This window comes from Pleurodeles waltl, chromosome 4_2 (genome assembly GCF_031143425.1).
Source record: "Pleurodeles waltl isolate 20211129_DDA chromosome 4_2, aPleWal1.hap1.20221129, whole genome shotgun sequence".
Taxonomy (NCBI): Eukaryota; Metazoa; Chordata; class Amphibia; order Caudata; family Salamandridae; genus Pleurodeles; species Pleurodeles waltl.
In genome coordinates this window covers 271,772,479-271,844,567 of record NC_090443.1, presented here as the reverse complement: position 1 = coordinate 271,844,567, position 72,089 = coordinate 271,772,479, and positions in this window count along the sequence as shown.

The following is a 72,089-nucleotide window of genomic DNA, read 5'->3' as shown; positions in this document are numbered from 1 at the left end:
AGTTCAGGCACTTCAGTCCACAGGTGTAAAGCGCTCTTGGCACGACAATTCAGGGGCTTCAGTCCACAGATGTAAAGCGCTCTTGGCACGGCAGTCCAGGCACTTCGGTCCGCAGGTGTAAAGTGCTCTTGGCCCGGCAATTCAATCACTTCAGTCCGCAGATGTAAATCGCTCTTGACACGGCAGTTCAGGCGCTTCAGTCCACAGATGTAAAGCGTTCTTGGCACGGCAATTCAAGCGCTTCAGTCCACAGATGTAAGGCGCTTTTGGCACGGCAATTCAAGCGCTTCAGTCCATAGGTGTAAAGCACTCTTGGCATGGCAATTCAAGCGCTTCAGTTCACAGATGAAAAGCGCTCTTGGCACGGCAATCAAAGCGCTTCAATCCACAGGAGTAAAAGGTTCTTGGTACAACAATCAAAGTGATTCAGGCCACATAAGTAAAGTGCTTCAAGTTCAATGAGTAAAAACTTTTCGACCTTTATAGTTGTGAATGTGAAAGTATTTATGGAGATAAGCAAATCATAGTTTTCATTGTTTTTTGGAAAGCATAATATGTGAAAAGCATATTTAATTCTTTGAGGTTTTCTAGGTCATCATCAAAGGTTTATGTTATGAATGCATAGATGTTACAGGATTTATATCTATGAATGCATAGATGTTACAGGATTGATATTCTGAGTATAATCATAGTCCAAAGCTCTTGCCATCTCTTGGTTCTGAGGTCGTAGTTTATTATTGTTCCATGATTCAAAGAAGGGGCTTTGCCCTCATTTCAAAATGGGTCTCCACCAGATATCGGAGACGCATTTGAGTCAAGAGTCTGTTGATGAGTTATATTTCTATGAATGAGTAAATGCATATTTGTTCTAACCTTTTCTTTTCAGATCTCTCTCCCTGCTGTTCCCTACCCTAATTCCCTTCCCCCGACTGGCTTCATCATAACTCTGTGCTACAATAGCTTTCTGAGTTGGTGATGTCGGAAGGTGGGCCTTTTGTTCAGCAACGTGCAGATCCCGAGGAAAGGACACTGTGACAGAACAGTGAGCCCACAAGTTTTATGCTTTCCTCTTGGTCTGTACGTGAGCTGCGCAAAATGGCCACCCTGGATACCCATATGCAAGTAGTCACTCAGATGCAAGGGGATTTGACGGACTCAAAAAATGTTGCAGCTGATTTAGTTAATAAAGTAACTCAGTTACAGAGTAAGGTGGATGGTTCTGAATCTGGGTATTTTCCTATGCCTTCAGCACCTACTAACATAGCTGTGAATGTGCCGACACAGATTCCTTTAGCTGCACCAGAGAGATTGTCTGGGGACCCCAATAAGGTTAAAAATGTTCTCACACAGGTGGAACTACATTTTACGTGTCGGCCTATGCCTTTCCGGACGCACATTCTAGAATTGCATTCCTTATATCATATCTGAATGGTGATGCAGCCACTTGGGCAGTGCCATTAGTCCGATTAGACAGTCCTCTTTTATATAACTGGCGTTGTTTTGTAGAGGAATTTGTAAAGGTTTTTGATAGACCCGCAATAACTATGTCTGCAGACAAAGAGCTACTAGAATTACGTCAAGGAAACAAAGACCTGATAACGTATTTGTCACACTTCAACCGATTAGTAGTGGAAACAGCTTGGCCTGAGGAAAAAAGGTCAGCAGTATTTTATCAAGGGCTAAAAGATGAATTAAAAGATGTATTGGCCCAAGTTGAACCGCAACCAGAAACAGATTTAATTAATCTAACCCTATGGATAGATCACAGACTTTCTGAAGGAAAAGGAGTAAGGAAAAAATGGGAAAAACCCAGTTGGCGAATGGAAAGATCCAGACACCTTCAATTGGCTTCAGATCCTATGATAGAACCGATGGATATCGGAACTGTCCACCCACCACTGACCGAAGAGGAGAAAGACATGCACCGAAAAAATGGTCAGTGTCTGTATTGTGGAAAAAAGGGTCATTTCGTAAAAGAATGTCAAAAGAAACCGAAAGGTAAAATTGATCCAACATTTGTGACAAAGAAAAAGATAGCGGTTGCTTTGGAAAATTCACAGGAAAACTAAAGTGCCTAAGAAAAAATGAAGGGGACCTCTTGGGCAAATTGATAATCCCTTCAGTGTGCTCTTGCACAAATCGTTATGTCAAACATTTTCGAATTTTAGTACAAATAACTGTGCGGGGAAAACGAGATAATGTACAAGTTATAATTGATTCAGGGGCAACAGGAAATTTTGTTGACCAACAAACTGCACTAGACTTGCACATACCCAGTGTCAAGAAAAAGATCCCAGAAGTTGTGTATGCAGTTGATGGTAGTGAGTTGGCAGGAGGTTCCGTTACTATACAAACCTCACGAATACAAATGATTTGCAAAGATGATGAGAATCAAAACAACTATGAGATAATTCGCTTTGATATAATCCAAGCACCTCAATATGGTTTTATTTTAGGAATGCCATGGTTAATGTTACATAATCCATGCATAGACTGGCGCAACCACGTTTTGCATTTTTCTTCCTGTGCAAAGAAATGTTTTCAATCAAGAAGAAAAAAAGAAGGAAATCTTCAACACTCTACTGCTACTGCAGTTGAGAAGGAAATTGATCTGCCATCACAGTATTCAGAATATACTGATGTTTTCAGTGAAACGAAAGCAAGCTCATTACTACTTCACAGGCTGTATGATTGTCAGATCAACCTTGTACCTGGCGCCAATATACCAAATTGTAGAATCTATGCACTATCAGAGAAAGAAAATCAAGTCCCAGGAGAATACCTTGATCAATGTTTAGCGAACAAGCTAATTCGGCTATCACGATCTCCAGCGGCTTCTCCACTGTTTTTCGTACCAAAAGCTAATGGCAATTTGAGGCCTTGTATTGACTTTAGAGCGATAATTAAGATCACAGTTATAAATAAATATCCACTACCTCTCATACCAGTCTTGTTAGACCAGGTAAAATCTAACGTTATTTGTACCAAACTTGACTTACGAGGTGCTTATCACCTAGTTCGAATTTGAGAGGGGGATGAATGTAAAACGGCTTTTAAAACTTGTTACGGCCTCTTTGAGTATCTAGTGGTGCCGTTTGGTCTATGTAATGCCCCAGCAGCCTTTCAATATTTCCTAAACGATGTTCTGAGAGAATATCTAGACATCTTTGTCATTGTTTATATTGATGATATATTAATTTATTCAAATTCTGAAGATATACATGAATAACATGTTAAAAAGGTATTAAAAACTCTACAAAAACATAATTTGTTTTGTAAGCTAAGTAAATGCGAATTCCATACCAAAGAAGTTGAATTTCTAGGAGTCATTTTAACACCTGACGGCATGCAAATGACTGAAAGAAAAATTCAAGCTGTATCCGAATGGCCCACACCGAAATCAGTACGTGATATTCAATGTTTTTTGGGTTTTGCACATTTTTATCGACGCTTCATTCATCACTTCTCCCAAAAGGTGGCACCAATCCCCAAATTGTTAAGGAAAAAGGCTGTATTCAACTGGTCCCAAGAGACAGAGGAAGCATTTCTAGATTTAAAAAAGGCCTTTACTGCCGCTCCCATTCTAGCTCACCCTAATCTGGAGGAACCATTCATCGTGTAAGCCGATGCATCTGATGTTGCTGTTGGGGCCATCCTGTCTCAACGTCATCGAGAAACTGGACAATTACACCCGATAGCATATGCATCAAGGAAACTGAATGAAGCAGCACAGAATTACACCATAGCAGAAAAAGAATTACAAGCATTTCGTAATGCTATTAAAGCATGGAGACATTGGCCCTCATTCCAACCCTGGCGGTCTATGACCGCCAGGGTGGAGGGCAACGGAAGCACCGCCAACAGGCTGGCGGTGCTTCCGGGGGCATTCTGACCGCGGCGGTAAAGCCACGGTCAGAAAAGGGAAGCCGGCGGTTTCCCGCCGGCTTCCCGCTGCCCCAGGGAATCCTCCACGGCGGCGCTGCAAGCAGCGCCGCCATGGGGATTCCGACCCCCTTCCCGCCAGCCTGGTTCTGGCGGTTTTCACCGCCAGAACCTGGCTGGCGGGAACGGGTGTCGTGGGTCCCCCTAACAGGGCCCCACATTGATTTTCAGTGTCTGCGTGGCAGACACTGAAAATCGCGACGGGTGCAACTGCACCCGTCGCACACCAGCAACTCCGCCGGCTCCATTCGGAGCCGGCATCCTCGTTGCTGGTGCTTTCCCGCTGGGCGGGCGGGCGGCCTTTTGGCAGTCGCCCGCCCGCCCAGCGGGAAAGCCAGTATTACTGCGGCGGTCATTTGACCGCGCAGCGGTATTCTGGCGGGGGAACTTTGGCGGGCGGCCTCCGCCGCCCGCCGAAGTTAGAATGACCCCCATTATCTATCAGGAGCGAAACACACCATAACTGTATATTCTGATCATAGAAATTTACACTTATGAGTTCTGCCAGACTACTAACTCCTAGACAACTAAGATGGATGCTATTCTTTGCAGAATTTGATTTCATAGGGACTTTTGACCAGGAGTAGATAATCGTAAGGCCGATGCATTATCTAGAGAAGATTCTTCAATCACACCTACTGAACAAAAACCCATGCCTATTATAACGCCTTCAAAAGTGTTGTGTTTAGTAGCTGCCGAGAAATTCTTTGATCTAATTTTTTATCATTTTCACATTACTAAGTGGCAAGAGTGGCTACAACAAGACACCAAGAGGTCTATTCAACAAGGCTTTCCTCTACATGAATCTCGAGTATTCCTGCCTACTGAGGAGTTAAGAGAGACAGCATTCCATTGGTTACACAGTCATCCTGTGGCAGGTCACCCAGGTTCTCAAAAAACAATAGAACTCATGAAAAGGTATTTTAGGTGGCCTACATTCGTACCTGACCTTAAGCACATGCTACAATCATGTGAAGTGTGTGTAAGATGCAAAAGGGAACATAGCAAGCCCAAAGGTCTCCTGATACCTCTACCCGTTCCCAATCATCCATGGGAACATATCTCTATGGATTTTATTACTGGTCTTCCTCAAATAAGACAATTTACAACCATTCTAGTGGTAGTAGACAGCCTTACCAAGTATGCTCACTTCATTGCCTGTAAAGGACTCCCAACTTCTGACACCTTAGCGACTATCATCTTAGAAAATATAGCTCGTCTTCACGGACTCCCAAGAGTTATCCTCTCTGATAGAGGGACACAATTTTCTGCATGTTTTTGGCAACAATGGTGCAAAGCTTTACGATTTGATTGGACTTTGTCTACTAGTTATCATCCATAAACAGATGGTCAAACAGAGAGACTAAACCAAACTCTGAAACAATATTTACGATGTTACGCAACAAAGTCTCCTAAAATCTGGCTGGATCTTTTGTGGCTTGCAGAACTGGCTTATAATAACTCTCACCACTCTTCAATAAACTCAACTCCTTTTTATGGTGTATATGGGCGTCAACTGCACATTTTGCCAGTACGTTACCTGCCTCTACTCAAACCACTCCAGCAGTCATGGACATGCTAACACACATGAAAAAGGTACATTCACAATTGCAAACAAATCTTCATCAAGCAAAGCAAAAATATAAAATGCAATATGACAAAAAACACCAGCCTGGTCCTCAATATACAAACAAAGATAGAGTTAGGTTATCCACGAAAAAATTTGTATTCAAAAATAAAAATATGTTTCATCCAAAATTCATAGGGCCCTAAGAAGTACTACGACAAGTAAACCCAGTAACATATAAGCTAAAATTACCATTGTCTTTATAAATTCATCCGGTGTTTCACACTTCGCTTCTAAAACCTGCTTCGCCCTCAAGCGTCACAAAACCTGCTCCTATATTAGTCCAAGGTTATTAGGAGTATGAGGTGAAATCTATTTTAGACTCTAAGTATAGGGGTCTTCCCTTTGGTACTTGGTGTCCTGGAAAGGATACGGACCGGAAAATGACTCTTGGGAACCTGCAAGACATGTTCATGCACCACGTTTGGTGCAACGATTTCAACTCCTCCATCCTGGTAATCCGGGCCCTGGACCGCGCTTGGGAGAGGGATGTAATGTCAGGAATAAGACCATGTGCGGTCCAGGTCCCGCACGAAACTCCGCTGTGCGGCTCTGCTGCGCTTTCTGCGCACCACTTGTCATCCCCTCTTGCTCCAAAGGTAGCCATCAGTGTTGTCTGCCATGTGGCAAAGCTCATAGAGCTGCAGGTTCAGGACATTGGTGGACAAGATGCACTTATCAGTACTATTCCATGAAGAGACTACAATTCCCATGTTTTTAGAGGCAGCAGTCATCTTGGGGTGTGGCAGGCCTAGAAAGCCCAGCCACACCCAAGCATGTTGGTCACTATTTTGAAGACTTCGATGCAGTCAGAACTCGTGGGGGATTCTCTGAAGAAGAGCAGAGTTCCTGCATGGCAGAGTGGCATCCGATCGAAGTATCCTTGTTTCCATGGTGAATTCAAAAACGAGTAGGTCGTACTCGTAGTGGTAAGGCCTTGATGACTTCAGTTATGGAGTAAGTCATTACTTCCAGAAGTAAAGCGCCCCTTAGCACAACGAGCAAAGCGTTTTCAGTTTCCAGGTTACAGCGGCTTAGGCGCGATGATCAAAGGCACTTCAGTCCACAGATGTAAAGCGCTCTTGGCACGGCAGTTCAGGCGCTTCAGTCCACAGGTGTACAGCGCTCTTGGCACGACAATTCAGGCGCTTCAGTCCACAGATGTAAAGCACTCTTGGCACGGCAGTTCAGGCGCTTCAGTCCACAGGTGTAAAGTGCTCTTGGCACGACAATTCAAGCGCTTCAGTCCACAGATATAATGCGCTCTTGGCACGGCAGTTCAGGTGCTCCAGTCCACAGGTGTAGAGAGCTCTTGGCCCGGCAATTCAAGTGCTTCAGTCTACAGATCTAAAGTGCCTTTGACACGGCAATTCAAGCGTTTCAGTCCATAGCTGTAAAGCGCTCTTGGCACAGCAATTCAAGCATTTCAGTTCACAGATGAAAACCGCTCTTGGCACGGCAATCAAAGTGCTTCAATCCACAGGAGTAAAAGGTTCTTGGTACAACAATCAAAGTAATTCAGGCCACATAAGTAAAGCGCTTCAAGTTCAATGAGTAAAAACTTTTCGACCTTTATAGTTGTGAATGTGAAAGTATTTCTGGAGATAAGCAAATCATAGTTTTCATTGTTTTTTGGAAAGCATAATATGTGAAAAGCATATTTAATTCTTTGAGGTTTTCTAGGTCATCATCAAAGGTTTATGTTATGAATGCATAGATGTTACAGGATTAATATTCTGAATATAATCATAGTCCAAAGCTCTTTCCATCTCTTGGTTCTGAGGTCGTAGTTTATTCTTGTTCCATGATGATCATAGTCTAAAGCTCTTGCCATCTCTTGGTTCTGAGGTCGTAGTTTATTATTGTTCCATGAGTCAAAGAAGGGGCTTTGCCCCCATTTCAAAAGGGGTCTCCACCAGGTATAGGAGATGCATTTGAGTCAAGAGTCTATTGATGAGTTATATTTCTATGAATGAGTAAATGCATATTTGTTCTAACCTTTTCTTTTCAGATCTCTCTCCCTGCTGTTCCCTACCCTAATTCCCTTCCCCCGACTGGCTTCATCATAACTCTGTGCTATAATAGCTTTCTGAGTTGGTGACGCCGGAAGGTGGGCCTTTTGTTCAGAAATGTGCAGATCCTGAGGAAAGGACACTGTGACACTCGTTGTGTTAGTATGTGCATACGTATGAGCCTGGGTGTGTCACTATGTGTATGAGAGTGTACCTGAGTGTGTCTGTCTATGGGTCTTTGTGTGCCTGTGTGTATCACTCTATGCATAAGAAAGTCCCTGGGAGTCTTAGTGTTTACATGATAGTGGACCTTGGTGTCTAAGTGAATATATTAGTGTGTGACCTGTGTATGCTTCAATATATCAGTGTATGTGTTAGTTTTTGTCAACATTTCTAAAGTCAAGCATCAGTGTTTTTTCTCAGTGTGTTAGTGTATACATATATAAACAGCTGTATTTACATTAATGTATTGCTGTATTAGTATCATTACCTATCTTTATCAGGAACATTTATGGATAGAGAGAGATGTACTTACTTGCCTACAATAGTGCAATAAAATCATAGTTTTACGTGTATAAAATAGACAAAACATTAATATAAGTTAAAGTTTGATTGTATTAAGTTATCCATTCAAAGTTTTCAATCTGTAATAAAAATAATAAGCAAGTTTTAACACAACTCAAATATTTACTACAAATATTTAACACAATTCAAATATATACTACTATATAGAAATTTAGAAATATTATTTAAACACGTAAAATGTCCTTATCCACTGTACTCAGCTTCTATACTTTTGTACTATACAATAACTGCATAGGGATAATCATCCTTGAACAGTGGGGGACAAAAAACAGTCATATAAACTTTCAACAACGCCCATAAGTTAGTTATTTCAAATTAACTATGTGTGGTACTCACTAGGAATATTAACCAAAGTATTTCAGCTATAGTTGTCAAATTATATAAATAATATTACAGCTTTTAATACATTAATGTGTATGAATCATACTAGTAGTTTTAAAAGTGTCCGAAGATATCATCCTTAGTAGGCCGCATGATGTCATAAAGTCCACTCATCCATTGAAGAGGACTATAGCATGTCATCAGTTTTTCTTTTTAACCTCAGTAAACGTATATTGTAGTTCACAGATTGTTATCCCGATTTTCATTTTAGTACTATGGCCCTCATTACAACCCTGGCGGTCGGTGTTAAAGCGGCGGTAATACCGCAAACAGGCCGGCGGAAAAAAAAATGGGATTACGAACGTGGCGGAAACCACCAACATAGACGCCACTTTAACACTCCGACCGCCACGGCGGTAGAAACAAATACCATGGCGGTAACCGCCAACAGACAGGTGGAAGACAATGTACCGCCCACACTATTATGGCACACCAAACCGCCACCTTTTCCGGGGCGGAACCAACGATATCAAAAGCACGGCGGAAACAGTACACAGAAGGGAAAACACTCACCTCTCGACACCCCACGAGGAACCAGGACGCCATGGAGCCCAAATTGCAGATACTGCAGATGCTGGTCTTCCTTCTCTTCTATCAGGAGCACCAAAGACGGCGGCGACGACCACCGTGAGTACTGCACCTACAACACAGGGGAGGGGGGAGGGAAAAGAGAGTGACACACACACACAACACCCCCACCCCCACCCTCACCCACAACACCATACACACAAATACAAGCTGCAACACTACATATACACTCCCCCCACCCCGTGGAAGAACGCAAGGACAAAAAGAAATGATTTGAACGAATGTAATCATGTGAAATCTCATTATCAAAATTCAAAATCCAGTATATACAATTATGTACACCAACTACACAAGTCCGGATAGTGCACTAATCATTGTCCATGGACCACTGGGCCCAAAATGCACAGGCGAGGCCCACACATGATACCTGACTGGAAACAGAGAGAACACTGTTAAGGCATCAGATTGAAAATATACAGGCACCTCAAGGGGAGGAGGAGGGGGGGCACCTCAGCTTGATGAACGCACGGCACCACTGCTGCACGAGGGGGCTCCATGCCCATTGAGGTATCCTGGGGAGTGCAAAGCCACAGTCTCTACAGTGGGTGGGTTACCCACTGCTTTATCCTGGGGAGTGCAAAGCCACAGTCTCTCAAGTCTCTACAATCCTCAAAGCCACAGTCTCTCAAGTCTCTCCATTGGGTGGGTTGCCCACTGCTTTATCCTGGGGAGTGCAAAGCCACAGTCTCTCAAGTCTCTCCAGTGGGTGGGTTGCCCACTGTTTATCCTGGGGAGTGCAAAGCCGCAGTCTCTCAAGTCTCTCCAGTGGGTGGGTTGCCCATGGCTTTATCCTGCAAAGTGCAAAGCCACAGTCTCTCAAGTCTCTACAGTGGGTGGGTTGCACACTGCTTTATCCTGGGGAGTGCAAAGCCACAGTCTCTCAAGTGGATAACAGTCCCCACTGGTTCTAGAGGGGGCTTTGTGCCCAGAGTGCTTCATCCTGTCAAGGACAGAGGTAGTGGATGTGAATCTCCACTGGTTCTGGAGAGGCCCCAGAGTGCTTCATCCTGCCGAGGACAGAGGTAGTGGATGTGAATCTCCACTGGTTCTGGAGGGGGCTTTGTGCCCAGAGTGCTTCATCCTGCCAAGGACAGAGGAAGTGGATGTATTTCTCCACTGGTCCTGGAGGGGACTTTGTGCCCAGAGTGCTCCACGTGCAGTGTGGCCAGTACAATTCACTCACCTGGGTGTGTGAGGCATGACATTGGTGAGGTACAGGTAGCATGACACGACATGGAGGCAGCGACATACCCCACACTGCTGAGGCTTCACCTTCCACCTGCAGGTGCCAACAGTGATGACAATAATGCTTCATGGAATCTGCCCAGAGTCCTGCAACTCTCCTCCAGCCTCGGACGACTGACCACTGGGGATGGTAGGCATGTCAGCGATAGTGCCACTGTCCAAGGACATCGCGGGCCACTGGCGGTGCTTGCTGCGGTGTCTGTGGTGGCGGTGCTGGCGGCAGGGTCTGTTTCAGCACCTGCTGAGGGAGAAAGCAGGGTGTCTCCTGCAGCCTCGGACGGCTGCCCACCGAGGAAGAGGCTGGGGACTGTTGCAGCGGCTGTAGACGTGCCAGAGGTGGTGCATGTGGCGGTGCAGGTGGCAGTGCAGGTGGCGGTGTTTGCCGCCGTACAGGTTGCCGTGGACTTGGACAAAAGGTGTTATACTGGTCCCTCAGTCGGTGTCACCATGCCCTCTCCTGACCTGCCCTTCTGTTTTTGGCCCTTCCCCACCTTTGATGTTGGCGCAGTTGTCTTGCCACTATCCCTTTTTTTTTCACAGAGCCCTTGGTGGATAGTGGTTTTGGCTTCTCCCTCTGGGATGTGGGCACCTTGTTCACCTTGGCCGGTGGCGGAATGTCCTTGCACTCGCTACATGGCACACTGGCAGCCCTGATGGGTGGCGCACTCCATGACCCCGCAGTTGCTGGCACCACTGTGGCTGGGGATGTGGTGGCTGAGGTGCTGGGCTGGGACCTGGAAAGCCTGGCCTTAGGGGAAGGACGGGGGGAGGTGTAGGGAAAAGGTCAATATTAGCCAGGAAAAGTTTTTTAGACACACTGAGATGGGTAGCTGGAGGGAGTTTGGGAGTGGAGGAAGAGGTAGTGGTTGTAGGAGGTGTACGTCTGCTGAATTTGGGTGAAGGTGCATGGGCTGGAGGATGTTGTGAGGTGGATGGCTGTTGAGTGGGTGTGTGCCTGTGTTTGTGTACTTTGGGAGGAGAGCTCACAGACACACTGGGAGAGGACACTGGGGATGTGTGAATGGTAGTGGGGGTGGTGATTGTACGTGAGCAGTGTGTGGTTATGGGCGTGCTGGTGATGGAGGTAGTGGCTGAGGATGTAGTGCATGCAGGTGTGAGTGGAGACGAGACTGGGAGGGAGGAGGGAGACGTGGAGGAGGGGGACACAGTGGAGGAAGTGGATGTCGGTATGTGCGCAGGGGTATGGTGCTTGTGTGAGTGCCTGTGGGATGTGTGGTGATTATGTTTGCCTGAGCCACCCTTGTGTGTTGATGTGTGTGCATGCTGATCTGATGGTGTGCTTGGGATAGGCTGAGGTACAGGGGATTGGGTCTGGGTGGAGGAGGTTGGACGGGGAGGCTGGACACAGGGACAATGGCTGCCATCAGTGTTGAGGCCGGAGCCTGAAATGCTCTCTGTTGGGCTGCCTGGCCAGAAGGAATGCCCTCCAGGTATGCATTTGTTTGTTGAAAATGCCTCTCAACTGCCTGGATGGCATTCAGAATGGTAGACTGCCCAACAGTGAGGGATCTCAGGAGGTCAATAGCCTCCTCACTGAGGGCAGCAGGGCTGACTGGGGCAGGGCCTGAGGTGCCTGGGGCAAAGGAGATGCCCACCCTCCTGGGTGAGCAGGCACAGGACAGACGCTGAGGGGCTGCTGGGAGGGCGGTGCTGGTAGGGGGGTGGCGCTGTGCATGTTGATGCTGTGGGCACAGAGGGGCCGTCACCACAAGGGAGCTCCCATCAGAGGAGGAGTCGCTGTCGCTGGTCTCTGCTCCTGTCTCCGCCGTGGAGCTCCCCTCGCCCTCTGGTGGCTTCAGACTGCGTTGCTTCACCCTCCAGGGCCAAGTGGGTTGCAGCTCCCTCCTGCTCCGGTGCCAATGCTCCTCCGCCTGATGATGCTATTGCACACAAGAACAGGAAGACCACAAAAAGGGGGGGGAGACAGAAAAAAGACATGTTCAGTGCATGAAACACCACTACCGTTGGCGGACACAACACACATGGAGCAGCCATCTGCACTACGCCATGCACTTATAGTTCCTAGATTTTTCACATGCCCATGGGGTATGAGGCCTAAGACTAATTGCTGTACACCTAGAAGTCACAGGAGCCTGACTAGGTGTAGATGGCTCTTACCACTAGTGGGGTTGGGGTGCCAAATAGCCTGCCTCACAAGGGACTTTGCCTACCAAGATCGTCCTGGCCTAGGGGAACCCACTGCCCACCTCCCCCACCCAGACACCTCGTAATGTGCGCAGAGTCAGCTGAATGAGAGTGTACTCCTTGTGGCTGCTGTGATGCCGTCAAGCGCCCATCCAACTCCGGATAGGCCACCGCCAGGATCTGGAACATCAGGTGGGCCATGGTGCGACGGCCACCCCTCCCACGTTGGGAGGCCATCCCCAGCTGGGCCTCCGTCGTCTTCTTGCTCCAGCAGCGAATGTCCTCCCATCTTTTCCGGCAGTGGGTGCTCTGTCTGTGGTAGGCCCCCAGGGTCCGGACATCCTTGGCGATGGCACGCCAAATATCCTTCTTCTGGTGGGCACTGACCTAGAGGAATGGTACAGGGGGAAAGGACATTATTCACCCGGCCGGACCATCATACTTATTGCCTGTCAGTTCCCACCCATGCCATGACGCACATACACTCACCATCTGCACATGCAGGCCTCAGCCCCCCCCCGTTTCTTCCAGGCACACCACTCAAAGCAGGCATTGCCCATTCAGCATGCTCACAGTGTACTCACCTGTTTGTCTGGAGGACCGTACAGTTGCGTGTATTGGGGGAGGACCCCATCCACTAGTTTCTCCAACTCCTCTGAAGTGAAGGCAGGGGCCCTTTCCCCAGACACTGTAGCCATCGTCACTTCTAGACACAGGTCACAGCAGCACTTGCAGTGTAGGTCCTCTCCTGTTGAAGGTCAGGTATCAAGTGAGGGAACAGACAGAAAATGGCGGTCACGTCCGCGGCGGTGCGTACCGTCACCGCCGGCGTACATTGTCATTGGCTCCTCGGACCCATAGGGCCCAATGTTAACCAATGCTGAATCGCGTCGCGGTCTTCGACCGCCCACCGCGATGGAGTACAACGCCAGCGCAGTTACCTCATATCCTCTTGTCCCACCTTACAGGTCAGGCAGCCGCCATTTCAAGGGGCAAGATGGCATTAATAATGACTGTGTCACACCTATCTAGGCCTGGAATACACACAGCTACAGGCACATTGCGGAAATAAAAAAATTCAGCAATTAACATTTTGTGATACCTCAGTGTTGGCTGACTCTATGCTCGCTGTTCTCCTCCATAGGGCGCGTCTCCTGGGGCGGGTGATTAGGAGGCAGAATCCTCCGGTGTACAGACCCCTGGTGGACCTGTCGACAATGGAAGATAGACACATCCTGGTCACATACAGACTTGATTGTGCAACAATCCAGGAACTGTGTGCCCAGTTGGAGCTGACCTGATGTCAGCTATCCACCATCCCACAGGGATACCCCCTCTAGTGCAGGTCCTGTCAGTACTCCATTTCCTGGCAAGTGGTTCCTTTCAAACAACAGTGGCCATTGCATCAGGGATGTGCCAGCCAATGTTCTCTAACGTGTTGTCCAGAGTGTTGTCTGCCCTGCTGAAACACATGCGCAGCTACATCGTGTTCCCTCAGGTGGAGGATTTGCCCACAGTGAAAGGTGACTTTTGTGCCCTGGGACATATCCCCAACATCATTGGTGCCAATGATGGGACACATGTGGTATTAGGACCCCCACGCAGGAGTGAACAGGTATTCAGGAACCAGAAGACTTACCATTCGATGAATGTGCAGATGGTGTGTTTGGCAGACCAGTACATCTCCCATGTGAATATTAATTTTCTTGGCTCAGTGCATGACGCTTACATTTTGAGGAATAGCAGCATCCCTTATGTGATGGGGCAACTCCAGAGCCACCGTGTGTGGCTAATAGGCGAGGCCAAAGACCCAAATACAGTGTGAATAAGTGTCTGGGTATGGGGTTGTCCCTAAGGGTTTTAGGATGTCTAACAGTTGTCCCTCGATATTTGCAGGTGACTCTGGTTACCCCAACCTGTCATGGCTAGTGACCCCAGTGAGGAATCCCAGGACAAGGGCAGAGGAACGCTACAATGAGGCACATAGGCAAACTAGGAGGATGTTCGAACGCACCTTTGGCCTTCTGAAGGCCAGATTCCGGTGCCTCCATTTGACAGGTGGTTCCCTATACTACTCACCAAAGAAGGTGTGCTAGATCATCATGGCCTGCTATATGCTGCACAACCTGGCTTTGCAACGGCAGGTGCCTTTTCTGCAGGAGGATGGGCCAGATGGTGGTCTTGTGGCAGCTATGGAGCCTGTGGACAGTGAATAAGAGGAGGCAGAAGAAGAGGATATCGACAACCGAAACAACATAATCATGTAATACTTCCAGTGAGACACAGGTAAGAAGATGTCACTGCCTCCCACATCTCATACTATTGTTGGAGCTAGCATAAGTCTGTCATTTTCACTCAGTCTATGGACCCTGACTTGTCACTTTGCCTTTCCATTTCACAGATGTGGGTCCCACTCTGTGCCCTCTGCTATGTTTCCTCCTGGCCTACAGCTGTGTTACATTGGTATGTGCACAAGTAAATTGACATTGCTATATTCCATGGTTATTGCAATTACACATTTGTGAAAGCACAGACTGACTCCAGATTGTTTTGTAATTGAAGTGTGTTTATTTTTGTGCAAATAAGTGGAGGGGGTTGTAAAATGGGCTGGGGGCATGGTGGAGGAATGTCCATGGCAGAGTCCAGTCTATTTGTTTCACAGGTGCATTGTCCAAAGGGGCATAGGAAGTGGAGCAATGGCAGTTTAAGGATGGACAGGGTTGCAGAGTTGGACAGAAGGGTGACATTCAGGGGGGTCTCATTTCCTGGCGGGGGTCTCGGCAATGTTCTCTATCTTGATCCTGGATCTCAGGGACCGTTTGCGGGGTGGTTCTCCATCTGCAGGGGGTGGGGTGCTGATGTCGTGTTCCTGTGGCGGTGCCTCCTGTCCACTAGTGCCGGCGGAGTTGGAGGTCTGTTCATCATCCAGGCTAGTGTCAGGGGCCCCTTGTTGTGCCACTGTGTCCCTCCTGGTGTTGACAAGGTCTTGCAGCACCCCTGCAATGGTGACCAGGGTGTTGTTAATGGACTTCAAGTCCTCCCTGATCCCAAGGTAGTGTTCCTCCTGCAGCCGCTGGGTCTCCAGAAACTTGGCGAGTACTGTTGCCATCGTCTCCTGGGAATGATGGCAAGCTCCCATGATGTTGGAGAGGGCCTCGTGGAGAGTGGGTTCCCTGGGTCTGTCCTCCCCCTGTCGCACAGCGGTCCTCCCAGCTTCCCTGTTGTCCTGTGCCTCTGTCCCCTGAACTGTGTGCCCACTGCCACTGCCCCCAGGTCCCTGATCGTCCTGTGTTAGTGGGGTTGCCTGGGTTCCCTGTAGTGGTGGACACACTGCTGATTGACGTGTCCTGGGGACAGAGGGAGGGGCCCGCTGGGTTGGTGCTGTGCTGGTGTTTCCTGAGGGGGGTGGCTCTGTGGTGGCTTGTGACAGTGTCAGGGGAACCGACTGTCCTGAGGTTCCAGCTGGGCCAGGCTGGTCATCTTGATCCAGAGCTGCTGTCATCACTGAGGGTCTCCTCTGTGGGGGGACTGGATATGTCTGGCACCTTCTGTCCGGTGACGTTAGGTAGGGGTCCTGTAGGGGTGTAAAAGCATAATTATTGTATCTTTGTTTGCCATCTTGTGCAATGGGTAAGTTACCCTCTACTCCTGTTCTTGCATTATTGCCTTGGCCCTTGTGTGATTCGGGATTTTGTGGCCTGGGGGAGTCTCTGTAATGGACATGCTTTGGTGATGGGTGTCCATGCATTGGTGTTACATGCAGGGCTTGTTTTTGGGATGTGTGGGTTGTGTTGGTGGGGTATCTGTGGGTTGTTGGGGTGATGGGTGTGAGGGTAAGGGTGGGGTATGTGATGGCATGCAGGTAGGGTGGAGGATAAAGTAGTAAAGATTAGCCTTACCAGAGTCCAGTCCTCCTGCTACTCCTGCAAGGACCTCAGGATGCAGTATTGCCAAGACTTGCTCCTCCCATGTTGTTAGTTGTGGGGAAAGAGGTGGGGGTCCACCGCCAGTCCTCTGTACAGCAATCTGATGTCTGGAGACCACTGAACGCACCTTCCCCCGTAGGTTGTTCCACCTCTTCCTAATGTCATCCTGTGTCCTTGGATGCTGTCTCACTGCGTTGACCCTGTCGACAATTCTCCTCCATAGCTCCATCTTCCTTGCAATGGAGGTGTGCTGCACCTGTGATCCGAATAGCTGTGGCTCTACCCGGACGATTTCCTCCACCATGACCCTGAGCTCCTCCTCAGAGAACCTGGGGTGTCTTTGAGGTGCCATGATGTGGTGTGGGTGATGTGTGAGGTGGTGTCGATTGTGATGTGTGAGGGGATGTGTTGGTGTGTGTTGTTTGAGGTGCGTGGATGTTGTGTAAGTAGTGGTGTTGTGTGTCTGTGGATACTGCTGTTGTTTAAGGTGGTGTCTCTCTCTGGCCTGCTTTAAATTTCTGGTAGTAAGGGTTTGTGGGTGATGTGGGTGTGTGTTTTATGTTGGATTGGGTGTATCGGTGTTGTGTGTGTATGTGTATCAGGTGTGTGTATTTCAAATTGTCCAATGTGGTGGTGTTTTGTATATGTGTGTGTATTTTGAGCGTGGCGGTGTATACCGCCAATGGATTACCGCGGTTGAAAGACCGCTGCGTCGATTCATGGGTCGTGATAGTGTGGGTGTATTCCTGTTGGCGTGACGGTGTGGGTTTTGGTATCGCCAGTTTAACACTGACCTTTGGTGTGGCGGACTTGTGTGGGTGTCTGTATTGTGGCGGATTCTGAGCTGTGGGTCGTAATACCTGTAGCAGAATTCCGCGGGCGCTGCGGTATGTTGGCGGTCTTCTACAAGCGGGATTTACTGCCAGGGTTGTAATGAGGGCCTATGTCTCCAATTTCCATCCAATACGAAGAATATTTCTAAATTTAGAATCCCTTAGAAAGAAATCACCCTTGTTAGGTTCTATGATGGCTTATGTTCTAGTATTAAAACCCTATACATATACTATTCCATTTGTCCAGTAGTAATCCTTCTTGGAACTTTGGTTGAAGAACTAGAAGGTAAGAACTTGGTAATTTATACAGTAATCTCAGCTTCTATGTAAGCTTATTATCATTACACTCTGTCCATCCTGTTGTATTCTTTATGTAAATTTTATAATGGCCAGAAGTAACACTTACTCCCTTATGGAAACTAATGGCTGTACAGATATATGTTTTACTACAAGTTGAGATTTAAAACTTGTGATTTCAATTTCCAATTTAGTTCCATCTGCTTTGCATTTTGTAGTATTAAGAATATATACTTCCCAGTTTTTTTTTATTCTTTAACTTGAAAGGAGGTCTGAGTTGCAATTCATGCATGTATTTTTGTGAAGCATCTTTGAACAACTTTTCAAAACTGACAGTTTTAGAATCTGGTAGAATTAGGTAGATAAATTGTTCTTAATCTATTTCTGTTATTGAAGAAACCGAACAATGTTCACAGTTGTGCTGCCATGAGTAACTTAGTCCAAACAGGTCATCAATAGGTACCATCTCTTCTTCTAAAAAACCTAGTAGAACCATCAAACTCTCTTGTGCTTCTTCTTGAGTATTTTGTCCGAAGTGTACAGATCCAGAGCACATATCTGCAATGTCTCTAATACAAGATGCAGAGTATGTTATTGTTCTATCACTGCACAACCGTTCTAACAAAGTCAACAGTGCAGAGCATCATTGTTTTTCCCTTCTCTCTTTAAGTTCATGGACCAGCGTAGGTAAACAGAACAGTGCCGTTAGCATACCAGTTGACTCAAGATAAATATGATAACTGGTAACCTGCAATGTTACCATCGGTTTCACTATTCTTTTACTCTGATATGTCTTTCTTTTCTTTTTTCATCCTTTTATCTGGAACATCATTCATATCTTTAAAATGTTTTGTTTTGTTAAGATAGTAGGCTTTTTGTGACCTGGATACTGCCCTAGATGGGAATCATACCGGGTTCTCAAACTGTTGTACTCCAATACCCAACTGAAATCAGCATTTACTTTACTATTATCAAAGTCTATTAGATAAAAACCAGACAAAGTTCGTATGTGTTATAATGCTACACAAGACATACCTTCCTTAAATACAGTGCTATCAATATTATTAAATGCTGCATCTACACTTAAAACTTGAGACTAAGGCATTGTTACAGCATAAACTAGAGATATTAGAAACTGCTTTCTACATACACACATGTCTTTCACAATTAAGAAATGCGCAGCAGATCTTGCCATCTGTTTTGCATCTTTAAGATCATTAAATTTAATTGCTAGCTACTGAACTTAATTTCTGTTTGGATAATGAATAAAATCTATTTTCTTTCCAATACCTCCATTAACTATTACTTCTTCAACGTTTAAAGTACGCCGCAAAATTACTCTACAGTTCTTACAAACACAGTTACACTTTTCTAATCCTGCAGTTTTGGAAATAGATTTTTCCAAAGAATCCAGTTTTGACTGTGGTTTATCATTAAATAGTATTCTTACTCATTGGTGTTCCATTTTATCAATTTATATCGATGCTAATATTTGCTCATTCTGTAGCTGTAGTAATTGTTCATTAAAATTTGTGAACTCTTGAATCATAAGCATTAAGCACAGAATTGACTTTTCTTGTTGAATAAATTCAAACATTAGCTCTGCTGCACATTTTTTCGAAGGAAATATATTCTTTACAAGTCATTTTTTTAGACAATGTTTTACTTCTTTTGACAGTATTCCTACTCTAATATCCTTCAAAATACTTCCATATTGCTTATCAGATGCTTGATGCATGTTTGTAATGAGTTCCTTGTATTGAAAATATAACCAAACCTTTACATTTCCAATGCTTCCTAAACGATTATGTGTTTCTTCATGTGACAGAGCCTTAAATATAGATTGTCCTTTCACGGGGTAACTTGTAGTAGATCGCCAAAAACAATCACATGCTTTCCTCCAAAAAAGCACTTGATAGTCACTCTTTAATATCTGTTACATTCTCAAATGTACAAAGGCAAGCATTAAGTGTGAGACCATGCTCACCTCATCACTGATTATAGATTTAGGCACTCATCCTGACATTGGCGGTAAGTGATAAAGTGGCAGAAATACTGCCAACAGGCCGGTAGTAATTACTGCCAAATTATGACCATGGCGGTGAGAACTCCCATATACAGTCAATGTACCACACCATCCGCCAGGGCGTTAACACCACGCACCACAGCGGTCGTGATCAACAGCCAGGAGAAAGACAAAGTACCGCCCACCACATTAAGACACTGGAAACCGCCAGGATTTCCGGGGCAGTGCCAATGCCATCAAAAGCCTGGTGGAAACAGAATACAGAAAATAAAAGACTCACCAACAAGTACACAGAGGACTCCGCCGCTGCCATGGAACCAGAACTTTAAGGCTTCCCGATGCTCATCTACGCCATGCTCCACCTGGAAGACCAACGTCAGCAAAGATGATGACGGTGAGTACAGCCGCCTATCACACAAGGAAGGGAGGGAGGAAAAGGAGAGTGACACACACACGCACAACACACACCAGACACATACACACCATACACACAACCAGCTGCAGACGTAAATCAATCCCACAGTACACATGGCACAATTACACAAGGACCAGATTTCGGAAGTACTGAAATTGTATTAGGAAGAAAAAGTCACCACATGAACCTGATGTGTACAATTGTCCACAAAGGGCCACTGTCCAGTCCAAGTACAAAGGGCCCACATGGCCACAGGACACAGTCCAAGGCCCAGCTTGTCTCCTGACATTAACTACACAGAACTCTGCAGGGGCATCATTTTGCAGGTGGGCAGGCACCTCAGTGGAATGGGGTGGGGGGCAACTCAGCCGAATTCATGAAATTGCCCACTGGTTATGAAGGGGGCTCCATGCCCATTTCGCTGTGCTTGGGAGTGCAAGGCCAGTCTTTCAGGTGGGTGACTTTCCCACTGCTTCTGGAGGGGGCTGCATGCGCATTTGTCTGTGCTTGGGAGAGCAAGGCCACAGTCTCTCAGGTGGGTGACTTGCCCACTGGCTCTGGAGGAGGCTCCTTGTACATCAGTCTCAGGAGGGTAGCCTACATGCCCTCTGCTGGAGATGAGGGCTGCTCTGTCTCATTTGGAGGTGAGGGATGCACTATGTCAGCAGGTGAAGGTGCCTCCTGGTCAGCCTCTGCTGGAGGCTGCTCTGTTTCAGCGGGTGAAGGTGCAGAGTTTGCAGAAGGAGTGGGCTGCACTGCCTTATATGGAGGTGAGGGCTCTGTGACCACTGGTGGTGGTGGTGTCATCCTGCAAGCCTCTGCATGAGGTGAGGGCTGCACTGTGTCAGCAGGTGAAGATTCCTCCTGGGCAGCCTCTGCTGGAGGTGAGGCCTGCACTGTCTCAGCGGGTGAAGGTGCAGCGTCTGCAGGAGGAGTGGGCTGCACTGCCTCAGCTGAAGGTGAGGGCTCTGTGACCACTGGTGGTGGTGTCATCCTGCCAGCCTCTGCTGGAGGTGAGGGCTGCACTGTTTCAGCAGGTGAAGGTGCATCGTGGGCAGCCTCTGCTGGAGGTGAGGGCTGCACTGTCTCAGCAGGTGAAGGGGCAGCCTCTGCAGGAGGAGTGGCTGCATTGCCTTAGCTGGAGGTGAGGGCTCTGTGACCACTGGTGGTGGTGTCATCCTGCCAGCCTCTGCTGGAGTCGAGGGCTTCTTCCCCTTCATGGCAGATGTCGAGGGCTTCTTCCCCTTCATGGCATGAGTCGAGGTCTTCGTTCCCTTCATGGCAGGAGTTGAGGGCTTCTTCCCCTTCATGGCAGGAGGTGTGGCCTCCTTCCCCTTCATGGCAGGAGGTGTGGCCTCCTTCCCCTTCATTGCAAGGAGTCGACAGCTTCATCCCCTTCATGCCAGTGGGATCCTTACCCTTCCTGGCTGGTGTAGTGGGAACCAACACTGTCTTGCCTCCATGACTAGGAGGTACCTCCACTGTCCCCTAGACTGTTTGGCTGAGGTGCTGATGTGCTGGGTCATTGGGACCCTGCTCTTACGGGCAGGACGGGGGAGGGAAGAAGTCAAGTTGGGCAAGGAAAAGCGCTTTAGTGATCGTGGGGCAGGAAAGAGGGAGGAGGGATGGGAGTGGATGTTGAGGGGGTGGTTGTTGAAGGAGTACATCTGCTGGACTTGGGGGCAGGTGCATGGGGAGTTTGCTGATCTGGGGTGGATGGCTGTTGGGTGTCTGAGTGCTTGTGTTTGTGAGCTTTAGGAGGAGGGGGGGCAGACAGGGTTGGAGAGAAGACAGGGGACGCGTGCATGGATGTTGTGGAGGTGACTGTGCTACTCTTGGATGTTGTCTTGTGTGCATGCTCATCTGTATGTGTGCATGGGATGGGTTGGGGTTGAGGAGACTGGGACTGGGAAGTCGTAGTTGGACGGGGGACGGTAGGGACTGGGACAATGGCTGCCATCAGAGAGGAGACCAGAGCCTGAATCGATCTCTGTTGGGCTGCTAATCCACCATGGATGCCCTCCAGGAATGCATTGCATTGCTGTATCTGGGATGCCAGCCCCTGGATGGCATTCACAATGGTTGACTGTCCTACAGAGATGGATCTCAGGAGGTCAATAGCCTCCTTACTCAGGGCAGCAGGGCTCACTAGGGCAGGGCCTGAGATGCCCGGGGTGAAGGAGATGCCCACCCTCCTGAGTGAGAGGGCACGAGCAACTCGCTGAGGGGCTACTGGGAGGACAGTGCTGATATGGGGGTGGCAGCTGTACATGCAGCTGGGATGGTCACAGAGGTGTCTGCCACCACCAGGGAGCTTCCTTCGGAGGAGGTATCTGAGTCTGTGTTTTCACCTCCTGTCTCTGCCGTGGTGCTCCCCTCGCCCTCTGTCCCACTGGTTCCGTTGGCGTCGGTGGACTCCTGGGTCCTGTGGGATGTAGCTCCCTATTTTGGTGCCCCTGCTCCTCTGCCATATGATGTTCATGCACACATGGACAGGATGACAGAAGATAAAGGGGGGAGACAGAAAGAGAACACTGGGTCAAATATTGCACCACAGTTGGCATACAGAGCACAGTCACACAAAGGGATTAGGATTGAGCAGTATGCATTGCACTGCCACTGATTTGGGTAGAAGCCACAGCAAGATGAGAGCCAAACAACGCCAACTGCACACCTCCTGGGACCCACTAAGCCATATCTGACATGGAATGCAACCTAGTTAGGTTACTTTGTTTTCCCTTTCAACCATTACCCTGGACCAGGATCACGCTGCAATATCTGGCCTGGTATTAAGGTGCACCCACTAACTGACACCCACCACCCAGATCCGATGCCACCTACAAATTATTGTTGTAACGGCCACTGTACTCACCCCCTTTTGGCTGCTGTGATGCCCTCAAGTGCCCATCCAGCTCTGGGTAGGCCACCGCCATTATGAAGGCCATCGGGGGGTCAGGTTCCGACGGGCACACCTTCCTCGTTGGGAGGCCATCCCCAGCTGGGCCTCCGCGGTCTTTCGTGTCCAGCATCTCAGATCCTCCCACCGTTTCGAACAGTGGGTGCGCCACCTGCCATAGCCCCTCAGGGTCCGCACGTCCTTGGCGATGGCACACCATGATCCCTTCTTTTGATCGGTGCTGACCTGCAGAGGCAATACAGATGGGAGGACACCATTACACATACAATCCAGCCTGTCACACAAATGTCCCACCAATTCCATTTCCTTCACCATTGGCACACACATCCGCCGGTGCACACCATTTACACCACCACATGACATCAACCTCCCCATGACACGATGCTTGCACACACATCTCCATGCATCCTTCCCACATGCAGCGTGCCCAAGGTCTACTCACCTGTTGGTCTGGAGGCCCATACAGCAGTCAGTACTGGGGTAGGACCCCATCCACCAATCACTCCAACTCCTCCTAAGTGAAGGCAGGGGCCCTTTCCCCGGTCACACGGGCCATGGAAGGTTCCAGACACACGTCACAGTAGGACGCGCAGTGTAGGTGTTCTCCTGTTGAAGGTCAGGAAACAAGTGAGGAATCAGAAAGAAAATGGCAGTCACGTTCGCGGTGGTATACACCGTCACTACCGGCAGAGATCCGGCATTGGCCACTGTACCCCGTAGAGCCCCATATTATCCAATTAGGAATTGTACGGAGGTGCAAAACCACCATCCACCATGAATCACAACATCAGCAGCTGTGTGCCCAATTGGAGCCTGACCTGATATCAGCTGTCCGTCACCCCACTGGGATTCGCCCTCTTGTGCAAGTGCTATCATTGCTCCATTTAAAGGCAACTGGTTCTTTCCGCGTGACAGTGGGCTTGGCAGCTGGAATATCAGAGCCAGTGTTTTCTATTGTGCTGGCAAGGGTCTTGTCTGTCCTGGTGAAACACATGTGCAGCTACATTGCTTTCCCCCAGGTGGAAGATTTGGCCACTGTAAAGGCAGGATTCTATGAAATGGGCCATATCCCCAATATAATTGGTGCGATTGACGGCACACATATTGCGTTACTCCCCCCCAAAAGAATGAACAGGTGTTCAAGAATCAGAAAAGTTTCCACTCACTGAAAGTGCAAATGGTGTGCCTGGCGGACCAGTACATCTCCCACGTCTCGGCCAAGTATCCTGAGTCGGTGCATGACACCCTCGTCCTGAGGAAAAGCAGCATCCCAAATGTGATGGCCTAACTACAGAGGGATAGGGTGTGGCTAATATGCGAGCCAGATCCCCCACCCACTGTATGTCAGTGTATGCCTTCATGTTTTAAACCCATAGCATTGTATAGGGCTAAATGTTGTTCCTCAATACCTGCAGGTGACTCTGGCTACCCAAACCTATTGTGGCTGCTGACCCCTGCTAGGAACGCCAGGAGAAGTGCTGAAGACCGTTATAATGAGGCACGTGGGTGAACCAGAAAAATAATCGAGCGGTCTTTCGGCTTCCTGAAGGCCAGGTTCAGGTGCCTCAATCTGGCACGTGGATCCCTGTGTTACTCACCTGGAAAGGTCTGCCAGATAGTAATGGCATGCTTCATGTTGCACAACCTGGTCCTCAGACAAAATGTGCCTTCTCTGCAGGAGGAGGGGACTGGAGATGACCCTGTGGCAGCAGTGGACCCTGAGGACAGTGAGGATGAGTAGGCAGAGGATGAGGAGAAGGACAGCATAACATTAGTTATACGACAATACTTCCAATGACCAACAAGTGAGACAATGGAACTGGCCATTACTCTGACTATTGATGTATCTGTGTGCCTGTGGCATGATGGCATTCACTTCCTGTGCATCTCAACTTACTGTCACCTATGGCTTTTCATTTAGCAGATGTTGGTGATATGACAACATTGTTCTGATGTGATCACTACAGACAGTTCCAGGTCATTATTTGTTAGCTATCACAGTGTTCAGATCATTTACACTTGATGTGACTGTTCCCACAAAGGCACATTTAAGACACATAAAACAGTGTTACACAAATTGTGTTTAAGGGCGTATATTGTAGTGCTATAACATTGAGAGTAAAGTGCAATGGAATGGGGTGATGGTGGAGGAAAGTCCAGGTTATTGTTCCAGTCTGTTTGTAGCACAGGTCTAGGGTACAAGGGGACATAGGAAGGGGAGCAAGGGCAGTTCAAAGTGGACAAGGTGCCAGGGTGGGACACAGGGGGGGCCAATCAGGAGATTCTCCTTTCCTGGTAGGGGTCTTGGTCTTGGCAAGTATCTCTTGCTTCTGTCTGGTTCACAGGGAATGTTTGAGGGGTGGTTCACCTTCTGCAGGGGGAGGGGTGCTGGTGGCCTGTGGGTCCTGTGGCGGGGCCTCCTGTCCACTAGCTGCAGCCGATGTTGTGGGCTGGTTAATAGACTGGCTAGTGGTAGGGGCCCACTGCTGTGCAGTCCATTCCCTCATGATGTTGGCCATGTCTGCCAGCACCCCTGCTATGAGATCATGGTGGTGTTGAGGGCCTGCAAGTCCTCCTTGATCTCCTGATGGTGTTACTCCTGCAGCCGCTTGTTCTCCTGCATGTTGTTCAGGATCTGGCCCCTTGCGTCCTGAAATTGTTGGTAGGCCCCCAGGACATTGGTGAGTGCCTCAGGGAGAGTCAGTTCCATTGGCCTGTCCTCCCCCTGGCACACGGCAGCCCTCCCAATGTCACTGTTGCCCTGTTCCCCTGTCCCCTGAAAAGTGTGCCCACTGCCACTGATCCCAGATCCCGGATTGTATTAGGTATGAGGTGTGGACTGGGGTCCCTGTATAGGTGGGCACACTGCTGATTGACATGTCCTGGGGACAGAGGTGTGGGTATGCTGGGTGGGTGCTGTGGTGTTGGTAACTGATGAGAGAGGCTATGTGGTGGCCTGTGAGTGGGCTGGGGTGACCGACTGTCCAGTGGTCCCTGATGGGCCATGTTGTTGATCCAGATCCTGGAGTCCAGAGTTATTGTCATCACTGGGGGCATCTTCTGCTGGGGGACTGGATAGTCGTGGCACCTCCTCTCCACTGAGATTGGCTGGGGCACCTGTGGGGATGTAAATGATGTATTATGCTTCATGCCTGAGACATGTTGTACATCCCTATCTTCCATTATATGATTGCTTTTGTCCTTCCACCTCTGATTTTTTATGGTGTTGTATTGTGGGATTGTTAGTACCTCTTTGCTGTGTATGCTTTGGTGATGGGTGTCCATGCAGGGCTAGGAGGGCTGTTGATGCATTGGTATGGCATGCATGGCTGGGCATTGGAGTTAGTCATATGTGTAGGGGCAGTGTGTGGGATGGAGTGGAGTGATGGGAGTGAGGTTGAGAGGGTGTGATGGCATGCAGGTATGGAGGGTGATAAGTGGTAAATGTTGACTTACCAGTGTCCAGTCCTCCGGCTATTCCAGCAAGTCCCTGAGAATGCAGTAGTGCCAAGACTTGGTAATCCCATGCTGTGAGCTGTAGGGGAAGAGGTGGGGGTCCGCCGCCATACCTCTGTATAGCGAGCTGGTGCCTTGCTACCACGGAATGCACCTTCCCCCTTAGGTCATCCCACCTCTTCCTGATGTCGTCCCTTGTTCTTGGATGCTGTCCCACAGCGTTCACCCTTTCCACGATTCTCTGCCATAGCTCCATCTTCCTTGCAATGGATATCTGCTGTACCTGTGCTCCAAACATTTGTGAAACAGGGGTGGCTTTGTGGGGCCATCGGTGTTGTTTGGTGTGTGTAAGTGTGTGGGTGTTGGGTGGTGTGATTGGGTGTGCATAGTAGAGTGCATGAGGGATGTATGGGTGTGTGTGTATTTGTTGCAGTGGTCTTGATGTCTGTCTAGTGGCAATGATTTTATTCGTAAAGGGTTGTGGATAATGTGAATGTGTGTTTTATAGTGGTGTGAGTAGGTGGGTGTGGTGTGTGCATGAGTGTCAGGTGCGTGTTGTTTGAGGTGCTCAGCGCAGCCCCCCAGTGTAAATTTGCGGTTGGATCTGCGGATCCACTGGGAAGTTCAGAAATTATTTTTTGATCATATTAAGAAACACACATCCATATGAACTCTTTCTTATGACACAAAACCAAGGCCCATATTTGTACTTTTTTAGCGCCACAGTTGCATCATTTTTTTACGCAAAAGCGGCGTAAACTTACAAAATATAATTGTATTTAGTAAATTTGTGCTGCTTTTGTGTCAAAAAGCGGAGCAAATGTGGCGCTAAAAAATATTAAATATGGGCCCAAATCATAACATTGAATAATCAGTGTAAATCATTATTACCACTATATTTGCTATAAACAAAGGCATATTCTAGCCTTCTTTTGTATTTCCTTCCCCTCATGCTCCTGAGCTCTGATACCAATGTTGCACAGTTTACAACATTCTGCTGCAGCAGTTCACAAGTTTATAACAGTTTCTGATTGGAGCATGCTTACTTGCCATCTTTAGCAGGTGTGGTTGAATCTTTCACAGTGAACATATCACAAAACCTTTATTGCTTTCCAACTTTTGTAAAGCCAATCCAACATTTACTTACTTTTCACATAACCTCACTACCTACCTTCACCAGAAAACCTATCTACAACAGCCAATTGAATCTGTTCTTCCAGACTGTACCCACTATCCTACATTTTAACTGAATTTCATTTCAAAACAGCCTCAACCAGCTGCAGCTATCTCCTGTGTGCTTCTCCAGATTACCTCCAAGATGCTCAGAGCGTGGAATGTGGGCCACAGCTTTGTGTTTTGGGCCAGCCAGAGAGAGTGCAAAGAGAGGGTTAAATTGACATCAATATATTCCTTTGGTTGAAACCATTAAGGATTACCAACATCTAGACCTTGTGATTGTTCACTGTGGTGGCAATGATCTGGGTGCAGTCAGAGGACGTGGTTTGGAAATCCTAATGAAGGATACCTTTGGAAAATGAATGACACTTCCCACACACTGCCTTGGTTTTCTCAAACATTTGCCAAAGGCAGAAGTGGAACTGGTCAACTCAATTCTACCCACAAATAGACAAATCCAGGAAACATGATAATAAAACTGTTTCTGCATTCCTCAAGGTCCATAGCATGGTTTCTATATAGAACAACTACTTAGGATTTGATATGGATGGTATATGCAGAAATGATCGAGTGGACTTAACAGAGAAAGGCAACATGGTCTTCCTGAAAATATTGAGAGACTGAATCCTCTATCATGTGCAGCAATCACTTACACATCATAAACACAAAGGCTCTTTTCAGAGAGAATCCATTACCCATATACATATATATATATATATTTTAATATACTTATTTTCTTTCAAATGTCAGGTTGGCGGATGCAACCATGGATCTTGTAAAAGAAACAAAATACATTTTTAACATTCTGTACACATTTCTTTCAATATGCCATATTTATATAAATGTATGTGGCCAGGGAACTCCTACCCTAACTCCTTTATAGAGCACACATATCAGCCCCGGGAACCTTTACCACTGACTTTTTTTCTGCATTGTGAATGTGTGTGAGAGTGTTTATCTGGCTGTCAGACCGTATCTAAGAGTGTGCCTTAGTGTCAAACTGTGCACATGAGTGTCTGCCTCAATGTCAGAGTGGATGACCAAATCCCTACCTTGAGATAACAATGGGTGTCAGAGTCTCTGTCTGGGTATGAGAAGGAGTGTGACAGTGTCTGCCTGGATGTGAGAGTGTGAGAGTGTGAGAGCTAGCATGAGAGTGTCACAGCGTTTCTCTAACTGTGAAAGTAGGTGTGAGAGAGTCTATCTTGCTATGGCAGTGTATGTGAGGGTAGCTGTCTGGGTGGTGTGGTGAGTGCCAGAGTGTGTCTCTGGGTTTGACACTACATGTGAGATTGTCTTTGTTACTGTGAGACTGAGCTTGAGAGTCTCTGTATAGGTATAAGAGGGAGTGTGACAGTGTCTGCCTGGATGTTAGAGTGAGCATAAGGGTGTCTGCATGTGTTGCTATGAGAGTGGATGTCACAGCATCTCTCTAGCTCTGAGAGAGGGCGTGAGAGTGTTTATCTTGCTATGACAGTGTGTGTGAGAGTAGCTATCTCGTTGTGTGACTGAGGGCCTGATTATGACCTTGGCGGATGGGATACTCCATCACAAACATGACGGATATTCATCCGACGTATTACAAGTTCCAATATATCCTATGGAACTTGTAAAACGGCAGGTAGGATATCTGTCATGTTTGTGATGGAGTATCTCATCCTCCATGGTCATAGTCAGACCCTGAGTGTCAGAGTGTGTCTCTGAGTGTGATACTGCATGTGAGAGCGTCTATGTTGCTGTGAAACTGAGCATGAGAGACTCTGTCTGGGTGTGAGAGTGTGACAGTGTCTGCCTGGATGTGAGGCTGGGTGTGAGAGTGTCTCTCTGAGTGTGAGAGTGAGCGTCAAAGTATCTGTGTGGCTTCCTATGAGAGTGGACGTCACAAGGACTCTCTAGCTCTGAGAGTGTGTATGAGAAACATGGGCTGATTGCAGAAGCCCCCTAACTTTTTGCCCCCATTTTTCACTTTTTGCTGGTGTTTTCCTGACTCTGAAGGTGCCTTGGGTACTGCTAACCAGTCCCAGGCCTGTGCTCTGTGTAAATGTGTATGCAAAGTAGGCTAAATATAATTGGCTATGTTAACCTACCTATTTTTCCCTAGCATATGGCATGGCACATACGTTTAGGGGCCCCAGCATAGGTGGTGCACCCATAGGTGCACTGCTGAGGTGTCCAGTGTAATTTTAAAGGCAGACCTTCCTTGCTGGCTGCTTTTAAACTAAAGGTATATGCAAATTCAACTTTGGGATTAAAAGTACTTCCAAGGTCTTAAACTACCTTATTTTTACATATAACTCACCCCTAAAGTGTGACCTAAGTGCCCCTAGGTTTGGATGCCATGTAACCATAAGCAGGGACCTTATAAACATTTTTTTATAAACCCTGGTGAGGTAAAATATCCAAATCCGTTGTTCCTTCACTATAGTGAAGGGCCTCCATAGGCTAATATAGGGAGTCTTTATTTTAATTAATAGAGTCCCCTTAGGAACCAGATATTTTTAATTTGGTATCAAATTGATTGTTCTAATAAATCCCACAACTTGTCATTGTTTGATTTAATATAACTAGTTAAGTGAAAGAGTTTTAAAACTCTACCTGAACGTTGCCAACTTCAGCTCTGTAGTGCTTTTATCTGATTTGCCAGCCTCTGCAGCCTGGCCAGGCTGCCTGGATGCGGTATGAAGTGGCCTGGGCTGAACATTAAGGAAGTGCTTGGGGATGGGATCTGCCTCAGAAGATAGTGAAACAGGATGGGGGGAGAGCAGCCAAACTTGTCTCCAATGGAAGGAAGGACATTTGGAGCAGCTCCTGACCTTCCCCATTTCCTGCAAACCCAGGCAGCCAGGTACCCTCTTGATTAGATTAGGAGAGAACATGAAAGGGTAGTGTTAAGGAGTTTTAGCCACACCAGTGGGTGTGCTCAACCAGACCTAACCTCCGAAATTCAGTTTCTGCCATGTTGGATTGTTAAGGAATGTTGCTCCCTGAGATTGATGTTTTGCCACACTTCCCAGGAAGTGGTCATCCAAGCAGGTAGTGTCCCGTCTGTGATTGGACAGTCAACCCCACCCCTGCTTTTCACCCCAGGAGCAAGGATAAATATGGCAGAGCTGCACCCACACCTCAGATCCCTATAAGGAACAAGAAAAAGAAGAAGAAGGACTGTCCTGCTTGACTGCACCAGCTGCACACTTGGGCTTCACCAGTAGAAGGACTTTGCCTGTCTTCAACTGATTCAAGAAGGGACTCCCTGTAAGCTACAGGTTCAAAGGAGCTGCCCAGAGTCTCCTGCATCAAGTCCTGCAGTAGGAGCCCAGCTGACCAGCATCCAGTGGCCACTTAAGGATTCTGACCAGGTGCATTCTAGAAATTTAAGTCACAACTCCCAAGGGGCAACTCAAAACTTCTGGAACCTTGGATCAAATTGTGGACATTCAAGGACCCAAAAAGGACCACTGGAAGAAGATCCAGAAGTTTGGAGACGCTTGAAGCAACTGCTGTAAACAGCTTCATAAGTTGAAGAGGTGCATTGTGGGAGTTGTATTCCCAGACCCCAAGAGGCAAGCCAGAGCCTCTGAAACATTGGCTGGTGCTGTGGACCACTTTCTTTTACCAAGAAACACTTCTGAAAGTAAGTGTAACAGTGTTACATTGTGGGTGGCTTGAACTCTGGACTTTGTCCATGTCCAGTGGGACCTTTTTTTTAACCCTTTTGGCACTATTTGCTTCTAAGAGCTAGAATTACTTTCCATTTTTAAAAATTCATATCTCCAGTTCCCTTACCCAATTTTAATCGTTTTGGTGTCGAAAACCATGGCGGTAGAGCTACCGGTGACAGGGAATTCTGTCCCTGTCACCAGTATATGGCTCCCCCCAGCAGGCACTTGACACCCCCACCCCCTACTCACATAGAGCCCTCCACCCCCCACTCACATAGGGCCCAAACCCTCTTCCCTCATACATGCACACAGACACCCACACGCACCACACATACACCCACTCACCTACACTTCCAGACACACATCCACCGACACTCATCCATATACGCATTCACTCACACGCATCCATCAATGCATTCACTTACACATACTCACATGCATTCAGCCATACATACACACAAACATCCAAACACACATCCTCACATGCATACACACTGACATGCAGACCCGCACTTACTTCAAAATTCTTACATTCACTCACACGCATAAAACCACGCACACAACACAACACTCACAGTCGCATTCACACAAACACACACACACACACAGACACCACACACTCAGACACTCACACACAACATCTCTAACCCTTCCACCCCCCTCCCCTGTCAGACACCCAACTTAGCTTGTCCGGCGAGGAGGTCATCCGGCAGGGAAGGGGCATTGCCACCGCCGGCAGCGCCCTACCAGCAGGACACCAGCAGGCCATAATAATGGTCTTAATACGGCTGGTGACGTCCTTCTGGCGGGGCGTTGCAGGTAGTAGCAGCGCCAGTGCGCCACTGCCCACCAGCATGGCTACTGACGGATATCCACCCAAAGCGTGGCGGAAATCCAGCAGTACCCATTATATGGCAGGGGAAGACCGCCAGCACTGGTGGTCTTCTGGCACCTGTGGCTTTGGTGGTCTCGCTCAGATACCGCCAAAGTCATAATGAGGGCCTATGTCTCTAAGTGTGAGAGTGACTCTCAGAGTGTCTCTTTGGATGTCAGAGAGAGTGTGACAGTCACTATCTGGGTGTGACAGTGAGTCTGACAGTGTCTACCTGGATATGAGAATGAGTGTGATTGGGTCTGTGAAAGTGGATGTAATAGCTTCTCTGTAGGTGTGAAAGTGTGTGTGACAGTGTCTGCCTGGATATCAGACTGCGTGTGAGAGTGTCTCTCTGTGTGTAACACTGAATGTGAAAATGCCTCTGTTAGAATGAAAGTGGATTTCAGAGTGTTTCTCTGGGTGTTTCATCTTCTGTTTGAATATAAAATATAGATTGTGGGTTTTTTTGTTAACATTTTGCAAGATCTGTGGATCCACCTGCAGATTTACACCAGTGAGGCACGCTGAGCAAATATTTTCCATCACCACAACTATAGCACCCTCATGGGGTCAGAGAACCTATACCCTGACACCATCAGCTCCACTACCCCACATTTCAGTCCCAGAGACTGTTTACCAACAAAAGAAAATGGTGGCCAAAACATTTCTATCAGGTTGCAGGCAGCCAATCAGATTCTTCTTGTGGCGCGAGGATTCACTTGGATCCACAGAAGATCTGTGAACCTATATATCTGTATTATTTGGCCTTAAGTTATTCCAAAACCACTGAAAGGATTCACACCGAACCACATATAACGTAATCTGTGGAACATAATTGAGCTTCATGCCAAATGCGGTGTAACTCCATTCAGTAGTTCGGGCTGTAGGCATGTCTAAAGGTCCTATGGAAAAATGGATGGGGAAAATGTGTCAGGGAACCCCCTTTTTCTCAGTCCCCGCTTGACGAATCATCCCAAAACTTTCAGGACAGAAGCTGAACTGAGTAAAATATATGTTTTGAAACTTTCGTGAAGATTCGTCAAGTGGTGCCAAAGCTATAGGCAAGACAAAAAAAGCTCTTCCTATGGAAACTAGGTCCTAACTATAACTATATAGTGGTAATATATATCTATCAAAATAAAACCCTTTAGGATTAGAGTGATGCATAAATTATGCAAAACAGAAGAAAGAACTCTGGGTAGGTCCCAAGTTTAGGTGGAGAGCCTTTTTTAGCTCCAGTAAGGAGCACCTGCACCACCAGTGACACTCTAGATTTGCTCATATCAAATGTCTGTATTTTTAGCAAAAATCTTTAGCATAGGATTGACACAATGCAATCCATGCTGAGCAAGAAAGTTACAAAGTATTTTGCCATTTGTACGGCAAAGTCTTTAAGAATAGGATTGGCGCAGTGCCATCCTTGCTGAGCTGTGGAATGACAAAAGCTTTTACCACTCCAGGCACAGTATTACAGGTTTGGACTTGAAAAATACCATCCAAGCCAACCTGGAATGAGCAAAAGCAATCCCTGACATGTGTTTTGATGTCATTACATCTCTTCAGAGAGATTTAGCTTTATCCAGACACAATGGAGCACCCAGTATAAGTAAAAAAACAAACCATTTTAGGGTTAGAGTGATGCATAAATTATGCAAAACAGAAGAGAGAACTATAGGTAGTTCCCAAGTTTAGGTGGACCTAAACTTGGGCAATAACCAGAGTTCTCTCTTCTGTTTTATACATATAAATATATATATATATATCAAAACAAATCCCTTTCAGGGTTAGAGTGACGCATAAATTATGCAAAAAAGAGAATAGAGAACTCTGGGTAGTTCCCAAGTTTAGGTGGAGATAGCACTGTGCTGATCCAATGCTTAAATACTTTGCTAGATAAACAGACATTTGAGGTGAGCAAATCTAGAGTGTCGCTGGTGTTGCAGGGTGCTCCTTACTAGAGCTGCTCTCCACCTAAACTTGGGAACTACCCAGAGTTCTCTATTCTCTTTTTTGCATAATTTATGCGTCACTCTAACCCTGAAAGGGATTTGTTTTGATTTATACTGGGTGCTCCCTTGTGTCTGGACAAAGCCAAACCTCTCTGATGAGCTCTAATGAGAGCGAAACACGTGTCAGGGGTTGCTTTTACTCATTTCAGGTTGGCTTGGATGGTATTTTATCAGTCCAAAGCTGTAATACTGTGCCTGGAGTGGTAAATGGCTTTTGTCATTTTACAGCTCGGCAAGGTTGATACTGTGTCAAACCTACGCTTAAAGACTTTGCTGTATAAATGGCAAAAGACTTTGTCACTATCTAGCTCGGTGTGGATAGCACTGTGCTGATCCAATGCTTAAATACTTTGCTAGATAAACAGACATTTGAGGTGAGCAAATCTAGAGTGTCGCTGGTGTTGCAGGGTGCTCCTTACTAGAGCTGCTCTCCACCTAAACTTGGGAACTACCCAGAGTTCTCTATTCTCTTTTTTGCATAATTTATGCGTCACTCTAACCCTGAAAGGGATTTGTTTTGATTTATACTGGGTGCTCCCTTGTGTCTGGACAAAGCCAAACCTCTCTGATGAGCTCTAATGAGAGCGAAACACGTGTCAGGGGTTACTTTTACTCATTTCAGGTTGGCTTGGATGGTATTTTATCAGTCCAAAGCTGTAATACTGTGCCTGGAGTGGTAAATGGCTTTTGTCATTTTACAGCTCGGCAAGGTTGATACTGTGTCAAACCTACGCTTAAAGACTTTGCTGTATAAATGGCAAAAGACTTTGTCACTATCTAGCTCGGCGTGGATAGCACTGTGCTGATCCAATGCTTAAATACTTTGCTAGATAAACAGACATTTGAGGTGAGCAAATCTAGAGTGTCGCTGGTGTTGCAGGGTGCTCTTTACTAGAGCTGCTCTCCACCTAAACTTGGGAACTACCCAGAGTTCTCTATTCTCTTTTTTATATATATATATATATAAATATATATATATATATATATATATAAATATATATATATATATATAATGCAGCCATAATGCAGCCATAAAACCATCCAAAGGAATCTCTGCATTTTAGAGGTAAGCTAAAACAAACTTCTAAACTCTGGAAATGCTTGAAAACAACACAGGTGTTTCCTGGGGTCATGTTCATTAGACCCCAGGAAACATAGAGTTAATTTTTTTTACTTATTTCTTGGGGGTTGCTGCACTATCTGAAGCCCCCAAAACACTTTAAAAAACCGGTTGGTGGTTCCTCTGCCCGTATATGTATATATAGTCTAGTTCAATGAATTGATTTAGTCACCGAGGGCCGTATTTATACTCTGGTTGCGCCGAATTTGCGTTGTTTTTTTCGACGCAAATTCGACGCTAAACTAACGCCAACTAACGCCATATTTATACTATGGCGTTAGACGCTTCGGGCGCCAAAGTGCCCGGAGTGTGCGTCATTTTTTAGCGTGAACCCCTTCCTTGCGTTAATGATATGCAAGGGAGGCGTTCCCGTCTTAAAAAATGACTCCCAGGCCTTTACGTGGTATTTATACTCCCGGGCAAAAATGACGCCCGGGAGTGGGCGTGGTCAAAAACGGCGCATTTGCGCCGCTTTTTAACGCCTGGGTCAGGCATGGCGTTAAGGGACAAGTGGGCTCAAAATGAGCCCAGAGTGCCCTCCCCTGCCCCCAGGGACCCCCCCGCCACCCTTGCCCACCCCAGGAGGACACCCAAGGACGGAGGGACCCATCCCATGGACATTAAGGTAAGTTCAGGTAAGTATATTTTTTTTTTTTTGTGGCATAGGGGGGCCTGATTTGTGCCCCCCTACATGCCACTATGCCCAATGACCATGCCCAGGGGACAGAAGTCCCCTGGGCATGGCCATTGGGCAAGGGGGCATGACTCCTATCTTTACAATGATAGGAGTCATGTTGATGGGGGATGGGCGTCGTTAAAAAATGGCGCAAGTCGGGTTAAGACGATTTTTTTGCCTCAACCTGACTTGCCCCATTTTAAGACGCCCATACGCCATTTTCCCCCTACGCCGGCGCTGTCTGGTGTACGTGGTTTTTTTCCACGCACACCAGGCAGCGCCGGTCTGGTAGCGCCGGCTAACGCCATTCAATAAATACGGCGCCCGCATGGCGCTTCAGAATGGCGTTAGACGGCGCTAAATTTTTTGACGCTAAACTGCGTTAGCGCAGTTTTGCGTCAAAAAGTATAAATATGGCCCCTAGTATTCAGCCATTTTGGTAATCTCAAAACAAAAAAATAAAAAAAATATATCAAACCTAAAATCAAATACAAGTAATGATGCAGAGCATTCAATGTGGTATTATGTACAAATCCAATATGAACAATTAATGTGTTTGTTTTTCTATGTCTCCCTAGACAAGAAGAAAAACAGATGTTTCCTCCTTGGTCCTCAATAGCAATGCAGAGAGCTCAGAGTCAGATAAGTATAGCCTTTTTAAGACAATCTTTGAGATGTATGCATAGCGTGCTAGTGCATTACCTGAACAGGGGAGTAGAGACTTTGGCTCTCATTACGACCCTGCCGGTCGGTGTAAAGTGGCGGTAATACCGCCAACAGGCTGGCGGTAAGTACAGCCAAATTATGACCATGGCGGTGATGGCTCCGATAGACAGCCAATGTACCACACCGACTGCCAGGGCAGAAACAACAGTCACCACTGTAGTAGCCACCTACAGCCAGGCGGAAGACAAGGTACCGCCCACCATATTTTGACAAACGATTCCACCACCTTTTTCAGGGCAGTACCAACGCCATCAAAAGCCTGCCAGAAACACATCAGAGAAGTGAAAGGACTCACCATTGGAGACACAGGGAAGAACTATGCCGCCATGGAACCCGAACTGCAAGTCTTTCTGATGTTCTTCTACATTATGCTCCACCTGGAACACCAAAGCCGGCGAAGACGATGACGGTGAGTAAAGCCGCCTAGCACACAAGGGAGGGAGAGAGGAAAAAGAGAGTGACACACACACGCACCACACACACCCGACATACACACGCCATGCACACAACCATATGCATTACAAAAACAATTTGACCATGAAAATCTGCAGAATAATGCAAAGGCAACAGGAATTTACGCAAATGATTCTAAACAGCCCAACAATAAAATCAACAATCTGATTTGACCATGAAACAGATCTGTACACTTGTTTAAAAAATGGACACTGCCCAGTTCATAGATCAAAGGGCCCACATGGCCACAGGGCACAGTCCAAGGCCCCACTCGAATCCTGTACCAATCCGGATAGAACACTGCAGGGGCATCAGTTGTTAAATAGGCAGGCACCTCAGGCGGAGGAGGGGCACCTCAGCCGGATGCGGGGCCAAGCCCTCTGGTTCTGGAGGGGGCAACATGCCCTGTGCTTTGTCCTGGGGAGTGCAAGGCCACAGTCTCTCAAGTGGGTGTATTGGCCAGTGGTTCTGGAGGGTGCAACATGACCACTACTCTTTGTCCTGGGGAGTGCAAGGCCACAGCCTCTCAAGTGGGTGTCTTGCTCACTGGTTCTGTAGGGAGAAACATGCCCTGTGCTTTGTCCTGGGGAGTGCAAGGCAACAGTCTCTCAAGTGGGTGTCTTGGCCCCTGGTTCTGGAGGGGGCAACATGCCCATTGCTCTTTGTCCTGGGAAGTGCAAGGCCACAGTATCTCAAGTGGGTGTCTGTCAGAGTCACCAGATCCTCGGGGTCTGTGCACGTTCCCAACACGTCCACCACTGAACAGCTCCAAGACTCTGATAGATAAATCACAGAGACTGAGAGAGTTCAAGAGGGAAAGAGGGGATTAGGAAGGGAACAGCTGGGAAGGAGACCTGTAGAAAGAAAAAGATTAGAACACACAATATGAAAATTATATCTCCTGAAATCAACACTAGACTATGATTCTAAGCCTAGTCACTCTGAAAACATGAACAATCTAAGAGTTAAGTTTAAAATGACTAAGTTTCAAGATGGACGGATACCTGTAAGGGAATCAAGATGAATTAAATGAAAACTTTCTTATTCAAGTACTTTCCTTTACATGAGAATCAGAAAAAACATTCTGACTAAATTTTAAACCAGTCATATAAATCCTGTTTTGAGAATGTATGTTAGGACCATACAATATTGCATCTAGAAACTCTGGCCTTCTGTGTACTCTTAAAATGTTTCAACACAAATTGCGCATATTGCAGATATATATATATATATATATATATATATATAGTAAACACCATAAAAGGATTGTGCACCATGAATTACACAATATGGATTCAGGAAACAAATCACATAAATTGTCAACTCGAATATTACATAATAAATATCTTAGAATAGTGGCCTACAATAAACAACATGAAATAAACTTGAGGCGAGAATCGTGCGTCTTGCCGATTCGAGTGTCACCATGTAAAATACCAAGAAATGGTAGCACGCAATGAATATCAAAGTCAAATCATCATTAATCGAATCGCGCGTCTTGCTGATTCGTAAAACACGATGTAAATGTCAAGAAATACCAGCTCACAATAAATAACAAGATCAAAGTACAATTAAACGAATTGCGCTTCTTTTGCCGATTCTTAAGCCACCATGTAAATGTCAAGAAATGGTAGCGCGCAATGAACAACAAAGTTAAATCCTCATGAAATGAGTTGCGTGTCTTGCCAATTTGTAAAACATCATGTAAATGTCAAGAAATAGTAGCGCGTAATGGACAACAATGTTTAAACACCATAAAACGGGTCGCGCGTCTTGCCTATTCTTAAGCCACCATTCCAATGTCAAGAAATGGTAGCACGTAATGAATAACAAAGTCAAACCTTTATGAAACAAATCGCGCGTCTTGCTTATTTGTAAACTACCATATAAATGTCAAGAAATGGTAGCGGGCAAGCAATCTGTTACTCACTTAAGAATTAAACTAAGAATATGAAAATTCTCAATAACCGTGTCGGAACAGTCCAACCACCGTCTTACCGCCTGGAACAATGATCACCAATGAAGAATGAAGGGCAGAAGACTGGAAGATCCAAATAGGCCACCGGGACAGGAGCTCAGGAAGAAGCTGCTGCTCTGCACTGGGACCTCTGAATAGTGAGCACTGGGAGTTGGTCTGGCTCTCTTTTATAGAGTCTTGGCCCAGCCCATGACCACACCCAGGCATGTTGCAGGTAAAGTCTCTGGAAGGTCCTGGAAAGGGGCCACACCCTAACACACTCTGAAAACCTGCAGCAATACATTGCAAAGGAGCAGTATTTGTAAGCATATTAAAAATACGTTTTCAGAATTGAACTTTGCAATGCAAAAGGTTACACCACAACATATCAGCACAATGCATAAATTACGTTGTTTTGAGAGTGCTGGGTTTTTGCATTTTTGTCACCAATAGAGCGCGTACTGCTCTGGTGTTGACAGTGTCTTCGCCATTGGTTCTTGAAGGGGCAACATGCTCTGTGCTTTGTCCTGGGGAGTGCAGGCCACAGTCTCTCAAGTCGGTGTCTTGGCCACTGTTTCAGGAGGGGGCAATATGCCCTTTGCTCTTTGTCTTGGGGAGTGCAAGCCCACAGTCTCTCAAGTGGGTGTCTTGCCCACTGGTTCTGGAGGGGGCAACATGCCCTGTGCTTTGTCCTGGGGAGTGCAAGGCCACAGTCTCTCAAATGGGTGTCTTGCCCACTGGTTCAGGAGGGGGCAACATGCCCATTGCTCCTTGTCCTGGGGAGTGCAAGGCTACTGTTTCTCAAGTGGGTGTCTTGCCCACTGGTTCTGGTGGGGGGCAGGCCGCACAGCAGCCCTTGGAGGCTGGACTATATGGCGTCCGCTGGTGGTGATGGCTGCACTGTGGTGGTGGTTGTGGGAGGCTCCTGCTCGGCCCCTAAACCCTCTGAAGGCTTCACTGTGGTGGTCGTTGTTGGAGGCTCCTACTCATCCCCTGCACCCCCTGATGGCTGCACTGTGGTGGTGGTTGTGGGAGGTTCCTACTCAGCCCCTGCACCCTCTGATAGCTGCACTGTGGTGTATGTTAGGGGAGGCTCCTGCTCAGCCCCTGCACTCTCTGATGGCTGAGCAACTAAGGCTCGTGGTGTGGTCCCTGTGACAGCTGGTGGTGGTGGCGGTGTTTGGCTGTCAGCTTCTGCTGGCGTTGATTGCCTCCTCTCCTCCTGCTCATAGGTTGGGGGTTCCTTACCCTTCCTTGCACTGGTGGAGGGGCTCTTCCCCCTTCTGCCTGTTGGTGCAGGCTCCTTCCCCTTCTTTTCAGCTGGTGCAGGCTCTTTCCATTTCTTAGCAGCTGTTGCAGGCTCCTTCCCCTTCAGTATTGTTGGCCTGGAATCCTTACCACCACGAGTAGGTGATGCCACCACTAGGCCCGTGGACTATTTGACTGAGGTGTTTGGCTCGGTCCTTGGTACACTACCCATACATGCAGGATGGGGGAGGGGGAGGGAAGAGGTCAATCAGGGAAAGGAAAAGCTTTTTAGGGACATTGGGCGGGAGGAGGGTGGGGTAATGGTAGTGGAGGATGAGGGAGTGGTTGTCGGAGGTGTATGTCTGCTAGATTTGGGTGCATGTGCATGGGGTGTATGCTGTTGTGAGGTGGATGGCTGTTGGGTGTCTGAGTGCTTGCGTTTGTGTCCTTTGGGGGGGACAGATATGGTGAGAGAGGTCACAGGGGACATGTGGCTGGATGTTGTGGAAGTGTAGTGGATATTGATGTAGTGCATGCAGGTGTGAGGTGGAGGAGGAGGAGGAGGAGGAGGGGGAGACAGTGGAGACGGTGGATGGTGTCGTGTCTGCAACTGAATGGTATTTGTGTGAGTGCCTGTGGGATGAAGTGTGGTGCTTGTGTTTGCCTGTGGCACTCTTGGGTGCTGTCTTGTGTGCATGCTCGTCTGACTGTGTGCTTGGGATGGGTTGGGGTTGAGGAGAATGGGACTGGGAAGTGGAAGTTGGAGAGGAGACGGTTGAAACAGGGACAATGGCTGCCAGAATGTTACGACTCTGTCGTCCCATTTCCAGGAGGCGCTGTAAGGGGACTGTCAGAAGCCTGGGAATAACCCTGAACACCTATTTAGAGTCCCTTGCTGACTCCTGTTTGTTTCTCTTTTCTCCATGGTACACTTGTGTAGGACTGCAAATCCCATAATGCACAGCTTGGTAGTCAGGAAAACCCGGATTCTGTTTCCCATTGTTTTCAATGGGAGAAGTCCAGTTGCTCCTTTTCACTGGATCCTCTCCTCCAGGACTTGCAAGTGTCCGAAACCACACACACCTGAAACCTCTCCTGTGCAGCCCAGCTTGGAACTGCATATAAGCAGCCATTTCCTCAAGCTCCCCGTCGTGCATCGGACTTCAATTCCTTTGTGTTACAGACCCCTTGTCGAATGGTGTTCCAGTTTTGTTCTTGTTCTGTTCCAGCCTGATCCTGTTTCCTGTTTCTCTGCCCTGCTCCTGATTGTTCCAGCCAGAGTCTGCTCCCTACTTCTTAGCCTTGTACCTGTTTGTTTCTTCCAAAGCCTGCTCCCTGTTTCTCTGCCCTGCTCCTGCCTTGTTTCAGCCTGAACCTTCTCTCTGTTTCCCAGTCCTGTTTACTGCTCATTTCCTACTCCCTGTATTCCAGTCCTGTCCTTGCCTGTTCCAGCCAGAGCCTGTTCTCAGTTTCCCAGTCCTGTCTCTGTCTGTCCCAGACAGAAGTTTGTGCCCTGTTTTCAAGTCCTAGACCCGCCTTTGCTTCAGCCTGAGCCTGCTCCTAGTTCTTGCCTCTGCCTCTTTGTTCCCTTCTGTTTCTGTTTCTTCTTGGTTCTTTGTGTCTGGTAAGTGTTCTATCAGTCTTCACCAGTGTATACGTGTCCTCCTGTGTACTGGGGTTGGCTCCTGGTTTCCAGGAGGCAATTCCAGCCCCCATCCTTGTCCAGTGTTATACGTTGTATTTCGTGCCTAACAGTGACAGTGTGCTATTGCTGTTTTCTCAGGAATCGCCACTATGTTTCGAGCTGGACCCACAAGAGCGTGTCCTGTGTATGTAAGTACTATCCTTGTTTGTGCTCTAGGGTCCAGAGACAGAATCACTTCTGCTGCCTCCTTTCTATGGGGCTGGCAGGGTGACTATCTGTAAGAGCAAACTGCACAGAGGCATTGAGATTCCCTGTCACTGTGGGAGGTTCTGCGCCTTACTCTGTGTACAACCCCAGCGTGTTTGTCCACTGGTAATCTGTTTCCTGTTTGTTCACACAAGGGTTGCTCTGCTTTTACTTTCCTGTTTTCTGTGCCTATCCATAGCTGTCCTTTCCGTGTATGCCTTTAGCTGCTCCTCTGCCCCAGTGTACTACCTCTTTAGGATATTCGGTGACCTCAAGGGGTGTCCCAACCAGAGTCCAGATCAGACCCGCCCGAAACCGTGACAGAATGCATGACCCAAAAAGTTCAAGCTCCCCAGGCAGCAAAGGCACACACAGACCTAAAATGCTTTCCTATCATGTTAAGACACCCCTTTCTAAGCCTATACATTCTCTGAAATCCTCTAAAAAAGACCTTAGTTTAAAGGATAGACTTGTTAAAGAAAACCATAATTGCAAGTTCAGTACTACACTGAGTGGCTTGCTAATCTTTCAATGATAGACTATTATGTTATTTGTGGCTATGACCCCCAGTCCCTGTCTGTAGAAGAATTACAAGGACGTAATGAGTTTTTGCAGTATCTATTAGCTGAAGCCAGTAAGAATGTTCGTAACCGTGGAAGTGCTTTTGCTACCTCTGCACAAGACATTTACTCTCAAGAAAAGACGGTTAATTCCTCACCTCATGCTAGTGCATCCCAAGTTCACTTCCAGGACTCTGCCACAACAAAGAAATCTGATACTGTCCAAGAAGCCACACTAGGGATTCCCTTGTTTTCTGTTGAGTGCTTCAGCCCATCTAACCCAGTTTCTCAGAATTTCAAGTGTTGTGCTGACTCTTGTAAAGCTCTACCAGTCACTCAGTGCTTTCAAGTCAGCAGGATAGAACCTGTGTCAAATGGATCAGTAAAGACTGTGGGATTCCTTAGTTCCACTCAAAAGGCTTGTGCTCTTCTCAAACCGGATGATAATACACCAGTCTCAATCCCTAAAAGCTCTGCTAAACCCTTTTCTATTCTGAGTGGGTTTGATAACAATATGGACATAGACACACTAAAAGAGCAGTTTTGGCAGATTAAAAGGCAGATATTGGACTTCTATGATGAATATGTTATAACATACACTAGAAATCTTGCCCGTGGGCTCTTTTCATCAATGCATATTTCACTGTTGCCAGAACCAGACATTCTGTTTATCTGTAAGGTAGAAGAAGTAACAGAGCAGCTGATGGAAACTACTGCAAGGCAATTTGAAAACCTGAAAAAAGAAAATGATCACCAGCTTTGGCTTAAAGAACAGTATGCTACTTTGTGTGCCTCTCCAAAGACTTCTATAGAGCAGATTGTCCTTTCTATTAATGACAGTCAAAAGACAGCTCCAGTTATAAATATATCAGCCTCTTCTTCAGACTCTCTCTCAGCTTGTAGTTTTCCAGAGAATATCCCTGTGCAGTTGACTGAATCTCTGACATCTCTGAGAGATTTGACACCTCTTGATTCAAAGGATGGATCAGAGTCTTCAGAAGGAAGTGTCTCAGCCCCTCTATCAGAACAAATAAAGCCAAAGGAAGAAGAGAGTTCTGATGCAGACTCCAATAGCTGCACCTTAAGAAACCAAGATATGACTTTACTGGAGATTAATGGCAAGTTGTGCAACAGTGTTGAAGAATCTGAATCTAGTAATGACAGTGGTTCCTGCCTTGCCGTGAACAAACCTGCAGATAGTGCTGTTCAAATGGCGCACACACCAGAATTTTCAGATTGTGGGGATACTCCTGCTCTTTCAAACAATATCATAGAATTTTCAGATAATGAAGAGACAGTTCCTGTTTCAAGAGAACTAATGGAATTTTCTGACCATGAAGAAATACCCGCAATTACTAAGAATGTAATGGACTTCTCAGAAAGTTTAAAAATCTCTTGGGTGTCAAAGCAAACCGTGGAGATTTCAGACAAGGAAGAAAGCCAGCAATCTGAAATTAAACAGCCTGTCATAAGAAATGAGATCCTTCTCCTAGAACTGGACACAGTTGCAGCCTCAACCACTGATCCTGACCTGCTGATCCCTGCCAATGTGTATCCTGTTTCCAGCTCCACAATTAGTGAAGAACAGATCTCTGAGCTACCGGTATCTGATCTTGATGTAAAATCAGCCACACCAACGTCACCTGCTGTGTCCCTGAAACTAAAGACTCCTGAAAACCAGCAATCTGAAACCGAAGCTCAAGTGCTGAAAGATGTAATATTTCCCACTAAAACTAAAGACTTGAATTTGAATCTTGTATTCGAAGATCTGATGATAAGTACTGTTCTTAGTGTTTTATTGCAAGAAACCATAATCAATTCAAAGGCAAGAGCTGAAAATGTAGATAGCAATGTAAAGGCGATTTCTGAAGAGTCTCTGGTTCCATTTCTTTCCAAAGAACAACCTTTCAGTGTTAACAGAGTTGAAGATCAACTACCTGTAGGAGAAACGCCTTGCAAAGAAACCATTTCTGATACCACGAACACACCACAGAGCACTTGCAATGAAGAAATCCCAGTCTTGTCTGAAGATCACCCTAAAGAATTAGCTTGTGGAACTTCTACATTTTCAGTTGTTAATCCAGTTTCTAAAGACATGAAAACTCCTGTTGCTCCTGAATTTGATACTCCAAAGTCATCCAAGATGAAAGACAATTCTGACTTTTTCATGTTTACCTTGAGAACACCAGTTACCCATGTCTCCCAAGTCTCTATGCTTTGCAAGCCTCAGACCACAATCAATGTAAATACTGCTGCAGAAACAGACAAATCCTGCTTGTCAGAAGATGTTACAGACCTTACAGTTACTAATACACCAATCAGCTCCTCCAAAGAGGAAAGTATTGAACAGGAAACTAATGTCATAAAGAATACCGCCCGTAATGCCAATCCAGATCTCCTTGCTCCTGAATCTACTTCACCAGAAACCAACTCCATGCACTCCTCCCATATCAATCGAACAATAGAGAGGAAAGACATCGGAGCCCATATGGGTATTAATACATGCTTTGCTCATTGGAAGTTTCACCTATGGCAGGACTGTAAACTTATCAACCAAGGTTGGTGTTGGATTTTCTTGCTGTGGCTTATCCTCTTCAACTTTTTTCAGCCAAAGGATTGCCTTCTCTTCTTGAGCAGACTGGTGGGAGGGGGTATACTGTTACGACTCTGTCGTCCCATTTCCAGGGGGCGCTGTAAGGGGACTGTCAGAAGCCTGGGAATCACCCTGAACACCTATTTAGAGTCCCTTGCTGACTCCTGTTTGTTTCTCTTTTCTCCATGGTACACTTGTGTAGGACTACAATTGCTTCTTGGGACTGCAAATCCCATAATGCACAGCTTGGTAGTCATGAAAACCCGGATTCTGTTTCCCATTGTTTTCAATGGGAGAAGTCCAGTTGCTCCTTTTCACTGGATCCTCTCCTCCAGGACTTGCAAGTGTCCGAAACCACACACACCTGAAACCTCTCTTGTGCAGCCCAGCTTGGAACTGCTTATAAGCAGCCATTTCCTCAAGCTCCCCGTCGTGCATCAGACTTCAATTCCTTTGTGTTACAGACCCCTTGTCGAATGGTGTTCCAGTTTTGTTCTTGTTCTGTTCCAGCCTGATCCTGTTTCCTGTTTCTCTGCCCTGCTCCTGATTGTTCCAGCCAGAGTCTGCTCCCTACTTCTTAGCCTTGTACCTGTTTGTTTCTTCCAAAGCCTGCTCCCTGTTTCTCTGCCCTGCTCCTGCCTTGTTTCAGCCTGAACCTTCTCTCTGTTTCCCAGTCCTGTTTACTGCTCATTTCCTACTCCCTGTATTCCAGTCCTGTCCTTGCCTGTTCCAGCCAGAGCCTGTTCTCAGTTTCCCAGTCCTGTCTCTGTCTGTCCCAGACAGAAGTTTACGCCCTGTTTTCAAGTCCTAGACCCGCCTTTGCTTCAGCCTGAGCCTGTTCCTAGTTCTTGCCTCTGCCTCTTTGTTCCCTTCTGTTTCTGTTTCTTCTTGGTTCTTTGTGTCTGGTAAGTGTTCTATCAGTCTTCACCAGTGTATTCGTGTCCTCCTGTGTACTGGGGTTGGCTCCTGGTTTCCAGGAGGCAATTCCAGCCCCCATCCTTGTCCAGTGTTATACGTTGTATTTCGTGCCTAACAGTGACAGTGTGCTATTGCTGTTTTCTCAGGAATCGACACTCGAGCTGGACCCACAAGAGCGTGTCCTGTGTATGTAAGTACTATCCTTGTTTGTGCTCTAGGGTCCAGAGACAGAATCACTTCTGCTGCCTCCTTTCTATGGGGCTGGCAGGGTGACAATCTGTAAGAGCAAACTGCACAGAGGCATTGAGATTCCCTGTCACTGTGGGAGGTTCTGCGCCTTACTCTGTGTACAACCCCAGCGTGTTTGTCCACTGGTAATCTGTTTCCTGTTTGTTCACACAAGGGTTGCTCTGCTTTTACTTTCCTGTTTTCTGTGCCTATCCATAGCTGTCCTTTCCGTGTATGCCTTTAGCTGCTCCTCTGCCCCAGTGTACTACCTCTTTAGGATATTCGGTGACCTCAAGGGGTGTCCCAACCAGAGTCCAGATCAGACCCGCCCGAAACCGTGACACAGAAGAGAGGAGGCCAGAGCCTGAATTGATCTCTGTTGGGCCGCCAATCCACCCTGAATGCCCTCCAGGAATGCATTTGATTGCTGCATCTGGGCTACCAGCCCCTGGATGGTATTCACAATTGTAGTTTGCCCTACAGAGATGGATCTCTAGAGGTAGAGGTAAATAGCCTCCTCACTCAGGGCAGCAGGGCTCACAGGGGCAGGGCCTGAGGTGCCTGGGGCGAAGAAGATGTCAACCCTCCTGAGTGAGCGGGCATGGGCAACTAGCTGAGGGGCTACTTGGACGGCGCTGCTGGTACGGGGTGGCAGCTGTACCTGAAGCTGGGGTGGTCACAGAGGTGTCCACAACCACCATGGAGCTCCCATTGTAGAAGGTATCAGAGTCTGTATTGTCCCCTCCAGTCCCCGCCGTGGTGCTCCCCTCGCCCTTCCATCCCAATTGTGCTCTCAACGTCAGTGGAGTCTCCCTCCAGGGTCCTGTGGGATGCCGCTCCCTCTGTCGCCAGTGTCTCTGCTCCTCTACCAGATGATGCTAAGGCACATAAGGACAGGATGACAAAACAAGAAAGGGGGGGAGAGAGACAAAGGATACAGATGGTCAGTGACTGCACCAACACCACCGTTGGCGTACACAGCACCCTCACACACAGGGAACAGGCCTACACACTATGTGTGGCACTACCAGTGAAATGGCTAGTCACCAAGGAATGAGGAGGGGCACACACTGCCAACTGCAGCACAACTGGGACCCACGCAGCCCTGCCCAGAAGTGAATACTAACAAGCTAGGTAAGCATTATTTCCCATTCAAACCCTTAGCCACCAGAGGACCTATGCTGCTATGTCTGGCCTTGCCTAGGGGCACCCAAGGACACACAACCACCACCGGGATACCACCCCACCAGCCGTAAGTTGTAATGATAGCCACTGTACTCACTCCCTTATGGCTGCTGTGATGCCCTGAAATGCCCATCCAGCTCAGGGTAGACCACCGCCAGTATGTGTGACCATCAGGGGTGTCAGGGTCCGATGGGCAACCCTTCCTCGTTGGGAGGCCATCCCCAGCTGGGCCTCCGTGGTCTCAGGTCCTCCCACCCTTTGTGATAGTGGGTGCTCCGCCTGCTACAGACCCCCAAGGTGCGCACATCCTTGGTGATAGCACGCCATATTCCCTTCTTTTGATGGGCGCTGACTTGCAGGGGCAATACAGACAGGACAACACCATTAGTCCAGCCTGTCACACAAATGGCCCACCATACCCCGTTTACTTCACCATTGGCACACACATAGCCCAGCCCACAACATGTACATTGCAAGAGGACATGTACCCGCCCCCCCTTCCAGGAGGCCTTCACTCACAACTCCATGCATTCATGCCACATGCATCGTGCACAAGGTTTACTCACCTGTTGGTCTGAGGCCCATAGAGCAGTCCGTACTGGGGTAGGACCCCATCCACCAGTCGCTCCAACTCCTCAGATGTGAAGGCTGGGGGCCTTTCCCCGGTCACACAGGCCATGGTAGGTTCTAGACACTGGTCACAGCAGCACATGAAGTGTAGGTCCCCTTCTATGAAAGGTCAGGAAACAACTGAGGAATCAGATGGAAAATGGCAGTCACGTCCGCGGCGGAGCATACCGTCACTCCGGTGTAGATCATCATTGGCCACTGTACCCCATAGGGCCCAATATTAACCAATGATGAATTGCACAGCGGTTCAAGACTGCCTACCGCCACAGCGCACAACGTCAGCGGCATTACCTCACTTCCACCTGTCCCTAAACACAAGACAGGCAGTCGCCATTTCAGGGGGGGTGAACAGGCCTTTCGATTATTGCTGCGTCACAGTATAAATAGGCCCATACTTCACTAAGTACGCTGTCCCATAACATGTTTGCACATTGCAGACTGCTGTTGTGGCTCCATAGTTCAGTTTGTGTCAGCCTACTCACTCTTGTGTCCCTCAGATAGCTACCAATGCAGATGAATAGAAGATGGATACATACCCCCGTGTACAGACCCCTGGTGAACGTGGTTACACTGGAGGACAGGCACATAATACTCACCTATAGACTGGACAGGGCCACAATCAAAGAGCTGTGTGCCCAGTTGGAGCCTGACCTGATATCAGCTATCCATAATCCCACTGGGATCCCCCCTCTTGCTCAAGTGCTATCATTTCTCCATTTCCTGTCAACTGGTTCTTTCCAAGTGACAATGGGCTTGGCAGCAGGAATGTCACAGCCAATGTTCTCAAATGTGCTAACAAGAGTGTTGTCTGCCCTGATAAACACATGTGCAGCTACATTGCTTTCCCCCAGGTTGAGGATTTGGCCACTGTGAAGGCTGGATTCTATGCAATGGGACATATCCCCAATATAATAGGTGCGATTGATGGGACACATGTTGCATTTGTGCTCCCCGCCAGAATGAACAGGTGTTCAGAAATCGTAAGAGTTTCCATTCCATGAATGTGCAGATAGTGTACTTGGTGGACCAATACATCTCCCACGTCAGTGCTAAGTATTGTGGGTCGGTGCATGATGCCTTTGTCCTGAGGAATAGCAGCATCCCAAATGTGATGTCCCAACTACAGAGGCACAGGGTGTGGCTAATTGGTGAGCCCTGGTTCCCACCCAGTATATGTTGGTGTATGCCCATGATTTTGTCCATATAGGATAGTGTGGCTAAATGTTGTCCCTCGACATTTGCAGGTGACTCTGGTATCCTAAACCTATCATGGCTGCTGACCCCTGTGAGGAATGCCAGGACAAGGGCAGAAGAATGCTATAATGAGACACAAGAGTGAACCAGAAGGATCATTGAAAGGACCTTTGACCTCCTGAAGGCCAGGTTCCGGTACTTCAGTCTAACAGGTGGATCCCTGTGCTACTCACCAAAGAAGATCTGCCAGATAGTAGTGACATGCTGCATGTTGCACAACCTGGCCCTCAGACGGCATATACCTTTTCTGCTGAAGATGCCCCTGTGGCATCAGTGGACCCTGAGTACAGTGAGGATGAGGAGGCAGAGGATGAGGATGTGGACAACAGAACATCTGTGATACGTCAGTACTTCCAATGACACACAGGTGAGCCAGTGCAACTTAACATATCTATGACTATTGTATTCTGTGTGGCATTGCCATGCTGGCATTACCCATTTCTTTGCACTATTTACTGATACCTCTGGATATGCATTTTGCAGATGTTGGTGAAATGACACATTCTCCTGGTGTGATCAAAACAGCCAGCTACAGGTCATTAATTCTATGCTCATTCTATGTACAGTTCATTTGCAATGATTGCAGCTATTTCAAGCAATAGAAATTTTCAATACATGAAATACTAGTAGTCGAGTTTTGTCCAAGGGTGTTTATTGTAGTGCTAAAATATAGAGGGGAAAGTGCAATTGAATGGGGTGACGATGGAGGAAAGTCCAAGGTAGTGTTCCTTTTTTTTTTATTAATGTTTTTATTTGAACACACAGCTGGGTACATGCTTACCGCACAGATACATGAGTACATCAATATTGTAATACCTACAAGAAAAGAGAGGCTTCCTAATCAATTATCACAATCTGTGGTCTTTAAAGTCTCATATAGTATTCATTTTTTAACTAGCGTATTGTCAGGGCACAGGAGCCATGCAGCAAAGGGTGCCCAAATTCTAGTGCCCTTTTTACCGGCTGGGGCTCCTTTTAATTCATACAGGCTGTTTTCCAAATGATAAATAGATAAAAGTTGTGAAAAACATTGATTAAACCATGGGGGATCTACATCCCGCCAATAAGATGCTACACAGCTACGTAATACAGATATTGCTATGAACAAAAAGTATCTACCTCAATTATTACAGACTGAATGATCAACCTCCAACAAAACCATTTGAGGTGTCAGATAGACTGCCTGTTTAAAAATTTTCAGGTGTATAATATAGATTGTACAATACCATAAAATGCTGAGCTTGAGGGCCCGCAGACAGTAAAACTGTCCGTGCCATTTCCATTGGCTCACAAACCTCTGCTTCTTTGGCTCCAACCCGCCCTTCCAACTTTTTGACAAGTAAAACCAGGTCATCCTGTATTGCATTTAAAAGAAGTGGATACAAATTCTTAATGCCGCAACTAGTGGGTTGTCTCGAAACCTCCATCAGCTTAATCTTGTCTATGCACAGGCCTTGAGTCATACCAGTTAATAGAAAAGCCATGATCTGTAAAAAATTTAAAAAATCAATTTTTTCTAGACTGCCTGTTTCAAAATTTTCTTCAAGATATCAGATATACCGGTAATCAAGCTTGCCAATTTTACACACTCAAAAAACATATGGCAAAGATCTGCGTTCGAGCTACCACAACGCGGGCAGGTAATACCAGCAATCTTACCCCAGTTCGCAATCTTAGCAGGTGTATAATATAGATTGTACAATACCATAAAATGCTGAGCTTGAGGGCCCGCAGACAGTAAAACTGTCCGTGCCATTTCCATTGGCTCACAAACCTCTGCCTCTTTGGCTCCAACCCGCCCTTCCCACTTTTTGACAAGTAAAACCAGGTCATCCTGTATTGCATTTAAAAGAAGTGGATACAAATTCTTAATGCCCCAACTAGTGGGATGTCTCGAAACCTCCATCAGCTTAATCTTGTCTATGCACAGGCCTTGAGTCATACCAGTTAATAGAAAAGCCCTGATCTGTAAAAAATTTAAAAAATCTCTTTTTTCTAGAGCAAATTCCGCGCTTAGGTCTTCTAATGATTTGAAGTAGCTGCCAGAAAGGAAAAGGTCCCCAACTTTATGGATACCACGGCTACCCCATCTCAAACAATAGTGGTCTTTAAATATCGCTGGAAACATTGGGGTATTCCACAGAGGGGTATAGTAGCAAATTCTTCCTATGCCTATCTTGCGTTTGACCTGAGTCCAAACCTTAAATGTGGAATACATTACCTTAAATTTAACCTTTTTATAATAAGTAGGTTCCAAAATCCGCAAGAAAACTGCATCTGCTTCTTTGCCCAGGATCAGGGTATATATTGAAGGGAGAGTATCTTGCCTGGATTTATCCGTGACATAGAGTGTCTGTGCATACTGCAGTACTGCTGCCAGATAATAGAGTTTAAAATTGGGGAGTGCCCACCCCCCTTTCTCTCTTGGAAGCGTCAGAAAGTGGAAAGCCCAGCACGGTTTCGTGTAGGACCAAATAACACTATTAACCTGTCCTTCTTTTAGTTTAAACCAGTCCTGCCCAATCTCTAGCGGGATTGTTCTAAAAACATAAAGTACTTTAGGTAAAAACACCATTTTAATCACATTGCACCGTCCCATGAATGATAAATGTAGGTTATTGATGCGAGCGAGATCTTTCCTAGTCTTAGTTAAGACCGGGGCCAGGTTTGTTTTCACTAATTCGTCAAGATTTGCTATCAATTTAACATCTAGATATTGAACCTGTGTCTTTACACGCTCATCCTTAAAGTCTACCGATTCATTCACCAAAATTTGACATTTGCTTTTATTCAACAGATTGCCAGACCTTTTCCCAAACTGTAGGGCTTCCTGCTCTATTTCCAATATAGAAGTCCTAGGATCAGTAGTAACCACCGCAATGTCGTCCGCATATGCTAAGATCTTGGTGCACCCCCCTTTCAATGAGACTGGAATGATCCGATCGTTACTAATCAATTTCCTGATCAAGGGGTCGATATATAGCGCGAAGAGCAATGGTGAACACGGACAACCTTGTTGCATACCTCTCTGGATACTGATTGAAGCCGACTTCAGCCCGGCAACTTGTACAGTAGCCGTTGGTTTGTGATAGAGCTGTTGAATTGCTTTAACAAATCCAGGACCGATGTTATTTTTGCGCAAGACAGCCCATAGAAAGGGCCAATGAACCCGATCAAACACTTTTTCTGCATCCAGCAAAATTACTGCCATGGGAAGCTTGATCGTAGCACTAGCATCAAGTAGCGCAATAACCTGTCTTATGTGATCTGCTGTACTCTTCCCTGGAATAAAGCCATGCTGCCATGGAGATACTAAACCAGAGATTACCGAGCTCAGTCGGCTGGCAAGTATTTTAGCATAAATTTTGGCATTGCTGTTAATTAACGAAATCGGGCGATATGAGCCGGGAAGGCAGGGTTCCTTGTCCTTTTTCAGAAAAACTACTATCTTGGCCTCCCCCCAGGAGGCCGGTTGAGGGGCCCCTGCCTGTACTTCGATAAATAGGCTAAACAGCTGTTTATGTATCTCAATAAAAAAGACCTTATAAAATTCTAGTGGAATTAAATCCCCCCCTGCCGCCTTCCCACTTGCCAGAGCACGAGTTGCTGTATCCAATTCTTCCAAAGCTACCTTATCTTTCTCACTCAATTGACCTAACATCTCATTACCCGTAACACCAAACCCCTCCTCTTCTTGAGACTGTTCTTCCTTACTATATAGTTTTTGATAAAACCGTCTAAAGGCTTCCATATTCTCTGGGCCATTGTGAACCAGCTGCCCCTCCTCATTCATTAAACTTTTAATATTCTCAAATACCTGCTTCTGTCTTATTTTTAAGGCTAGCTGTTGGCCGACTTTCCCACTATACTCATAACATTCCTGGTGATACACCAAACATTTTGCAGCAACCCTTTCCATAAAAACCTTAGTGGCTTCTGCCTTAATAATATTTACATCACACAAAATGTCAGAGGTTTCTGCTTCACTACGGATCGCCTCCCCTAATCGTTGCTCCGCTACCACCAGCTTTGCCTGTATTAGTTTTAGCTGATCCATGCGTATTTTCTCCTTTCTTATCCCATAGCTCAAAGTTTCTCCTCTGACTTTAAATGTGTCCCATACTGTCTGACAGGAAGCAGAGCCCTGACTTATCTTAATGAATTCCGGAATCCATCCCTTCATTTTTTGGATATGACTTGGATCAGCTAATAGTGCCCTATCAAATGTCCAAGATCTAGGCTGCGGGCCCTTTCTCCCAATCTCCATAACCAATACCAGTGGGTTATGATCTGATATGATTCTAGGGAATCTATCAACCCTTATTTGCTTTTGCAAAGATGCTGTCACAAAAAAGTAATCTAACCTGACTAATTTCTTATGCGGAGCAGAGAAGAAAGTGAACCCTGGATCCTGCGGGCAGCACTGCTGCCAGGCGTCGATCAAGCCATGATTGATAACCAATGACTGAAGCGCCCTAAAAACTTTATTCTTTCTACCCAGGTACAACATTTGTTCCTGAATGGGTTCTTTATTATCTAAATGTATATTAAAATCCCCGCACATTATAACCGACGTTGCCCATGCCGTAAGTTCTAAGTTAAGTGATTCCAGTACCTCCGGATCATCTGTGTTGCATCCATAAATGGAACATATAGTTAACCGTAACCCCCTAACCGAACATTCCAACAGGGCCAACCTGCCTAGCTTGTCAGCAAATTGTTTATGTATAACCAAAGATCTGATTCGAGTTAATATAGCAACCCCTCTGGTGGTTGTATTTTGACGTCTAAATACCACTAAATTCCACCCATAAAACTCCATTAGCTGCTTCTGTGTGCCTGCAATATGTGTCTCCCGCATACAAATAATATCAACATTTCACGACTTGAAAACCTCTCCTACAAGCTGTCGCTTTTTACCATTATTGAGCCCACAGACACTTACTGTGGCAATACGTAATTCACTTTCCTGTCCCATTTTTATGCATGTTGTTCTTCCTGGTTCCCCTGAACGCACCATTCAACTTTGCTGCTTCCACAACCCGAATCCTTTTCAGCTGATGATCAACATCCCCACTCTCCCTGCTGTGTGTCCCATTATCCCCTTTATCCCTATGGCCCCCCCACCCTCCTCTAACACACCCCCCATCCCCTACCCCTACAAATGGACCCCACCCTCCTCTAACCCACCACCCATCCCCTAGCCCTACAAATGGAATCGCCAGGCTCCTGAGCCCCTAAGATTGAATTTGCCTGTCCCGTTAGCCCACCCATACTTGAATCATCTACACAAATTCATGCCTCACAAATCCTTGAATGCAGCCCCTCTTCTTCACCCTCCTAATCAGTGCCCTCTACAAAAAAAAAAAAAAAAAAAACACTAATGGAAAAAAATAAGGGAGAGGGGAGGTGCCTACCCCAATCGTTATCACATACACTTACATATAGATGACTTAATTTTGAGACAAGCTATCCTCCCCTCTCCCCCACCCCTACGTTTTGCCACTTTTCTATTGCTGTACATATTCCCCTGCTTTGACTTCTGAGAGAAAAAATCTTGTGGTTGCTTTATAAATAACTTTTAGACGTGCAGGGCTCAACAGGTAGGCTTCCGCCCCCAACTCTTGAAACTGAACAATCATCTGCCTGAGTGGCCACCGTCTCTCTACTGTGGCATGTGCAAAGTCTGGCCTGGTAAAGAACGATACACCTTCCACAGTCAGCTTTGAGTTGGGCGAGTCCTTTCAAACAACACCTGCCTCAATAAAAAGTTGCCAAAGTACACAATAATAGCCCGTGGATAACTCTGGTCTCTACCAGTACTAGTCAGTGTCTGCTTCTTTCTCATTAACGGGAATCAATGTGCTCTCTGGATCTCCTTTTCCCAGTCCCACACAGTAAGATCTGGGAATGCTTTCTTGAAGAGTGAAACTATATAGGCCCTGGCATGCTGCCCCTCGAGGTCCTCAGCTATACCCAGAACCCTCAAATTATTCCGCCGCTGGCGATTTTCAGCATCTTCTAGTTTCCATTGGATGTCCGAGATCTGTTGCCCTTGTGTCGCCGTCTGCGCTGTTGCTGCTCTAACTTCAGTCCCCAGCTCCTCAATACGAGTCTCCATGGAGGCAATACGTGTGCCAATATCCTGGCAGGATTTAACCACTTTTTGGATGGATAGTTGTAACTGTCTATTTGCCAATTTCACTTTCCTACTCTCCTTCTGAGCCTGCTCATGATTATGAACCATTGTCCGGTAAATAAGATCCAGCGAGGGAGTCTCAGCAGGGCCACCTATAGGAGGGGGCACTGAATTGTTGCCGGACTAATCTACTTTCAGGAAAGCCTGTTGGGTGCCAGTATAGTCCCACTGCATTTCACAAACCTCTTCTTGAGGATTAGGCAGGTCCCTCCTGAGCTTAGCCCCCGAGTTGTACCTAGCACCTGTCTGTTCCAATGATTTTCTTCTACATGTTGAGTAATTAGATGCCCAAATACTTGCTACGGAGCTACCTTCAATGTCTGAGTCTGTTAGTGGGATTTCCTCGTCAAGATCTGAATCTCTAGACTGATCAGAGAGGGAAAAAAAGCTTTCTGCTGTATCAAACGGCCCCTGATCACTGTTCGCTGGTTTCGCCTCTTTCCCCCTCTCTGCTAGAGCTGGAGTGATAGTCTCACATATCGTTAAGTGTTTGACCATGTCCTCAGCCTGTTGTGAGAGCGCCTCCTTAGTTAAGGTGCGAGATTGTACATTGCATTTCCCTGGATTAGGCTCCTGAAACCCTTCCTTTAGCTCCTTTGGCTCCTGCTCAGATGATTTCTCACCCCCCAACGGGGGGGGACCCACCACCTCCCCGCTGTTTCCTGGGCTTGCACTAATAATCTCTGGGCTGGCTGGCTCCATCTCCCCTGCATCACATATAGAAGTAGGTACTTCAAGAGATATAGCTGCTACAGATACCTGCCCTCCATCGACTCCTGGCACGCTGGATTGTGAGTCAAGTACTACCTTCTCTGGGGGCATCTGTTTGGTCCTCATCATGCTGGCAAACATTGTTGGAACCGGGTTCCTTGCGTCCTTTTCCATGCCAGATATCCTGTGCTGGGGCCCCTTCGTGTGAGGGTTGCTGTGCTCCTTCGAGCCGAGGGCCTGATGTCTTTTATCCTTTCTGGCTCCCCCTGGGTCTTGATTCTGCCATGCCCGTAAGGAGCGAGGGGTCCTGATCGGCTTCGGCGCCATCAGGACACTCCAAACGCCAAATACTATCCCCAGGAAACAGCGGGGGTCGCACTCAATCGAAAAAAGGAAGAGCGTGGCTCTGGGGCAAGCGCAGCGCTCAATTCTTCCTGCCGCGCCCTGCCCGTGAAGCGCCTTGCAGCGGTCTGTGCTGCAGGCGCGCGGCATCCGCGGCTTTCACGGCAGGTGCGGAAGAGCCGCCTGCAGATGAGGGATGGCCTAGAGCGGTGGTGACGATCAGCTGGAAAATCCGGCCGCCATCTTGGATTCCCCCAGGGTATTGTTCCAGTCTGTTTGTAGCACAGGTGCATTGTCCATGGGGACATTGGAAGGGGGCAGTTCAAGGTGGAGAAGGTGACTGAGTGGGACACAAGGGGGACAATCAGAAGAGTCTAATTTCCTGGCGGTGGTCTTGGCAAGTGTCTCTGGCTTTTGTCTGGTTCGGATGGAACGTTTGCAGGGTGGTTCGCCTTCTGCAGGGGGAGGGGTGCTGGTGGCCTGTTAGTCCTGTGGCAGGGCCTCCTGGTCACTAGCAGAAGTAGAGGGCTGTTCAGATGAATGGCTAGTGGTAGGGGTCCGCTGGTATGACACTGCCTCCCTCATGATGTCGGCCATGTCTGCCAGCACCCCTGCTATGGAGACCAGGGTGGTGTTAATGGCCTGCAAGTCCTCCTTGATCCCTGATACTGTCCCTCCTGCAGCCACCTTCTTCTCCTGCATGTTGTCTAAGATGTAGCCCATCGTGTCCTGGGAATGTTGGTAGGCTCTCATGATCTCAGAGAGTGCCTCCTGGAGAGTCAGTTCCCTGGTCCTCTCGTCCCCCTGGCGCACAGCAGTCCTCCCAGTATCCCTGTTGGCCTGTGCCTCTGTCCCCTGAACCGTGTGCCCACTGCCACTGACCCCAGGTCCCTGATTGTCTAGTGTGTGAGGTGTGGCATGGGGCCCCTGTACAGGTGGGCACACTGCTGATTGACGTGTCCTGGGGACAGAGGTGTAGGTACGCTGGGTGGGTACTGTGGTGTTGGTTCCTGATGGGGGAGGCTCTGTGGTGGTCTGTGACTGGACTTGGGTGACTGACTGTCCAGTGGTCCCTGATGGGCCAGGTAGATCGTCCAGATCCTGAAGTACAGAGTTACTGTCATCACTGTGGACCTCTTCTGTTGGGAGACTAGATAGTGGTGGCACCTCCTCTCCAGTGACATTGGCTGGGGTACCTGTAGGGATGTAAATTATGTATTATGCTTTAGGTGTCAGGTGCCTGACTTTTGTACTTCTGTAGCTTCCCCTCTATGGTTGTTGTTCCCCTGACAGCTCTTGCTTGTGTATGTTGGTGTATAGTGGTTATGCTAGTTTCCCTATGCTATGCATGCTTTGGTTATGAGTGTCCATGCAGGGCTGGGAGAGGTGTCCATGCATTGGTACAGCATGAAGGGGTTGGCATTGGGATTAGTGTGATGTGATGGTAGAGTGTATGGTATGGAGTGGATTGATGGGAGTGAGGGTGTGGGTGTGTGATGGCATGCAGGTATGGGGGTGATAATTGTTAAAAGTTGACTTACCAGTGTCCAGTCCTTCTCCAAATCCGGCGAGTCCCTCAGGATGCAGTATTGCCAAGACTTGCTCCTCCCATGCTGTGAGTTGTGGGGGAGGAGGTGGGGTTCTACCGCCAGTCCTCTGTACAGCAAGCAGGTATCTTGCTGCTATGGAAAGTACCTTCCCCTGTAGGTCATTCCACCTCTTCCTGATGTCGTCCCTTGCTCTTGGGTGCTGTCCCACGGTGTTGACGTTGTCCACGATTCTCTGCCATAGCTCCATCTTCCTTGCTATGGATATCTACTGCACCTGGGCTCCAAATAGCTGTGGCTCTACCCTAACTTTTTCCTCCACTATGACCCTTAACTCCTTCTCAGTGAACCGGGGGTGCCTTTGGGTAATGTGTTGAGGTGTGTGATGTGGAGTGTGTGAGCGGTGTACGTGTGTGAGTGGTGTGTGTGTCTAGTTGTCGCAGTTGTCTTGGTGTCAGTCTCGTGGCAATGAATTGTATTCGTAAAGGGTTGTGGGTAATGTGGGTGGGTGTTTTATAGTGGTGTGGGTGTGGTGTGTGTATGGGTGTCAGGTGTGTGTTGTTTTAATTGACCAATGTGGTGTTGTTTTGTATGTGGGTGTCCATTGTGAGCGCAGTGGTATGTACCGCCAATGGTTTACCGCCGTTGAATGTCCGCCGTGGTGATTCATGGGTCATAATGTGATGAGTGTTGTTCTGTTGACGCAATGGTGTGGTTTTTGGACCACCACTTTTCCACTGACCTTTGTCTAGTGGATTTGTGTATGGGGCTGTATTCTGTCGGATTGGTGTGTGTGTGTCATAATATGGTGAACGGATGGTCACCAGCGGGGGGATAAGTTGGTGGCCGTCAGCACGGCGGTAAGCAGCATTTACCGTCAATGTCATAATGTGGGCCTTTATTCTTTGGTGTTTTTCTTTACTTTTCAGGAATGCCTGTGGAGATTTCCCTGAGATTAGGGAGAGCACTGGAGAATCCACATTGAGGTTGAAGTCTCCTACAATGCCACAACGGGATCCGGGCCCAAGAAGAATGGCCAGTGGAGAATGTCATGATCCACGAGGGAAAACCAGAAGTTCAGGTAATGAATGTGATGGCAGGATACTGCAGGTCAAAAATAACTAGAACGCCAGGCAGCTTCCTGCCCCTCTGTGCTGTCTTTAGTTATAGTTATAGTTAGGTCTGGGGGGGGGGCGAGAAAAAAGAGGAGTCCCAAAACATGTTTTCCCCATTCATTTTTGAACAGCAATAGCGCAAAAAGTACTGGATGAAATTGCACCAAATTTGAGAGGAAGCTAGGTACTCGTCCAGAAAGAGTGCTTTTTTTTTGTTCTGGTGTAATTCCGTTCAGTAGTTTTTGAGAAATTAAGAGGAAAACAAATTTCTATATCTAGGGACGCAAAGGATTTGCGACCCCTTCCGATTTCGTGCAGAGAGATGATTGGCTGATAACACTTCAACAACAGAAGTTGTTGAAGTGTTGTCAGCCATCTTGGGACTCGGCTTGTAAAAAAAAAAAGAAAAGGGGCCAGGATACAAACAACCTGACCCCTTAGCTCTGGTGATGGGCCCCAAAGGGACCTTCCCAGGGCTAAAAAGCATTTATTTTTTTATTTTACGACGGAGATGTGATGGATCCATGAATCTGCTCGTAAAATAAAAAAATTTAAAAGCGCAGTCTTTCCTGCTTCGTTAGTTTAATTCCTTCAGATAAGCCAAGTCCTGGGGTTTTTTTTAAAGAAAAAAGCAGGAGGGGCCTCCTGGCCACCTCCTGCTGCCCCCAGGAATGTCACCTCCCTGTGGTGATCTTGCACTTAATGCAGGGGGGGCTGTTTGCCACCGCACACCCTGGGAACCACCACCCCCCTGGGGCTACACCTCATTTGGAGCGGGGGCCGTGGCCTCCCGCTGCCCCAGGGACCACCACCTCCCAGCGCTAGGTTCTCATTGGAGGGGAGCGAGCAGCCACCCTCATGGAGCCACTGATGGCCCTGGGGACCATAACTCCCCAGAGCCAGCTCCTGCTATGCCCCGGGGGTGCCAACCCCAGGACATAGCTGTTTGCTGTGGCTTGCTGCAGCCAAGCTAAGCCACAGCAAACTCTTTGGGATTTGACAGCAGGACCTTTAAAGCACTTCCTGCTGTCAAAATCCAAAGTTTATCTCTGTCACCTGCACGCATGCAAGTGACAGAGATGAAATGCTTCAGCAAGTAGGGAGCCGCTGTCAAAGCAGCTCCCTGCTTGCTGAAGCATAGGCACTGTGGGGGAAGCCTTTTTATCAGAAAACTGAAACTATTGAAGGTTTGTACTCAACAGCAAGAGAAGCAAACATTTGGTGGAAATGTAGTGACCGTTGTCGAGAACAGCCATACATTTGATAATCTATGTATGGGGGACATCAACGGCGTGACATTACTAAGAGAGTTGGAGAGCGGGTACAAAAATTGGGTATCTGAAAGGGCACTGCTTTGTCATTTAGGCTATGAGACTGACAGTATGAGTGAAAATCACTTCAGGCAAAAACTGGAATTTAACCCAGTCATCCCAAACAACTGTTTCCAAGAAGCTATGATCTTGGAACTCATAAAATTATGGAAAAAGTAATGTTGCCAACAACCTGAGTTTGGACCAAAAGAAAGCTTTAGACTCTAACCAAAAACATCTAATTTGTAATCAAACTAGATGACAAGGGGGGCAATGTAGTGTTATGAAGCATGGCAAAGAATCGGGAAGAAGCTAAAAGGCAGTTGGATTTATCCGGCTGTTATGTGAAATCTTATTGGAGTACATACCTGAACACCATTAACCACATTCATACACCCTTGTCAAATTGGTATGACAAGGGACTCCTTGGTATTGATGACTACCAGTTCCTGAGGGTAGATAAACCCCCTGACCCATGCTTTTATTTGTTACCTAAAATTATAAAAACAGTGTAAACCCCCAGGGTAGGCCTATCATCTCAGCTAATAACAATGTCTTGGAAAATACACTGATCTATTTGAATTACTTCTTATGTCCCTATGCTCTCATCCTGCCATCATATTGCAGGAACAGCACTGATTTTAAAACTAAAATACAGGGCATTCCCTGGAAACCTGAGTACATCTTTGCTACTATAGATGTGGTATCTCTGAATAAATGCAGTAATCACGATTTGAGGGTACAGGCATGCAGGTATTTCTTTCGAGACAGACCTTTATATCTCTATGGCCACTCAATGATGTTAAGCAAGTTACGATTTTGCCTTGAAAATATATTTTTTTTCTTTGGTGAACAATGGGACAGGCAGCTCACCGGGATTGCTGTGGGAAGTTGTTTTGTGCCGACATGCATTTTCATGGGCTGATGGGCGGCTCAGTTGTATTTGGACAGAGAGTCATGAGAATTGAACACAACATCTGATATTTTGGACACAATACATAGATGACCTATTAGCCATCTGGGATGGTTCTCGAAGTAAATTGAATGCTTTCTTATCCTTCATTTCTGATAATGATTTACATTTTAAATTCACTTACAGAACACATAAATCCGAGATACACTTCTTAGATGTGATGGTGAGGGTAGATGGCAATACTATACAAATCAGTTTGTTCAGGAAGAGTACTACAGGTAATAGTGTTTTGCATGCCCGCAGTTACCATCCTCTCAAGCTGAAGTGGAGCATTCCCTACTGAAAAATGTTTCGGGCCAAGCTCAACAGCAGCACAACATCAGCATTTGATCTACAACAAACGCAAATGAAGAAGAGATTTAAGTCCAGGGGGTATCCAATGAATGTGATTGAAGGGACATGTGAAAAGGTAGCAACTGTCTCCAGGGACAGTTTATTATTGCCAAAAAATGGAAAAGAAATTAAAGACAAGACCCCTGATAAGATTAGAGTGATCACCACATGCAATAGTGAATCAGATAACATCAGTCGTACCCTAGATAAACATTGGCATTTGGTGAAATCTGACCAGGTAATTGGTAGGTTGGTAAGTCCTTATTTTCTGGTTACATATTGAAAGAGCAGCTCATTGAGAGATATTTTGGTTCATAGCCATTTCGGTTACAAGGAGAGAAAAGGGAATTGTCTGAAAGAACAACAAAGTTTTCTCAAATGCGGTAGGTGCAAGGCATGCACACATAGCTGTAACAAAAAACATACACTTTACCTACAGCCATGAAAGCTAGGATTAACAAATTTATCAATTACAAAAGTGATTTTTTGTCTATATTTTAGTCTGTGCCTGGAGATTGATATATGTGGGAAGTACCATCTTTCCAGTGAAAAAGAGAATCCTGGAAAAGGGTCCTGCTTTTGCACATAAGGATCCCATCTACTCTGTTGCAAGGCACTGGCACAGGGTTCATGAGCCTACTAATAAAAATATTTAACTCTTCGGTGTTGACAGGGTGCCACTGAGCGCAACAGGAGGGGACAGAGAGAAGACCCTAAGAGAACTGGAGATTGAATATATAATCAAGCTTGCAAGCATATATCCTGGAGGCCTCAGCTTAGATGAAGAGCTTCATGTGCATATAGAGTGGTTTCCAAACGGTGAAGAGACTGCTACACATATTGATTTATGTTTGGGAGTTCTCCTAATCTGATTTACTGCTGCTGGAAACCGGGGCTATTTATTATTTACTTGTGTTCTTCAGGATGTGGATAACTTATATTTTCTTTTGAATCAACATTTTGCAACTCCATGTTTTACCAATATATTTGATTTTGATGGAAATATCTTTTATCAGATTATGTGTTGGGAATTTGGGTAATGAAAAGCACTATATATTTTTGGGAATTTACTGCTCTCTGCCCGAACTGATTAATTCAATAAGTCACTACACATGCTATAATTGTGATGTTCTCTTTAATATGACATGATTGCTTTTGTTCTTTTTTTATTGTTCTGTGTAATTAGCCACTATTGGCATTATTGGAAGTTGTAACACAAACCCACTTTATAAATTTTGTAAATATAGAGTATTAATCAGCCACCAGGCAACTCTTTGAAGCATGTAAATGAAATTGGTTTCCTACTATTCATTAGGAGTATTTTGATAATTCCCAGGCAATAACATTATGTTTGAACAATGAGCAGCTTTCAAGTGGATGCTGAGTATTTTGTTTATGTCTACACATGGTGTGTGTGTTTTTTAAGGTAATGGAGCTTGTTCTACACTATTACGTGGCTCTGAGGAAGACCGTAAGGTTGACACGCATGAGCCTAATTAAAATGTGGTGAAAGCAACATCCTGGAGTGCGGGCTTTTATTTGACGCTGACAAAGTCAAGAAGTTGGTTATATCATAGTGGGCCCTGCGCTCGTTTGCGGGGCAGTGACCTGTTATGTGGATGAGATTGGGGAACAACAGGACTTAGATTTGCATATATTTGTGATTTTGCAGCACATATCTATCTATCTATAGATGTGTGTGTGTGTGTGTGTGTGTAAACATCCTAGTGGCAGTCGCCACAAGGTAGTTATAGTAAGGACCTAGTTTCCATAGGAAGAGCGTGTTTTTGACCTGCCTATATCTTTGGCGCGAGTTGATAAATCATCATGAAATATTTCCCCAAAAATGTTAATGCTCACTTCAGCTGCTGTCTGGAAAGCTTTGGGGTAATCTGTGAAGCGGGGGTCGAGAAAAAGAGGGGGTCCCAAAATGCATTTTTCCCATGTTAATTCCCATAGAGTTTTTGAACATGACCACAGCCCAAACCGCTAGAAGGAATTACACCAGAAAGGTAGCTCTTGGTCAACAAAGTGCCCTTTTTGTTATATGGTGCAAATCAATTCAGTGGTTTTAGAGTTATTAGACGCAAACCAAATTTGCATATACAGACGTGGATCCTTCTCGGATTCGCTAAATCCATTCACCAACAGCAATGCCATGATTGGTTGGTCGGACCCTGAGAAGAAAGTTGTGACCGCCATTTTATTCATCAGGACTCAGGGGGTCATTCCAACCCTGGCGGTCGGTGTTAAAGCGGCAGCCAACCCGCCAACAGGCAGGCGGTAAAAAAAATGGAATTCTGACCCTGGCGGAAACCGGCAACAGAGCCCGCCACTTTAACACTCCGACCGCCACGGCGGGACAAACAAACAGCACGGCGGTCACCGCCAACAGACAGGCGGGAGACAATGTACCGCCCACCCTATCACAACCCACCAATCCGCCACCTTTTCCGGGGCGGTAGCCCCGCCGATAAAAATACGGCAGAAACAGCCATTACGAACGGGAAACGCTCACCTCTACACACTCCACGAGGAATCTGGACTGCATGGAACCCGAACTACACATCCTACCAGCTATTGTCTTCCTGCTCCTCTACCAGGAGCACGAACGCTGGCGCAGAAGACAACGGTGAGTACTGCACTTACGACACAGGGGAGGGGAGAGGGAAACAAATAACGGGGACACACATACGTGACACACCCACCCTCACCCACAACTACATACACATCAATGCAGAGCAACAACTCAGAGTGACATCCCCAAACCCCCCGGAAGAATGCAAAGACAAAATAAAATGTTCATGAAATTTGAAGTATATTGTATGGCTAAGTAAAAAAATATATCAAACATCTATAACTATATATACATATGTAAATTGTCCTGTCCAAATTGGGTATCAGCCATTGTTCGTGGGCCAATGGGCCAAAACACATGGGCAAAGCCCACACAGTATACCCGACTCCATAGGAGAGAACACTGCAGGGGCATCAGATAGCAAAACTACAGGCACCTCAGGTGGAAGGGAAGGGGGGGCACCTCAGCCAGATGAGTCCACGACGCCAGATCCATGATGGGCCTCCATGGCCACTGTTCAATCCTGGGGAGTGCAAAGCCACAGTCTCCCAAGTCTCTACAGTGGGTGGATTGCCCACTGTGCCATCCTGGGGAGTGCAAAGCCACAGTCTCACAAGTCTCTACAGTGGGTGGATTGCCCACTGTGCCATCCTGGGGAGTGCAAAGCCACAGTCTCACAAGTGGATTACAGACTCCACTGGTTCTGGAGGAGGCATGGTGCCCAGAGTGCTTCGTGCAGCCCTGCCCGACACAGATGCGGGCCTGCCCCTTCTGCCAATGGGCCAGCGGTGCTTGAGACGGCGGTGCCCAGTGGAGCGGTGCAGAGACGGCGGTGCCCAGCGGAGCGATGCTTGACATGAAAGGCCCAGCGGAGCGGTGCTTGAGATGAAGGCCCCAGCGGAGCGGTGCTTGAGATGAAGGGCCCAGCGGAGCGGTGCAGAGACGGCAGTGCCCAGCGGAGTGGTGCTTGAGATGAAGGGCCCAGCGGAGCGGTGCAGAGACGGCGGGGCCCAGCGGAGCGGTGCTTGAGATGAAGGGCCCAGCGGAGCGCTGCAGAGACGGCGGTGCCCAGCGGAGCGGTGCTTGACATGAAGGGCCCTGTTCAGTGGTTCTTGACTTGAAGGGCCCTGTTCAGCGGTGCTTGACTTGAAGGGCCCTGTTCAGCGGTGCTTGAGACGGTGGTGCCCTGTTCAGCGGTGCTTGACTTGAAGGGCCCTGTTCAGCGGTTCTTGACTTGAAGGGCCCTGTTCAGCGGTGCTTGACTTGAAGGGCCCTGTTCAGCGGTGCTTGACTTGAAGGGCCCTGTTCAGCGGTGCTTGAGACGGCGGTGCCCTGTTCAGCGGTTCTTGACTTGAAGGGCCCTGTTCAGCGGTTCTTGAGACGGCGGTGCCCTGTTCAGCGGTTCTTGACTTGAAGGGCCCTGTTCAGCGGTGCTTGACTTGAAGGGCCCTGTTCAGCGGTGCTTGACTTGAAGGGCCCTGTTCAGTGGTGCTTGAGACGGCGGTGCCCTGTTCAGCGGTTCTTGACTTGAAGGGCCCTGTTCAGCGGTTCTTGACTTGAAGGGCCCTGTTCAGCGGTGCTTGACTTGAAGGGCCCTGTTTAGCGGTGCTTGACTTGAAGGGCCCTGTTCAGCGGTGATTGAGACAGCGGTGCCCTGTTCAGCGGTTCTTGACTTGAAGGGCCCTGTTCAGCAGTTCTTGACTTGAAGGGCCCTGTTCAGCGGTGCTTGACTTGAAGGGCCCTGTTCAGCGGTGCTTGACTTGAAGGGCCATGTTCAGCAGTGCTTGAGACGGCGGTGCCCTGTTCAGCGGTTCTTGACTTGAAGGGCCCTGTTCAGCGGTGCTTGACTTGAAGGGCCCTGTTCAGCGGTGCTTGAGACAGCGGTGCCCTGTTCAGCGGTTCTTGACTTGAAGGGCCCTGTTCAGCAGTTCTTGATTTGAAGGGCCCTGTTCAGCGGTGCTTGACTTGAAGGGCCCTGTTCAGAGGTCCTTGACTTGAAGGGCCATGTTCAGCAGTGCTTGAGACGGCGGTGCCCTGTTCAGCGGTTCTTGACTTGAAGGGCCCTGTTCAGCGGTGCTTGACTTGAAGGGCCCTGTTCAGTGGTGCTTGACATGTGTGTCCAGGTCTGTGGCTGCCGGGCCCTTTGTGCACATCTGTCTTCTCGCTTGCGGGGCCCTCCTGTGCTGCCGTCCCGGGCCCGTGGGTGTCCTCCTGCACACCTGGAATAGGGCTGGTGGGGCCCTCCTGGGCAGTTCGCCTGCTGCCGGACTTGTCGGGCGTGCTGCCCTTGCCACCCTTCCCTGCTCGTCTGTGGCCCTTTCCTCCCTTTGGTGGTGTGCCAGGTGGCACCCCACTCCCTGACGGTGCCAGGGTAGTGCATTGGGAGCCTGCTGTCTTTGGCCTGTCGCGCCGGGCACTGCCTTTCTTGGCTTTTTTTTCAGGGGGTGGGCTGGCCGTCTCTCTACTCCTGGCAGAAGTAGCTGGCCTTGAAGGTGGTGGACTCCAAAATCCTTGGACTATTGTCTTTGTAGGTCCACGTTTTGTGGTGGCTGAGGTGCTGATTGGAGTCTTAAGAGATGGAGGGGGTGGGTCAGTTGTTGGAAAGAGGTCAAGGTTGGAAAGGAAAATCAATTTAGAAAGACAGGGACGGGTAGTTGTAGTGGGTATGGGAGTGGAGGAAGAGGATGTGGTTGTAGGAGAGTGAAGTCTGGTGTCTTTGGGTGCAGGTGCTTGTGCTGGAGGCTGTCGTGAGGTGGATGGCTGTTGGGTGGGTGGCTGACTGCGTTTGTGTGGTTTGGAAGAGGGGGTGACAGACACACTGGGAGAGGACACAGGGGACGTGTAAATGGTAGTGGGGGTGGTGACTGCACATGTGCGGAGTGTTCTGGTGGGTGTGCTGGTGATGGACGTAGTGGCTGAAGATGTGGTGCATGCAAGTGTGAGTGGAGACGTCACAGGGAGGGAGGAGGGAGACGAGGACGAGGGGGACACAGAGGAAGCAGTGGCTGTTGGCATGTCTGCATGTGGATGTTGCTTGGGTGAATGCTTGTGTGATGTGTGGTGCTTATGTCTGGATGAGCTTCCCTTGGGTGTTGAGGTGTGCGCAGGCTGGTCTGTAGGTGTGTCTGGGATAGGCAGAGGTACAGGGGAGTGGGACTGGGTTGAGGAAGTTGGAGGAGGGAGGTAGGAGACAGAGACAATGGCTGCCGTCAGTGCTGAGGCCAGAGCGTTGAATGATCGCTGATGGGCAGCCTGACCCGAATGAATGCCCTCCAGGTATGCATTACTCCTGTGCACCTCCCTTTCTACACCCTGGATGGCATTCAAAAGGGTAGGCTGCCCAACAATGAGCATCCTCAGGAGGTCTATGACCTCCTCACTGAGGGCAGCAGGGGTAACTGGGGCAGGGCCTGAGGTGCCTGGGGCGAAGGAGATGCCCACCTTCCTGGGTGAGCGGGCATGGGGCGAAGGGTGAGGGGCTGCTGGGAGGGCGGAGCTGGTGCGCTGGGTGGCATCTGTACCTGTTGTTGCGGTGGGCACGGATGTTGCCGCCACCACAAGGGAGCTCCCTTCCGAGGACGTGTCTGTGTCGCTGGTGTCACCACGTGTCCCCGCTGTGGAGCTCCCCTCGCCCTCCGTCTCACTGGTGAAATCTGAGTCAGTTGCATGGCCCTCCATGGCCATGTGAGATGCAGCTCCCTTGTGCTCCGATGCCACTTCTCCTCCGCCTGATGATGCTAATGCACACATGAACAGGAAGACCACAAAAAAGGGGGGTGAGAAATAAAGACATGTTGAGTGCATGGATTACCGCTACCGTTGGCGGACAAGACAGACACAGAAGCCCCCTGCACTACGCTGCGCACTTGGGGTCCACTACGCAATCTGTGGGACATGGCCTACAAGCCTATGGACGACAACTGCACACATAGATGACACAGGGCCATGGATACCTGTACTTGGCACCCTACAGAGATGGGGGGCGGGGGCACAGGGCCAAGCCTAACGGAGGGGCCTAGCCTACAGAAATCGCCCTGGCCTAGGGATACCCACAGCCCTCCTCCCCCACCCAGACACCTCCAATGTGCGCAAAATCAGCAGAATGTGCTTGTACTCACCCCCTTGTGTCTGCTGTGATGTCCTCATGCGCCCATCCAAATCTGGGTAGGCCACCGCCAGGATCCGGGACATCAGGGGCGTCAAGGTACGACTGGCACCCCTCCTACATTGGGAGGCCATCCCCAGCAGAGCCTCCGCAGTCTTCCTGCTCCCGCGGCGGATGTCCTCCCACCTCTTCCAGCAGTGGGTGCCCCGTCTGTTGTGGACCCCCAGGGTCCAGACGTCCTTGGCGATGGCACGCCAAATGTCGATTTTCTGATGGGCGCTGACCTATGTGACATGTACAGGGGAAGAAAATAAAAAATCATCACCTTCTGCATGCTCGATGTGAGTGTCCCCCCATCCCCACCCTTGCCATGTGGCACATGCTCTCATCTGTCGTTTGATGCATGCCTCTTTCGCTCCCCTCCCGACCATCTTTCATTCACCCCACTCAACCCAGGCATTGGCCACAAAGCATGGTCCCAGTGTACTTACCTGTTGGTCTGGAGGACCGTAGAGTAGCGCATACTGGGGGAGGACCCCATCCACGAGTTTCTTCAATTCTTCAGAAGTGAAGGCAGGGGCCCTTTCCCCAGTCGCAGCAGCCATTGTCTCTTCCAGACCGTGGTCACAGGAGCACTTGCAGTATAGGTCCTCTCCTGTGGATGATCAGGTATCGAGTGATTAAGCAGATAGAAAATGGCGGTCACGCCCGCGGCGGTGCGTACCGCGGCGGGGCGTACCGCGACCGCTGGCGCACATCGTCATTGGCTCCTGAAACCCATAGGGTTCAATGTTAACCAATGCGGCTTTGCGCCGCGGTCTTCGACCGCCTACCGCCACGGTGTGCCACGCCAGCGCATTGACCTCACATCCCACTGTCGCACTTCACAGGTCAGGCAGCCGCCATTTCAAGGGCCCCCATATCTTAATTTCTACTGCGTCACACATGCCTAGGCCTTGCATCTACACTCATACAAGCCATTCAATGCATTGAGAATCGTGTACTGTGCAAGCTGTGGGAACGTACCTGTGGGTTGATTGACTCTGTGCTCCATGTTGTCCTTCCTAGGCACCGTCCGCTGGGACTTGCGAGGAGATGGAGGAATCTTCCCGTGTACAGACCGCTGGTGGACCTGTCGACAATGGAAGAAAGACATGTCATACTGACATACAGGCTTGACAGAGCCACTATACAGGAACTGTGTGCCCAGCTGGAGCCAGACCTGATGTCACCCATCTGCCAACCCACAGGGATCCCCCCTCTAGTGCAGGTTCTGTCAGTACTCCATTTTTTGGCAAGTGGGTCATTTCAAACAACAGTGGCCATTTCATCAGGGATGTCTCAGCCTATGTTTTCCAAGGTGGTGTCCAGAGTGTTGTCTGCCCTGCTGAAATACATGCGGAGCTACATTGTTTTCCCTGAGGTGGGCGATTTGGCTACAGTGAAGGGTGATTTCTATGCGCTTGGACATATTCCCAACATCATTGGTGCAATTGATGGGACACATGTTGCTTTGGTCCCCCCCAGCACGAGTGAACAGGTGTACAGTAACAGAAAAAGTTATCATTCCATGAATGTCCAGGTGGTCTGTTTGGCTGACCAGTACATCTCCCATGTAAATGCCAAGTTCCCTGGGTCAGTGCATGACGCGTACATCATGCGAAATAGCTGCATCCCTTACGTGATGGAACTACTTCAGAGACACCGTGTATGGCTAATTGGTGACTCTGGTTACCCCAACCTGTCATAGCTACTGACCCCAGTGAGGAATCCCAGGACAAGGGCAGAGGAACGGTACAATGAGGCCCATGGGCGTACTAGGAGGGTGATCGAGCGGACCTTCGGGCTCCTGAAGGCCAGGTTTAAGTGCCTCCATATGACAGGTGGATCCCTAATGTACTCACCAAAGAAGGTGTGCCATATCATCGTGGCCTGCTGTATGCTTCACAACCTGGCTTTGCGACGCCAGGTGCCTTTCCTGCAGGAGGATGGTCCAGATGGTGGTGTTGTGGCAGCTGTGGAGCCTGCGGAGAGTGAAGAGGAGGAAGACGAAGAGGACGACACAGACAACAGGGACACAGTAATAGAGAAGTATTTTCAATGACATACAGGTAAGAATCAACACCGGCATTTTACATTTTCTTAAAGTCTCCTGCCTCTCTACTGTCTGAGTTTCCCCCCAGTGTATGTTAACTGAGTTGTGACTTTCCCTTCCAATTTCAGAGATGTGGGCCCCACTCTTTGACCTCTGCTTTGTTTCCCCATGGACTACAGCTGTGTGACAGTGGTATGTTGTCATCACAATGTAACTGGACATTTTGGCACGGTTCTGTGTAATACATTTGTTCAAAAATACAGGCAGACTCCAGATTATTTTTGTGCAATAAGTGTGTTTATTAAAGTGCTCAATTTTGGGTAATGGTTGCAATTCGGTGATGGGTGATGGTGGCGGAATGTCCATGGCAGAGTCCAGATTTTCTGTCTCACAGGTGCATTGTCCATATGCCTGTGGAAGGTGGAGCAGGGGCAGTTTAAGGTTGGACAGGGTGACAATGTGGGACAGTGGGATGACAATCAGGGGGTATCCTTTCCTGGCAGGGGTCTTGGCATCCTACTCTGTCTTCTTCCTAGATCTCAGGCACCGCTTGCGGGGTGGTTCTCCTTCTGCAGGGGGTGGGGTTCTGGTGGCCTGTTGTTCTTGTGTCGGGGCCTCCTGTCCACTAGCGCCGGCGGAGGTGGTAGCCTGTTCTTGGTCCATGCTAGTGACAGGGGCCCTTTGTGGTGCCACATGGTCCCGCAATGTGCTGACAAACTGATTGAGAGCCACAACAATGGTGCCCATTGCGGAACTGATGTTTCTGAGTTCTTCCCTGAACCCCATAAACTGTTCCTCCTGCAGTACCTGGATCTCCTGGAACCTGGACAGGACCGTCGCCATCGTCTCCTGGGAGTGGTGGTATGCTCCCATGATGGAGGATAGGGCCTCGTGGAGAGTGGGTTCCCTGGGCCTGTCCCCCCCCTGTCGCACAGTAGCCCTCCCAGTTCCCCTGTTTCCCTGGGCCTCTGTCCCCTGGACCGTGTGCCCACTACCACTGCCCCCAGGTCCCTGTTGTTGTTGGGGTGGTGGGTTAACCTGGGTGCCCTGTATTGGAGGACACACCGCTGATTGACGTGTCCTGGAGACAGAGGCATGGGCCCGCTGGGTGGGTGCTGTGCTGGTGTTCCCAGAGGGGGGTAGGTCTGCTGTGGCCTGTGGCTGTCTGAGGGGAACCGACTGTCCAGAGGTCCCCGATGGGCCGGGCT